The sequence below is a fragment of the Urocitellus parryii genome, chromosome Y (assembly GCF_045843805.1).
Source record: "Urocitellus parryii isolate mUroPar1 chromosome Y, mUroPar1.hap1, whole genome shotgun sequence".
Lineage (NCBI taxonomy): Eukaryota > Metazoa > Chordata > Mammalia > Rodentia > Sciuridae > Urocitellus > Urocitellus parryii.
Genome location: NC_135548.1, coordinates 5,932,746 through 6,004,834, shown reverse-complemented (window position 1 = coordinate 6,004,834; position 72,089 = coordinate 5,932,746). Strand labels below are relative to the sequence as shown.

The 72,089-nt window shown below is 35.3% G+C and overlaps 3 pseudogenes; 2 read left to right on the top strand and 1 right to left on the bottom strand.

The window, feature by feature from the left end:
* Nucleotides 1-18,498: 18,498 nt before the first annotated feature.
* Nucleotides 18,499-32,410, top strand: LOC113199492 (SH3 and PX domain-containing protein 2A-like; annotated as a pseudogene).
* Nucleotides 32,411-36,768: 4,358 nt separating this feature from the next.
* On the bottom strand, nucleotides 36,769-44,756 carry LOC113199493 (large ribosomal subunit protein eL19 pseudogene; annotated as a pseudogene).
* A 17-nt stretch (nucleotides 44,757-44,773) lies between these two features.
* LOC113199494 (protein lin-54 homolog pseudogene) lies at nucleotides 44,774-49,435 on the top strand (annotated as a pseudogene).
* The last annotated feature ends 22,654 nt before the right edge of the window (nucleotides 49,436-72,089 follow it).

Sequence of the window (72,089 nt, the reverse complement as noted above, 5' to 3'; positions counted from 1 at the left end):
AGAGAAAGGAATCATATTATGTATAAGGGTAAACCAATTAGGATAATGGCAGATTTTTAACACAGTCCATGAAAGCTAGAAGATCCTGGAGCAACATATTTCAAACTCTGAAAGAAAATGGGTTCCAACCAAAAATCATATATCCAGCCAAACTATGCTTCATATTTCAATATGAAATAAACACTTCTATGATAAACAAAAGTTAAAAGAATACACATCTAGAAAACCAACACTATAAGAAATCCTTCACAAAATAATATTTCATTAAAAAGGAAATGAAAAACAACAATGAAAACCAGAAAAGGGAGGTAGTACAACTTAAAGAAAAACTAATCAAAGAGGAAACCAAGTCAAGTTAAGTAAAAAGTAAGTAAGTAAATAAATAAATAAATAAATAAATAAATATTACTGGAAATACAAATTATATCTCAAAAGTAATCATAAATATGAATGGCTGAAACTCACCATTCAAAAGACATAAGTTAGCAGATCAGATTTTAAAAAAGGTCCAACAATATGCTGCATACAGGATACTCATTTGATAGAAAAAGACATACACAGATTGAAGGTGAAAGGTTGGGAAAATCATACCCATCATAGACGAGGAAGCAAGCAGGGGTCCCCATACTCATCTCAAAGTAGACTTTAAGCCAAAGCTAATCAAAAGGAATAAAGAATGATATTATATACTGTTCAAGGGAACCATACACCAACAAGACATAATGATCATAAATATATATGTCACAAACAATGGTGCAGCTATGTTCATCAAACAAACTCTTTTCAAGTTCAAGAGTCAAATTGACCACCTAGCACAATAATCTTGGGTGACTTTAATATACCTCTCTCACCAGTGGAAAAATATTCCAAACAAAATTAAATTAAGAATCTATCGAGTTCAATAACACAATAACTTAGTCTTAACTGACATATATAGAATATATAAACCAGCATAGAGCAGATAAACTTTCTGCTCAACAGCCCATGGATTTTACTCAAAAATAGTCCATATACTATGCTACAAGGCAACTCTTAGCAAATAAAGAGGGGTAGAGATGCTTCCATGTATTTTATCAGATCATAAAGGAATGAAATTGGAAATCAACAACAAAATAAAGAATAAAAAATCTGCATCACATGGAGACTGAACAATATGTTTGCTGAATGAACAATGGGTTACAGAAGACATTAAGCCAGAAATTAAAATGTGATTACAGGTAACTGAGAATACAGACAGAACAAAATGAGAACATGAACACAACATATCAAAATCTCTGGGACAGTATAAAAGCAGTACTAAGAGAAACATTCATTGCATGGGTTTTATTCCTTAAAAAAAGAAGTAGTCAACAAATAAATGAGCTCACACTACATCTCAAAGCCCTAAAAAAGAACAAATAAGCAGCAAAAGCAGAAGAAAGCAACAAATAATTATAATAAAAGCTGAAATCAATAAAATCTAAACAAAAGAAAAAATTGAAAAAATGACAAAACTAAAAGTTGGTTCCTTGAATAAATAAATAAAATTGACAGACACTTAGCCATGCTAACAAAGGGAAGGAGAGAGAACTCAAATTAACAGCATGTGTGATGAAAAAGGCAATATCCCAAAAGACACTACAGAAACACAGAAGATAATTAGAAATTATTTTGAAACTAATCTATTAAGAGCCAAACCCGAAGGGGCTCTGACAAACTTCCAGCTGCCAGCAAACTTCCGGGTGCCAGCTGCCAGTTGATGATTGGCTGATGATTGGCTCACAGCAGCCCCAGCAAACTTCTAGCTGCCAACTGATTGGCTCCTCTGTGGTGATGCACATTTGGCTGTTTCCCCACCCTTTCTGACCACAGAGCTGCTCATTGGGGGACTTTTTATGGCTCTGCCCACATGACCCAGCCAGTCAGCCTCAAGAGCAGGAGGAGTCTGGGAGGTTAAGAGGTTTGTGGAAAGCCAGTGGCAGTTGGGCTCTGAGGGTTTTCCTGAGGAGCTGTGTGGTGCAGTGTGTGTGTTCTAAAAATAAAGTTTGCTCCTGCTTGATATGTGGCTCCTGAATTGTTACCAGCCAGACTGTGGCACAGGGAAGGACTGAGAGTAAATGATAAGGTAAACTGCTCACCCCTGAGGGCAGGGTGAGAGGATGTGTAGCCATTTTAAGATTCTTCTTTTGTTTTGCTTCACTTTTCTTTCAAGTTGTCTGACCCTGGAGATGTGTAAGATGGAAGAAAAACCGCTCAAATCTGAGTAACAGATAGGGAGAAATGATGGATGGACATTTCAGGAGGATAGAAAGGCTGACATAATGATTTTTTGTTGTTCCAATTTTGTTTCACTCTGATTCAGTTTTGTTTGGCATTATCTTGTTGGGTTGTATTAGTTATAGTAGAAAAATTCAAGTAAAAGAGAAGGTATTTCAAGTTAATCAGACAGAGAAAAAGATTCAAGTAAAAAAAAAAGGACTCTCAAGCTAGTCAGACAGAGAAAAAAAATCAAGTAAAAAAAGGTCTCTTGAGCTAGTCAGACAGAGGAAAAAATTCAAGTAAAAGAGAAGGTCTCTCAAGCTAGTCAGACAGAGGAAACAATTCAAGTAAAAGAGAAGGTCTCTCGAGCTAGTGAGAGAGAGAAAAAAAATTCAAGTAAAAGAGAAGGTCTCTCGAACTAGTCAGACAGAGGAAGAAAGTTTAGAGCAGAAAAAGCCATCGGGGGAAAGTAACAACAGGAGACTGCTCCTACCCCTTTCTATCACCAGAGGGCATAAGTGTCCAACCAACAATGCCACCTCCATATGCTGGGAGGCCTCCCAACCCCTGCAGTTGATAGATGGGATCCTGAGGCAGGATCTCAAATATTAATATGCCCTGTATTTGAGCAGGCAGGAGGGCAGCAAATTCACAATGCTTTAATTTTTAAAACAGTGTAGCAGCTAAAAGAGGCTGTAATAACCTATGGTCCTCAAGCACCCTTCAATGCAAGCATGGTCAAATCCATTACCAACTTGAACATGACAACAGCAGATTGGGCTAATATGTGTAAAGCTGTGCTTAATGGAGGACAATACCTGTTTTGGAAGGTTGACAATGAGGAATTTTGCAAGGAGAGGGGTAGGCGAAATACTGGAGCTGTTTATTCTCAGAGAAATCTAGATATTTTGTGAGGAAAGGGACCTTATGAGGATCAGCAGCAACAAATTGCATATGATCCTGGTATATACTCACAAATTGCTGCAGATGTGGTTAGGGCATGGAAGACTTTACAAGGACATGGAGGTCTACAACATCAATTATCTAAGATAATACAAGGAGCTAATGAACCTTATGCTGAATTTGTAGATAGACTTATTCAAACAGCTACCAGAGTTTTTGGGAATACAGAACAAGTAATGCCATTAATAAAACAATTGGCTTATGAGCAAGCGAATCATTGATGCAGAGAAGTCATTAGACCATGGAAACATGAAGATTTAAACACATATATTAAATTATGTAGAGAAATTAATGAACAAGGGCAAATCGTGGTAGCTGCAGTACAACAGGTTATAGATGCCAGGCCAAAAACATACTACAATTGGGAAACAATAGGAAATTTTAAAAGGAATGCCCCATAGGAGGAGGGTTTCACAAAACTAGGTATCAAAGGAGTATAATACCGGGTATTTGCCCATGATGCCAAAGAGGGAGACATTGGGCTAATGAATGCCATTATCAAACCACCATAGAGGGTACTCTATTATCAAAAAACAAACAAGGACCAGGTGTATATCCATGATATCATGGAGAAAGACATCGGGCTCCATTGCCAAAAATATTGAAGGGGGGCCCAATGCTCTGGGGCCCAACACCACAAATATATGGAGCACTGAAGGAACCCAGCAACCCCATCAGGTTAGTGCCCAGGATACATTGTACATTAGATCCCTCATCAGAAAAACCAGAGGGAGCACAGGTTTGGACATTTGTGCCTCCACCAGAGCAGTACTAACTCCAGAGATGGGAGTTCAAATCATTCCCAAAGGGTAAAAGGACCTCTTCCCAAAGGAACAGTAGGCTTATTATTGGGATGCAGTTCTTCTACTCTAAAAGGACTTATGATAATTCCTGGGGTAATTGATCCCGATTACGAAGGTGAAATAAAAATTATAGCCAGTGCTCCATTGGGTATAACAGTAATTTGACTAGGAGATAGAATAGCACAATTACTAATAATACCCAGCCTACATGTTAAATTTTCCAGTTGTACTATAAAAAGAGAATGCAAGGGATTAGGCTCCACATGTGTAGACCTGGCTATGCTTTCTTTAAATTTAGATTCTCACCCCATGCTAAAACTAAATATTCAAGGACATGAATTTAATAGGCTATTGGATACAGGTGCAGAACTTAGCATTATCTGTCATCAAGAATGGCCAAAACATTGGCCATTGCAACAAGGCACTCAAAGGCTTTGAGGCCTAGGAGTGATGACCAATCCCTAAGAAGTACAATGGTATTAGATTGGAAGGATCCTGAAGGATGTGAAGAAACTGTACAGCCATATGTATTGGATCACCTTCCCATAAATTTATGAGGACGAGATGACCTAGATTAATTAGGTTTGATATTAACAAACAACATCAATAAAAATGCACTGTCTTTTATGGCTAGACAAGGTTTTAGGAAAGGCAAAAGATTAGAAAAACAAGAACAAGGTATAGCAGCACCAATACAAATAAATCAAGAAATGGACAGACATGGATTGGATATTCAGAAGGGGCCACTGAGACAATAAAAATTATTGGAAATCAGAAAGAACACTATGGGTTCCTCAGTGGCCCCTGAATAAAGAAAAGATACAAGCAGCCAATGACCTGGTCAAACAATAATTAGTGGAAAGACATATACAACCTTCTGTACATCCCCTTACTACTCCCATTTTTGTCATCAAAAAGAAATCTGGTAAGTGGAAATTATTGCAAAATTTCAGAGCCATTAATAATAATATGTTTATTATGAAACCTGCTCAACCAGGAATTCCTCAATTGTCTGCTTTGCCAAAAACCTGGTATGTTTTAGTTATAGATATTAAAGATTTTTTTTTTTCAATTCCAATTCATCCTGAGGATAGTCCACGTTTTGCAATTACTATCCCTGCACTGAATCAGGAAGGTCCTGATCAAAGATATGAATGGAAAGTACTCACTCAAGGGATGGCTAACAGCCAAACTATGTGTCAAATTTATGTTAACAAAGTAACCCAGCCAATTAGAAATCAAAACCCTGAACTATAAATAATTCACTATATGCATGATGTATTATTAGCACACAATGATAAAAACACATTGCTAGAATGTTAGGCCATACATACAAACTTATTAAAAATTATAATCTAGAGATGGCAATAGATAAATTACAATTATGTTTTCCAATTTATTATTTAGGAGTTCTATGATCCTCACCGTGGTCTGTCCACCAAAAATTCAAATATGTGTAGATCAACTCAAATCACTTAATGACTTTCAAAAGTTATTAGGAGACATAAATTGAATAAGGCCTTATATAGGTATACCAACAAGAGAGGTGGGACCTTTATTTGATATCCTAAAAGGTCCATCAGATACAAATTCAATCCAAATGTTAATCCCTGAAGAAAGAATGACATTAAAAATCATTGAAACATATATGAAAAATATGCATTTGGATAGAATTTATATAAAATTTCCTTTATTATTTCTTGTATTACCAACAAAAATATTTCTACAGGAGTATTTTGGCAGGAAGGTTCATTATTAGGGATACATTTATCTTATTCTCCTAACACTATTCTTACTAAGTGTCCTGAGGCTGTAGGACAATTAATACTCAAAAGAATAAAAGCAACAAAGAGAGTGTTTGAAAATTCTCCCATAAAATTATTACTCCACATACTATGAATCAAATTGATTAGTTAGTTAGTGAGTTAAATACTTGGGCAATAATCATGTGCAAATCTAATGTTTCATTTGATAACCATTTACCATCTAATCCTTTATTGTCTTTTTGGTCATTGCATCCTGTAATTTTTCCAAAAATGACAAGAAAAACACCTATCATGAATGCTCCAAATATATTCACTGTTGGATCAAATAATGGTACAGCAACAATAGTTATACCTGATTAAACTTTTACATTTGTAATACCCAAACAATCAGCTCAAAAGGTAGAGATTAATGCACTATTACAAGATTTTGTGATGTTTAAAGATTCTATATTTAATTTATTTTCTGATAGTCAGTATATAGTTAATGCTATGGTATCCCCTGAAGATGCTGGTAGGATTTTCCCTTCTTCTATTGTTTTCTCTTTCTTTCCAGGATACAAAGTCTAATCTGGGACAGAAAATATCCATTCTTTATAGGACATATCAGGGCACATACAGGTTTGCCTGGTGCCCTTAGTTTGGGCAATGATTTAGCAGATAAAACTACACATGACATACATATGTTCTCTACACTAGAAGAAGCTACAAATTTTCATAAAAACTTCCATGTCAATGCTAATACTTTACAAAAGCATTTTAAAATAACTAAGGAACAAGCTAGACAAATAATAAAACAATGTCAAAATTGTGTGACCTTTTTACCACAAGTTAATCTTGGAGTCAATCCTAGAGGACTGATACCTAACCATATTTGGCAGATGGATGTCACACACTTGCCAGAATTTGGAAAATTAAAATATTTGCATGTTACAGTTGATACTTCTTCTGGATTTTTGATAGGCTCCCCTCATACCGGAGAAAAATATTAAGAATATTATAGCTCATTCCTTATAAAATTTTGCCACTGTGGACGTTCCAAAACAGTTAAAAACAGATAATGACCCTGGTTATACTTCTACCTCTTTTAAACAATTTTGCTCATCATTTTGCCATTACTCATATAACAGGAATCACATACAATCCACAGGGAAAAGGCATAGTTGAAAGAGCTCATCAAACTGTTAAAATGTACTTATTAACACACAAAAAAAGAGGTAATTAGGAAGGGGCATATATTCCCCAAAGCTAAACTTAAAATAACCCTTTTTACTCTAAACTTTTAAAATTTGAATTCCTCACGACTTAGTGCTGCGGAAAGACATATGTGTCCAAAAAATGTACATAAGGCCAAGGAACTTTGGAAGGATATTCTAACAGGACAATGGAAAGGCCCTGAAGGTAGGCGAACCTGCAACCCACCAGCAGATCAGGCCCAGCAACCTGTGGAGGGACTGAGCTGCCCCACTCGCCTGCAGGGTAGGCGGACCTGCAACCCACCAGCAGAGCAGGTCCAGCGGCATGCTGAGGGGCAGGCCCGCTCCCTCCCCCAGTGCCTGCAAGGTAGGCGGAACTGTGACCACTGGGAGATCAGGCCCAGAGGCCTGCTGAGGGGCGGAGCCACCCCCTCCCCCTGCACCTGCAAGGTAGGCGGACCTGTGACCCACCAGCAGGTCAGGCCCAGCAACCTGTGGATTGACAGAGCTGCCCCACCCATCTGCAGGGTAGGCAGACCTGTGACCAACCAGCAGAGCAGACCTAGCAACCTGCCTGAGTGGTAGACAGATCACCCCAATTGGAGGAGGATCACAGCAACTACCTGCCCTGCAAGGGAGTTTTTTCAACTATACAAGAGCAATATAAATAAATAGAGGAAAAATTTCAAAAACACAGCAGTTTCACCAAGCAGAAAGAAATGCAAGCAGTATAAAAAGACAAGGAAAGAAAGGACCACAAGCAATGCAGGCCAACTCAAATGTAGAAGAGGTAATAGCAGCAACAGATGGAATGTCAGACAAAGAATTCAGGACATACATGCTTCAGATGATCTGGAGTCTCAAGGAAGACATGAGACAGCAAAATCAGACAATGAAAGATCATTTTGACAATGAATTACATAAACAAATCCAAGAAGCAAAAGATCAATTACACAGGGAGATAAAGGTAATAAAAAACAAACAAATAGAAATCCTAGAAATGCAGGAAGCAATAAACCAACTTAAAAACTCAATGGAGAATACTACCAACAGAGTAGAACACTTAGAAGATAGAACATCGGACAAAGTATTTCAGCTTGAAAAGAACATAGACAGCTCAGCAAGACTGTTAAGAAAAGATGAGCAGAACATCCAAGAAATATGGGATAACATAAAGAGACCAAACTTAAGAGTCATTGGGATACAGGAAGGCATAGAGGTCCAAACCAAAGGAATAAACAATCTATTCAATGAAATAATATGAGAAAACTTCCCAGACTTGAAGAATGAGACAGAATCCCAAATCCTAGAAGCCTTCAAGACGCCGAACATGCAAAACTATAAGAGATCCACACCTAGACACATTATAATGAAGATGCCCAACATACAGAATAAGGAGAGAATTTTAAAAGCTACAAGAGAAAGGAAGCAGATTACATTTAGGGGTAAATCAATCACGATAACAGCTGATCTTTCAACACAGACTCTGAAAGCTAGAAGATCCTGGAATAACATATTTCAAACACTGAAAGAAAATGGGTTCCAACCAAGAATCGTGTATCCTGTGAAATTAAGCTTCAGAATGGAAGATGACATTAAAACCTTCCATGATAAACAAAAGTTAAAAGAATTTGCAGCTAGAAAACCATCTATTCAAAAAATCCTTTGCAAAACATTACAGGAAGAGGAAATGGAAAATAGCAATGAAAACTAACAGTGGGAGGTAGGACAGTAAAGGGGGGGAAATAATCAAAGAGGAAAACAAATCAGGTTTAATAACATTAATAAACAAATATGGCTGGAAGAACAAACCATATCTCAATAATAACCCTAAATGTTAATGGCTTAAACTCACCAGTTAAGAGACACAGGCTAGTAGAATGGATCAAAAAACAAGACACAAAAATATGCTGCCTACAGGAGATGCATTTGATAGGAAAAGATATACATACACTGAAGGTGAAAGGATGGGAAAAAATCATATCACTCATATGGACTGAGGAAACAAGCAGGAGTGTCTATACTCATATCTAACAAAACATATTTCAAGCCAAAGTTAATCAAAAGGGATAAAGAGGGACACTGCATACTGCTCAAGGGAACCATACACCAACAAGACATAACAATCATAAATATATATGCCCAAAACAACAGTGCTGCTATGTTCATCAAGCAAACTCTTCTCAAGTTTAAGAGTCTAATAGACCACCATACAGTAATTATGGGAGACTTCAACACACCTCTCTCACCACTGGAGAGATCTTCCAAACAAAAGTTGAAAAAGGAAACTATAGAACTTAATAACACAATTAACAACCTAGACTTAATTGACATATATAGAATATACCACCCAACATCAAGCAGTTACACTTTTTTCTCAGCAGCACATGGATCCTTCTCAAAAATAGATCATATATTATGTCACAGGGCAACTCTTAGACAATATAAAGGAGTAGAGATAATACCATGCATCTTATCTGATAATAATGGAATGAAACTGAAAATCAATGATAAAAGAAGGAAGGAAAAATCATGCATCACTTGGAGAATGAACAATAGGTTACTGAATGATCAATGGGTTTTAGAAGACATCAAGGAGGAAATTAAAAAATTCTTAGAGTTAAATGAAAACACAGACACAACATAACAGAATCTATGAGACACATTGAAAGCAGTTCTAAGAGGAAAATTCATTGCTTGGAGTTCATTCCTTAAAAAAAAGAAAAAACAACAAATAAATGATCTCATACTTCATCTCAAAATCCTAGAAAAAGAAGAGCAAAACCACAGCAAAAGAAGTAGAAGGCAAGAAATAATTAAAATCAGAGCTGAAATTAATGAAATTGAAACAAAAGAAACAATTGAAAAAATTGACAAAATTAAAGTTGGTTCTTTGAAAAAATAAATAAAATCGACAGCCCCTTAGCCATGCTAACAAAAAGAAGAAGAGAGAGAATTAAAATTACTAGCATACGGGATGAAAGAGGCAATATCACAACAGACACTTCAGAAATACAGAAGATAATCAGAAATTATTTTGAATCCTTATACTCCAATAAAATAGAAGATAGTGAAGGCATCCATAAATTTCTTAAGTCATATAATCTGCCCAGATTGAGACAGAAGGATATAGACAACCTAAACAGACCAATATCAATGGAGGAAATAGAAGAAACCATCAAAAGATTACCAGCTAAGAAAAGCCCAGGACCAGATGGGTATACAGCAGAGTTTTACAAAACCTTTAAAGAGGAAATAATACCAATACTTTTCAAGCTATTTCAGGAAATAGAAAAAGAGGGAGAACTTCCAAATTCTTTCTATGAGGCCAAAATCACCCTGATTCCGAAATCAGGCAAAGACACTTCAAAGAAAGAAAACTACAGACCAATATTTCTAATGAATCTAGATGCAAAAATCCTCAATAAAAGTCTGGAAAAACGGATACAAAAACATATCAAAAAAATTGTGCACCATGATCAAGTAGGATTCATCCCTGGTATGCAAGGCTGGTTTAATATACAGAAATCAATAAATATTATTCACCACATCAATAGGCTTAAAAATAAGAAACATATGATCATCTTGATAGATGCGGAAAAAGCATTAGACAAAGTACAGCATCCCTTTATGTTAAAAACTCTAGAAAAACTAGGGATAACAGGAACATACCTCCACATTGTAAAAGCAGTCTATGCTAAGCCTCAGGCTAGCATCATTCTCAATGGAGAAAAATTGAAGGCATTCCCTCTAAAATCTGGAACAAGACAGGGATGCCCTCTCTCACCACCTCTGTTCAACATAGTTCTCGAAACACTGGCCAGAGCAATTAGACAGATAAAAGAAATTAAAGGGATAAAAATAGGAAAAGAAGAAATTAAATTATCACTATTTGCAGGTGAAATGATTCTATACCTAGCAGACTCAAAAGGGTCTACAAAGAAACTATTAGAGCTAATAAATGAATTCAGCAAAGTGGCAGGATATAAAATCAACATGCATAAATCAAAGGCATTCCTGTATATCAGCAACAAATCCTCTGAAATGGAAATGAGGACGACCACTCCATTCACAATATGCTCAAAATAAAAGAAAATACTTGGGAATCAACCTACCAAAAGAGGTGAAAGACTTATACAATGAAAACTACAGAACCCTAAAGAGAGAAATTGAAGAAGATCTTAGAAGATGGAAAAATATACCTTGTTCATGGATAGGCAGAACTAACATCATCAAAATGGCGATATTACCAAAAGTTCTCTTTAAGTTTAATGCAATGCCAGTCAAAATCCCAAAGGCATTTCTTGTAGAAAGAGAGAAACAATCATGAAATTAATATGGAAGAATCAAAGACCCAGAATAGCAAAAACAATGCTAAGCAGGAAGTGTGAATCAGATGGTATAGCAATACCAGACTGCAAACTATCCTACAGAGCAATAGTAACAAAAACAGCATGGTACTGGTACCAAAACAGGCGGGTGGACCAATGGTACAGAATAGAGGACAGAAACCAACCCACAAAACTACAACTTTCTTATATTTGATAAAGGGGCTAAAAGCATGCAATGGAGGAAGGATAGCATCTTCAACAAATGGTGCTGGGAAAACTGGAAATCCATATGCAACAAAATGAAACTGAATCCCTTTCTCTCTCCATGTACTAAAGTTAACTCAAAATGGATCAAGGAGCTTGATATCAAATCAGAGACATGGCATCCGATAGAAGAAAAAGTTGGCTACGCCCTACATACTGTGCGGTCGGGCTCCAAATTCCTCAATAGGACACCCATAGCACAAGAGTTAACATCTAGAATCAACAAATGGGACTTACTCAAACTAAAAAGTTTTTTTTTTTTTTTCTCAGCGAAAGAAACAATAAGAGAGGTAAATAGGGAGCCTACATCATGGGAACAATCTTTACTCCTCACACTTCAGATAGAGCCCTAATATCCAGAGTATATAAAGAACTAAAAAAATTAGACAGTAAGACAACACATAACCCAATCAACAAATGGGCCAAGGACCTGAACAGACACTTCTCAGAGGAGGACATACAATCAATCAACAAGTACATGAAAAAATGCTCACCATCTCTAGCAGTCAGAGAAATGCAAATCAAAACCACCCTAAGATACCATCTCACTCCAGTAAGATTGGCAGCCATTATGAAGTCAAACAACAACAAGTGCTGGCGAGGATGTGGGGAAAAGGGTACACTTCTACATTGTTGGTGGGACTGCAAATTGGTGCAGCCAATTTGGAAAGCAGTATGGAGATTTCTTGGAAAACTGGGAATGGAACCACCATTTGACCCAGCTATTCCCCTTCTCGGTCTATTCCCTAAAGACCTAAAAAGAGGATGCTATAGGGACACTGCTACATCGATGTTCATAGCAGCTCAATTCACAATAGCAAGACTGTGGAACCAACCTAGATGCCCTTCAATAGACGAATGGATTAAAAAAAATGCGGCATTTATACACAATGGAGTACTACTCTGCATTAAAAAAATGACAAAATCATAGAATTTGGAGGAAAATGGATGGCATTAGAACAGATTATGCTAAGTGAAGCTAGTCAATCTTTAAAAAACAAATTCCAAATGACTCCTTTGATATAAGGATTGTAACTAAGAACAGACTAGGAAAGAAGAGCAGGAGAAGAAGACCAACATTAAACAAGAATGAGAGGTGGGAGGGAAGGGGAGAGAGAAGGGAAATTGCATAGAAATAGAAGGAGACCCTCAGGGTTATACAAAATTACATATAAGAGGAAGTGAGGGGAAAGGGAAAAATAATAAAAGGGGGAGTAATGAATTACAGTAGATGAGGTAGAGAGAGAAGAGGGGAGGGGAGGGGAGGGGAGGGGGGATAGTAGAGGATAGGAAAGGCAGCAGAATACAACAGACATGAGTATGTCTATATGTAAATCAATGGAAGTGTAACTGATGTGATTCTGCAATCTGAATACGGGGTAAAAATGGGAGTTCATAACCCACTTGAATCAAAGTATGAAATATGATATATCAAGAACTATGTAATGTTTTGAACAACCAACAATAAAAAAATAAAAAAATAAATAAAACAAATATTATTCAGATAACTGGAAAAAAAAAAAAAAGAAAGGTCCTGACCCAGTAATTGTCTGGAGTCTGGGGTCTGTTTGTGTGTTTCCACAGGGAAAACAGCAGCCAATTTGGATTCCAGAGAGATTAACTAAGGTCCTGACCCAGTAATTGTCTCAAGTCAGAGGTCTGTTTGTGTGTTTCCACAGGGAGAGCAGCAACTGATTTGGATTTCAGAGAGATTATCTAAAACAATTTCTACAGACCAAAAAAAAAAAAAAAAAAAGATGATTTGGTTCAAATCAATAACAGCTGATATCCAGAACTCCAGTTTGGCTACCCCTACATCTGTGACAGAAGCAGGATGTTTTTTTTTTTCAATATCTATTTTACATGACATCTGTGAAGTGTTAAATCTAACACCATAAAATATAACTCTGAAGGTGACACATCCCCAAATATGTGTACAGAAATTAACCAAATTCTTCTCAAAAGCCAGGATCTTCTAAGAAAATTGCAAATGTTACATTTTAACACTCTACATTACCTTATCATCCATCTTAAGCAGTAAGAATTTTTATAGCATCTTAACCATTTTTCATTGCACAGGGCAATAGTATTCAGTACATTTATATGGTGGTGGTATGATTTTCAAATGATTGTTTTATTTTTATGATGTTTTTATTACATTTTGGGGAAAGAAAAAAACATCAAATACATGTTCATGTTGCAAACATGGTTCCCTCAGATGCCTCCTCTGTGCCAAGCTCTTGCTGGGGAAACTGGGATGGAAACACAGTATTTCTGCTATTTGTGGGCTCATCCTCTTGGGGGAGAGACCAGTATAAAACCACAGTACACCATCATCCTTTTTCTAGTAGCTGTGCACAGCTTGTAGGCATGAAGCAGAAGTTTTGGAGGTAGGAATAGAGAAGAGGAGGCAAAAGCCCTTGAGGCTTATTTTAAGATCTGAGTGTTGATTTGGTAGAGAATCTGTAGAAGAGCATACTAAGCAGAGAGTAACAGACATGGAGACACAAGAAAGCATTTTGCATTTGGAAACCTTTATTTTATTAGGCTAAAATATAGCAAGCAGTAGCAGAAACTATGCTACCCTTCCTAGAAGCCTGGTAAGAATATATTACATACCTTTTAAATTAGTTGACCATATTGTCTCTATTCCCAATAAAGAACTTGGATTCAGGAATTTCACTTACTCAGATTTGCCTGCTAGACCTTTCTGACAGCAATTCAGATCTCCTTTCTAAATTATTTTTAATTTTTTTTTATTATTTCAAATAAGTTATACATGACAGCAGAATGCTTTTAAATCCATTGTACATAAATGGATCACAATTTTTCATTTCTCTGTACATTATGTAGAATTGCACCACATGTGCCATCATACATGTATCCAGGGTAATGACGTACGTCTCATTCCACCATCATTTCTACCCCTTTCCACTCCTCTTTCTTCCCTCCCTGATCCCAATCAATGTTCCTCCATTCTCAGACCCCAAATTATGGACCAGAATTTATTTATCAGAGAGAATATTTGGCCTTTTCTTTTGGGGAATTGTCTTACTTCATGATATTCTCCAACTCTATCCATTTACCTGTAAATGCCATTATTTTATTCTCTTGTAATGTTGAGTAATAATCCCTTGTGCATATATACCAATTTTTTTTATTTATTCATCTGTTGATGGGCCTCAAATTATTCCATGAAATAGAAAATGAGGAAACCCTTCCAAACTCATTCTATGAAGCTAATATCATCCTGATACTCAAACCAGCCAGGGACACATCAAGGAAAAAAAATTCAGACCCATATCCCCAATGATCATAGATGAAAACATTCTCAATAAAATTCTGTCAAATCACATACAAAAATATATAGAAAAATAATGCACCATGATCAAGTTGTGTATTCAAGAGATGCAAGGTTCGTTCGACATACAGAAATCAATAATTGTATTTCATCACATCAATAGACTTAAAGATAGGAATCCTATAATTATATCAATTGATGCAGAAAAGGCATTTGAAAAAATATAGCACCTTTTCATGTTCAAAACTTTAAAAAAAGAAAGGGTAGTAGGGACATACCTCAACATAGTGAAAGCTCTCTATGCTAAAGCTAAGGCTAACATCATTCTAAATGAAGAAATATCAGAAGCATTCCATCTAAAAACTATTCAACAAAATCCTTGCTAGTCTAGTCAGAACAATTAGATGAAAGAATTTAAAGGGAATATGAATAGGTAAAGAAGAACTGAAACTATTGTCAAGGGTCAAGTTTGTTGGGTCTAGGTAAAGAATCATTTGTTTCATTCTGATACTTACCAGACACCAAACTGAATTTCAGAGTACTATATTAGGATAAAATGCATGCAAGTAGAAGAAACTCCTGAAATCTTAGCAGCAGAATGGAGAAAAACACCGCTAAAAATTGTTCCATCTTTGTATGTGGGATATACTCCCCGTTTCTTATACTGGAAACTGAAACATCACTGTCTCTGTCTGGTTTAGCTATCAGGATTATACTAGCTTCATGTATGGGTAAAGAAGTTGTGAGATATATATATAGTGAATGGGGTAGTTTTCATATTTCTCTTTCAAAGGATTCATCACTGATGTATAGAAATGCATTTTATTTATGGCTATTGATTTTATATCCTGTTACTTACTTTGGTAGAGTTCCTCATTACCAACTCACAGATGATCTTCAATGGGTCCCTAGAGACACAAAATATTTCATGTAGTACAAGGTGTTATTGTACCTCAGGTGGATGAAAGCTGTCCTTCCAATCCCATGATATCACCAGAACATTCCACAAAGTCACAATATTTTTCTACAAGGCAAGTGAGTTTTGACCATTATAGAATTGCATTAAATTTGTGATGTTTATGTTAACAAGTTAATAGTCTTCGAACTGCTTATTTTGAGATATGTTTTGCTTTTATTTTTATTTTTTTTCCTATCAATAGGATATCCACACTGCAGATAATGAAATTGAAAATTTTGAATCAGCTACATCATTTGAGGACTTAGAATGCAAGGAAAATGCATTGGAAAAATGAGATGTATATCTCATTGGTGAGTGGTCATGTAACATATATGGTTGCATATTTCAAACCTTGCCAAGAAGTCATGGTTAAAAACCAAGGTAAGGGCTGGGCTTGTAGCTTAGTGATAAAGTGCTTACCTCAGCATGTGTGAGGCCTTGGGTTGTATCTTCAGTGCCATATAAAATTAAATAAATAAAGATAAAATATTGTATCTATCTACAATGCTCAATATTAAAAAAAAAACAAAGTGATTTAAGTTAAGATCAAACTTTAAAGTTTGATTAGTTAACTTTGCTAGACATTGAAAAAGTTTAATGAATGTCATTTAAATGAATATCATGCTTTGTTTCTTTCTTGTAAAAATATATCTTTAAATTAATAAACTATTTTTGTTTTCATTCTGAAATTTATTTTCACCTTTATTTCTTTCTTATCAATTAAAGTGAAAGCAGAAACAAGCTGGACTCCTGAACTAAAAATAAAAAAAAATAAAATAAAGTAGACACCTAAAGTTTTTTGATGTCCCTTTATCTGTGGTATACCTTTAGCATATGAAGCACACATACCTTCCATTTTATTGGCTGCAGTCCTTTAGTTAATTGTTTTTTGATCATTTTATTTCAGTGAATGTTTTCTGGTAAGGGGCTTAAAAACCTTATGTTTGTTACTGCTTTAGTAGAGCTAAATCAGAATTTTTCAACATACAGCCATATATGTTAAATTTTATATATAAAATTAACTAAATATCAACGATTGAAGTCTGAGATTATCTGAAAACAAAGGAGGTCCATCATCTCTCTTTGAAGAAAAACACTGGACTCACTGATTCCCTTTATCTGATTTGATCTTATTAGCCCTTTTGTGTTATGAACATTGGCCTCATTTAAGCCATAGCTAACCATCTGAGGAAGGTTAATAATGTCAAGGGTCATGTCCCTAAGTTATTGTTGATTCAGGATTTGAACCTCATCTTGGCTCATTCCTAAATGTAACCTTGTTTCACTGTCCAATGAAATTGGATTCCCAGTTAGGTATAGTAATAACAATCAATAATTTTAAAATATTTTGAACTTTTCATTACATAACAGGTAATTCTGATCCTTTTCTTTATTAGATTATTAACACCACATGCCATCATAGCTCCATGTAGGAGTCTGTCTTGACAGAAGAAGGCAGGTAGGGATAGTGCACTAGACTTGCCCAGGGCAGAACTGGAGAAGGAGCTGAGCCAGCACCCAGGCAGCTGGCTGCAGAGCCTGTAGTTTTCATGGTTCCAAAAATTCTGCAGGACTGTAAATATGTTCTAGTGTTTACCATTCCACCACCATGGCTTAGCTTCCTTCTATCAATGTGGAGAAGGGCCCAGGACAGCAAATCACAGGAGAACTGCTTGGGAAAAAGGGAAGAGAGGTCAGCAGCCTCAGGTGAAGAAGGAGGTCAGATGAAATGATGACCTGCAAGTGATGATGCTGTGCACCTGTGTGCAAACCACTGCCCAAGTATGTGCAAGAAGGACCAGGTGGCCAGGATGAGGACTGTGGGCTATGAACAGGGCCATTGGAAAGCCATCAAACACTGGCAAGGAACACAGTTGTTTGATGTTTCTCAGCAGGGAGAGGAGGATCATGGCCAGAGGGCTGCACCTTTCTAGCAACAGGGGATTCTGGGATACATTCAGCAAAGACAGAGTGTGAGGAGCTATGGTTCTAGGTGAGAAAACAGGGACCTTGGGAGCAGACTAGAGGAGAGAGAAGAAAGTAAATCTGGAATCACCAGGACCAGTAGCAGAATGGCAATTTTGACAGATCTTCAAACTTATTTGACCAGGGGATGTTGCCATGTATTAGTGGATCGGATGAGAGAGCATCCAAGTCCTATCTAGTATATGGCTCTTAGTATGGACAGAATGTAGCTATAAAGCAGATTAATTGAAAAGCCATGGCCTTAAAACTCAGAACATGGGTTTGGTTGGTGTACAGAATAGTGTTACTCTTCTTTAGTTACCATTGTCCGTCTGTTGAAATCAGGAAAGTTCTTAACCAGAAAATATTAATTCTTGGGTAGTATATTAAAACAAGTTACTTCAGGAAGTATTTTTTGGTTGTTTTTGTCGTTGTTGTTGTTTTAATTTTATGTGCTTTGTGGCTTTTGAGGTATTGATTAAGATAAATTTTAAAAAGTAATTGTTTAATTCAAAATGTGCCTTTAATACTGTATGGATTTTTAACTCCTCTGCATAGAAGACTGAAAATATTATGTTGGAAAAATATGTAAGACTATATTGCTTGAGAGAATGCCCATTTATAAATAACCACACTTTCTTATTAACCAAGATCCATGAAATTAAAAAAAAAAAAAAACTCAGGGACAACAATGTGAACCAAAAAACTTAACTGGCATGAGTGCAGTGATTGTGCCAAGTGCACTCCAGGAAAAAGTGACATTGATCCTCAGGGTTAGTGGTGAACATTACAACAGTGCCACAGAGCCCCACACACTAGCCAGATCATCAAGAGAGACATCAGAGAGAAACTCCTCTCATTCTTACTGTCTTGCTCCTGCAAGAGCACCCAGAACATTGCAGCCTCATCTGAGAACAACATTTTACAAACCATTTACCCTTACCAGCAAAGTCAGGGGGACTGAGAGAGACCAGCTCCACCTTCAACAGCACTGCCTCCTACCACAGCTCTTACTCCCCTGAGTCATGTGGAGAAATCCATTCCAGAGGCAGACAGCACATCACCTTATTCTTTAAAATCAGGTGCTGAGCCCCAAAGCAATCTGAGGAGCTAGTCCTACATGACATGAATCCAATGTTCCAGGGACTGAGGCTAAAACAAATGGAACAATTACGAAACCTTGAATTTGAAATGCAACACTTTGTGTAGGGTTGTCAAAATTCAGTTTTCTTTTACTTGTTTTCTTTTATGTATTATGTTTATTTCAGGAAACGATGTTGTGACAGAATCCCTTTTGTATAGGATTGCCAAAGTGTGTATTTTGTCTTTTGGCTTTGTATCCTATTTGCTAGCCATATAGAATGGTAGTGTTTTAGTCATATAGAATGATAGTGCCTCACTGGTATTGTCTTTAAATTATGTATTTTTGAAGTTTTACATAAAATAATATTATAATTTTAAAATTTCAAATGATTTTCTTTATAAAGTGATTCATGTAAATTCATCCTTAAAGTACGATATTGTTCTCAATAAATAGGGGAAGTAGGGGAAAAATAACTTTATTTTGGAGCAAACCTGGTGCTGATTCATAAAATGTTTCTGAATGCAAGTGCCTGAAAAATCTTGATTAGGTGTGAATATATATATTCCCACATAATGTTCTAGTGCATCTTTGACCATTTGTATTGTTATAGTATGTATGTAAGCATTGGCAATTCACTTATTTTGTTAATATTTAAGTAGTGGCCAAAAAGCTTGCAAATTTGTATTTAATTGCATTCTTCTTATCAATTTTTACATGTGATAGTCAATACAATTGTACAAAAAAATGCACTTCAATACTAAACAATCTGGAACTGTCATAAAACAAAAATTTATACAGATAAAACTAAGGAATAAAACATTATCAAAAGCATTAAAACCATCTAAAGCCAAAAAACTAAACTATATAATTTAAATTATAACATAATTCTATTTATATATTATGTATTATATATTATATACTACATATTATAGAATTACATATAGCTGTATGATATCATTTGAATTATATATAATTATAATATAATCCATATAAGTTATATATTTATCAATATGAATTACACCAATAAAATAATGATATTATTATTAATAATATAATTATATTATTATATATTTACAATAAAATAATAAATAATTTAATATAAATTATTTATTATTTTATTTTTAATATTTATTATATGATATATATGTTACATACTTAATAAAAATATGTGTTTATATGTAATTTATATATATTATATTGTTATATTGTATATTATATATGTATTTTATATATCATATAATTTATATTTAATATGTATAATTCATATATACTTTATATTTAAATATATAATTTATATAATATATAATTTACATAAAATAAATATGTATAATTAATATACATATTTAAACATGACAATATATAATTTATATATAAGAATATAAATATATTATATATTATATAATTTATATGTAATATGTAATATGTGAATATATAATATATGTATATAAATATGTATAATTTATATACATAAAATTTATATATATATATATTTTGTAAATATAAAATTTATATTTTTTTGTATTTATAATAAAATAAATATGTATAATTTTATATTATATAAATTAATATAAATGAAAATTCTACATTTTTATTTAAATTATGCTATATAATATATATTAATATCTTATATAATATGCAACATGTTTATATAATATTGTAATTCAATTTATATAGATAAGTTATATCTTATTTGGCTTTAGATGATTTTAATACATTTGATAGTTTTTAACCCCTTAGCTTTATCTGTATAAATTTTTATGGCATTTTTAAACTGTGTCATATTTCATAAAATGGTCTTAAAAAATTTGTGCTTCTGAAGTTTTTAATTTCAATGCATTTTTCTCTTGATATCATGTGGGTTTTGTTAAAACCATTCCTTTTGGCCAGGGACAGTGATTCACGCCTGTAATCCCAGTATCCTGGGAAGCTAAGACAGGTGAATCTCAAGTACAAAGTAAGCCTTAGAAATGGCAGGCACTTAGCAACACTGTCTCTAAATAAAATTCAGAATAGGACTGGGGATGCAGCTCAATGGTTTAGTGCCCCTGAGTTCTATCCCCAGTACCAAAAAACACCAAATCATTTTGTATGAAATCTTTTTACTTATAAATCCCTTTACATACTTTTTCTGCTTGGACTATAAACTAGTGAAAAAGTATATGTCATTAGAATTAAGAAATAATTTATTTAAGTTCATTTTGAGAGTATAGTAAATCTCATTGTTTGGAATTTGAGAGACATAGTTGACTGAATTGGTTTCATTTATAAAATACCCAGTTTTTATAAACTAATCCATTCCTGTTATTATCTGGATTTCATCATTTTTCCTAAAGTAGGTTGTAAAAGGGAGAAAAATATAATAGCCTTCTTTGGTATGTGTGAATTATATTTCAAATCTATATAATTTGTATGATCATATTATACTTGTTAAAAAATTATATAGGTTTATACACACATTATAAATATGTAAAAGATTTCAAATGGCTTCTCTGAAATTGTTGCATCTTGGAATATGATACTTTAAGATTACTAACTATTGACTCAGGGGTCAACATATGGGCTCATCACTTGACTATAATATGAATTGGGTTTTAGGGCATGTTGTCTTATAGTTCTCCATAATATTAAGGAATAAGGAGAAATGAACAAATGACGTTTTTTATGCTAACATCATTTTTCCCCTTCCTTATACAAAGTACAAGAATCATATAATGGTTTTAAAACTTAAAAATAAAATCAGAGCTAACATTTATTGAGCTTCTTTTGTGTATTTAGACTTTATCAAGTTGAAATTTCACAGTAATCTCTAATGGGTAACTAAGCATTTTATAATTCCTGGGTTACAGATGAGGAAACTGAGGCTTAGCTAAGTGAGATTTTTTTTTTTTTTTTTTAGTTTCCAGAGATGCAGTAAGCCTATCCAAATCTCAAATGCAGGGCTGTCAAATTTTGATGAGTGCTTCTTTTCTTTTTTGGGACCAGAGATTGAACTCCTTAGCACTTCACCACTGAGCTACATCCACAACCCTATCTTGTATTTTATTTAGAGACAGGGTCTCACTGAATTCCTTAGCACCTTGCTGTTGCTGAGGCTGGCTTTGAACTTGCAATCCTCCTGCCTCAGCCTCCCAATGGCTCACAGGTATACACCACTGTCCCAGCTGGTTAGTGCTCTTAGTGAATGTGATTACTAAATATTAGCAGGAAACATTAAACTATAGAAAATACATCCTTAGATTTTTTTTATTGTAAAATACACATACAATTTGCCATTTGAACCATTTTGAAGTGTACAGTTCAGGAACACTAAGTATATTCACATTGTTCTGCAACTATACTCACATGTCCATTTCCAGAACTTAATCATCATTCTGTGAGAAAATTTATATACATTTAAACTCTTTCAGTTTTAATATGTGCATACAACCCAGTCAAACCTCACAAGTAGAGTTTCACTCTTATGTCCTTCCTGGGATCTTGTTCAGCTTGGAGCCTTCAGCCTGAATGTTCCAGATTCCTGGAGGCACTGAAGCAAGTGTATCCTGAGAAGGGGTTGATAATTCTAGAGTGACCAGAGCATACACAGTGCCCTGATACCAATAATGTGATAGAAATTGTTCATTGGAAAGTTGTCTTAGGACAATTGGACATATGTGAGCAAGGGAAAAGGGCATTATGGAGATTCCTGATAGCGCTGCCAGGCAACCAGAAAGCTTTGTGCAAAGAATATTGTTCACGGTTATGAGAGGGGTTTGTGGGGGGGTTGTTTATACTTTTCCTCTATGGACCTGTTTTACATGATGAGAATTTCATGAGAATTTATGAGTATGTTAAACTTCTTTTAATGTGCTGTGTTGGTATGATTATATATGTAGACAATTCAGTGAATATCTGTAGTTTGGCAAAGTTCCATTTGCCAACAGTATGTAGTAGTCTGTCATATTCCTGGATATTTGCCACTAACAGAAATTAGTTCTATAGAATAATATCTTTAATAATGAAATGAAAAATGGAAGGTCTTAAAAATGAAAAGATAAAGATCTTCATGGATAAAACTTTAGACCACATCAATAATTAGAAGCCTCAATATTGTAAAGATGGTAATTTAACTTAAATTTATGAATTCAATCTAATCCCAACCAAAATATTTTTGGATCATTTGAAAATTAAAGACATAATGCCCCATTACCTCTAACCATTTGAGTGTGTACTTAAACAATGACACTTCTCCATAACCATAGTATATACATCAAACTGTGTATATTAACATGATGACATCTAATCCACAGATTGAATTTACATTTTGGTAATTGCCCCCAAAATGCTGCTGTCTTTAAGCATCCCAATCCAGGGTCACATTGTCTCCTTGGTCTGGTCTCTTTCCATCTGGGACAGTCTTTTGGTCTCTTCATTCATGATCTTGACACTTGAGAAGCATAGGCCAATTTGTATAATGTTGCTCACTTAGTTTGGGTTTCTGTAATATTTCTCATGATTAAAGTCAGGATATAAAATTGTGTAATAAATATCAGAAATCATGTTTTATTGTTTTAATTTTATCATACTAGAAGATTCACAATGTTTATTTGTCCTATTTCTGGTGATGTGGTCTTTGGTCACTAGGTTAGGATAGTATCTACAAAGTTTTTCCATTATATAGTTAGTAATTGAGAAGATTCTTGGAGACCATGAAATGTTCCATCCAACTCCTACTGAATTCCTAATAGCTAGTTTGAGTCTGTTGACAATTCTTGCCTGAACCAGTTACTATTTTGATTGCCAGGTGGCGAGACCACCACTTGTGCTTTTATATCCTACCATAAATAAGAAACTTCCCTTCTCTATGTGTTTATTCATTTATATTAGTTTAGGCTTATGGATTCTCCTTTTACTTAAGTAGCTGATAATATATCATTTATTTTCCTGCTGAAAATTTCCCAGATTTTGTCTGTGGGAATCTCTTTACACTGTCTTCTAGAGTATTTTTGACATGTCTACATTTCTTTTTGGATTCTTCCTTATTTTTGGTACATCAAAGTGTTACAAGTTCATCTTGTGCTTTTACCTACCCCAAATCCATATTACACAGTTTTAAAGGAACATTGTTTTCTTTAAATGGGGAATGATATATGGAAGCCAAGACTGGAGAAGTATTCATAGCTAACTGGGAAGTTACTGGTTCTAAGCCTATTGGTAGATAAACTTGTACATATCCATATTTATACACAAACACATTGTTGTGCACTCTCATGTAAACATACATTGTAAACCTTGAAAACCTTAAGTTCATACTGATATTTAATTCTTCTTTTATACTTTGGGATTTCAATTATTTCCCTTTCCATATTTGTAATTCCCTTTTCTCCTGGATTGAGATGCTTGAAGACATCCAAGTCTGGCTTCCATATTCCTAAACATTTTATTTTTTCCTTCAACCTCCTGATGCTTCTTTCCACCTGGTCTCAAATATGCCAAATCCAGTTCTTTGTCACTGCTGTATTGCTCTTGTCCACAGTGATACCTGAAATGCCGCTTGAAACCTAACCTCTACTACATAAGCTCATACCACATGAACTGAATCCATAACCCCAGAGAAGTTTATGCTGAGCCCACTATTGAAATTTTAGGTCTGTATAATTTGCTAGAGGGATGCAAAAAACAAATTGACTATCTTTTGAAAATGAGCATTTATTGTATTAAGAGTTTACTAAGTAAACTTTAAAAAGAATGGTTACACATATTTACCAGAAATGATTAAATAAGTGTGTATTTATAACATTGTATAAATAATTTGTAAAAAATAAACTATGATTTTACTTCTGAGTATAACAAATTTCAAATAATGTTGATACATTAATAAGTAAACCATATGTTATGTAGTTCTAAAATGCCTTTACAATCAGCCAATTTACTCCTAGCACCTACAAAGAAGAAAAAAATAGAATAAAATGAACTCCTACCTACCCACCTACCATATATCTCTAACAGAGTGTTAATGGGCAACTTACACATCCCTTCCTGATCACGACATATTTCTTCTCCCACCAGGGTAAACAATATTGAATGTTTTGGGCGGGGAGGGGGGAACAGGGGTGCAAGAATTGACCCAGCATTTTTCACATACCAAGCAAGCATTCTACCACTGAGCTACAAGCTCAGCACTTTTTCTATAAAATGTTGAGGCAGGTTCCAAGTTTCTCAAACTGGCCTGGAAGTTGAGATTCTTCTCAGCTCACCTGAGATCAGCCTCAGCCTCCCAAATAGGTGGGACTGCAGGTGTGTACCAAATCACCTGACATTATCTTGAGTATTATTTTTTGTTGTTTCAATTTGCCATCAACATAGTATTCAATTTTGCCTGTTTTATTGACCTTTTTACAAGTGGAATCACTGAACCTTTTGTTACTTTGTACAAGGGTGGAAAAAGAAACTTGAAACTCTCAATGTAAAAGCTCACTTAACTACAATAACACTTGATAAAACATATTTTAAGTGAAGAAACAGTACCAAAGAGAAAGAGGAATATTTCACAATGAAAAGGAAGCCCATTCTCTAGGAAGAATTTCACAATTCTAAGCACTGTTTTAAAATATGTAAGGAAAGAAGAGACAATTAAAATTAAAATATGGACAAATCCACAGTATTGAGGTTGCTGAGTATATTTTTAAACTGAAAGTTTGTGAAAACAGTATGAAGAGTACAGTTAAAAAACTTGACCTATTTGAGATACAGAGAACACTTTAAGCAGGAACATAATTTCTATTTCACTTAAACCCATATGAAAAATCTACCAAAAATGACAGTAAATCGGCCACAAAAGAGCCTCAAAATATTTCAGAGAATTTAAATAATTCAAAATACACCCTATAACCTCAGGAGAAATATGCCAGAATTTAATAACAGAAGTTGACTGGAAGCTCCTCAAATTTGTCTCAATGCCTAGAAATTAAACAGAACATATTTCTAAATAACCAAAGAATCAAAGAAGGAATAAACATTAGAAAATATTTTAATCTGATAATGAAGAGGTGCCAAATTAAAAAAAATACAGGCTGCAGTTAAACCAACATTTAGAGGAAAATTTATAGCTTTACCTACAATTCCTGGAAAAATTATAAATTGGGGCTGGGGCTTGGGCTCAGCAGTAGTACACTTGCCTAGCATGTGTGAGGCACTGGGTTCAATTCTCAGCACCACAGAAAAATAAATAAAGTTATTGTATCCATACACGTCTAAAAAAATATTCAAGAAGAAAATGTAGATGGACAAGCAAGAGCAGCAATCACTGCAAGACAAAGTTAAAAGAAAAAAACAAAACTAAAAGATGATTCTTTGAAGAGATTAATAAAATTGACAAACAACTAGTAAGACTAACCCATAAAAGGACGAAAATAATCTCAAGAATTAAAACCTATTGCTAGAAAACCCACAAACATTAAAAAATATATGAAGAACTTAATGTCAAGTTGAATAAGAATGAAATTAAAGACAAAAATTAAACTAAAGCAAACCCAGAGTTTCCACTGATTGGTGGAATTCCATCAGTTAGTTAGTGAAATATTTTTGCTGGCATTGAGGGTTGAAATCAGGGGCTTACACATGCTAACTAAATCAAATAGTTATTTAAAATGTTTTCATGAAGAAAATGTAGAACATATCATGACATCCTTTCAAACATTTAAGAAAGCAATTACCCCATTATACAAGTTTTCTCGAAACAAAAAAAAAAAAAAAACACTTCTCAACTCTAAGTCTGTTCTTACCTTGATAAAAAAGTGACAAAAAGATCAAATATATAGAAAATAAACTGGCAATATATAACAGTGAGAAGAAATCTCTATGGTGTACAAAATTGTCTTAACATTTGGAATAACAATGGTATTTGTCAAAAATTTTTAAGGAATAAAATATAACAAAAGATCTAAGTTCTCAAAAAAATTGAGTAACATTTAACAGATAACCACCCCCCCCAAAAAAAAAAAAAAGAAAAAGAAAAAGAAATGACTTTCCTAATAGGGATACAGTCTAGCTTTCAGCAGGCTGCCTTGTAGTAAAATATTGAGTCTGGCCCCTGAGATCTGTAATCAATAAGGATGCCCATAATTACTACTTCTATTCAACATTGTACAAAACTAGAAATTGTAGCTAAATAATAAGGCAAGGAAAAGAAATGAAAGATGCAATGAATTTTCTGTTTGCAAATTTTATCTTTATGAAAAACCCAAAGGAGTTTGTAAACTATTAGAATTAATAAATAATTTTGCAAAAAGATTGCTTAAAATTCAGCATTCAAAGTATCTAATATTTATATTTTAGTACCAAAAATAAAATGAAATTAGTGAACTGATAATATTTAAAATAACATCAAATAGCTAGGAAATCTAAGCAGAGATGTGTAGAGATGAGATTAAAAGATTCTACACTGAAATATGATTCTAGCATCTCCACACTTGGTAAATGTGCTATAGGATCTAACTCACCTGAACCCCAAAGATCTAAATAAGCTGAAGAATATACCATTTTGAGACTTAGAAGATTCAGTATTATGAAGATAGCATTTCTGTTCCAAATTTTTTATGCATTTAACCCAATCCTATATATTCTTGTTTATATTTTACAGATATGTTCTAAGATGCTTTTTTATAGACTGGTTCAGGATTCTCAGAAGGACTGATGTTTTGAACTCTCTCTTAGCAGCTTAATTAACCTGCCACAGGTTGTACAGCTAGTAGAAGAAGATAGCACCTGAAGCACCTCTGAGTTTTATGTTATTTCTTACTGTATTCTTTCTTTCCTCTTACACTAACCCTATTCTTGCTGGGTATCATTTTTCCTTCTAGCATCTCCATACTTAATAAATGTGCTATAGGATCTAACTCACCTGAAACCCAAATTCCATGTGCCATTTTTCTTTCTTTCTAATATGCTATGTACTACAGAATTTGTATTCATCTAAATAAATCCCTTGAATTTAAAGTTGAAAAAAAAGTTTTTCCTTAAAAAACTGAAATTTTCAGACTGATTATCATCAGCCACTTTGTCCCTCGTCTTCTTTTTAAACTAGTGTTATTAAAGGTTCATTCTGGAAATGTGACTTAAGTATTTAAGTGACTCTTAGTGGTTCCAGTTGGTCCCAGGAATTAAGACCCATCTGGAGAAAGCCCTAAATTATTTGGGATCCTGTGAGATTTCATGTGACAAAGATAAACATTTTCTGGCATTAAGGAGCTGGATGGTTTGTCTTAGCCACAAATCTTTTGGGTATATGTTGAATAGTTATTTTTCTTTCTCACCTCTCTTTTAAGCTAAGTTTAATGTTATAGGGGGATTTTTAATTTTAATTTTATTATTATCATTATTATTATTACAGTGCTCAGAATTAAACCCAAGGCCAACAAGGTGCTAGGCAAACACTGAGCTCTATCTCCAGTCCAAAGGCAGATTTAAAAAAAAAAAAAAACTTATTTGGGCTAAGCTATGATCTGAAAAAAAATTCCTCATAAAATATGGTCAATGAAAGGCAAGCTTTCCCCAATTTTACCAGTATGCCTTGGAATCAAACCAAAGATAAAGATTTCAATTGAAATATAATGTATAATAATTAATGAACATGTAATTTGAGAAGAATGTTCTTACATAATTTGAGAAGAATGTATATAGACCTTTTAGCCATGGTGGCAAAACACTAAGGATTTGTTCAAGAAATGTTGAAGAACTACAGGATTTTAGTGATATATTGTGAATATGGAATTGAGGATGGTGAAGCTAGAGTTGGACAAGATTTAAAGAAAAAAAAAAAGGGAAGGCCATAAATTGGAAACTAGGTCATGTGATAAAGAGGGTGCCTCACCTAAGAGGAAATTTAAGAACATATAATATTCTCAGACATTGGAAGTGAAAATGGATTAAACTGTTCTCACTTTGGAGACTTTAATTGAAAACATTCCTGAAGGCCTGGATGTGTTTCAGTGGTAGAGAACTTTCCTTGCATGCTGAAGTCCTGAATTTGAGCTCCAGTGCTAGAGATGAAGAAAGGAAGGAAGGAAGGAAAGGAAGTAAAGGAAAAGGGAAAGGAAAAGAAAATTATAGTGAACACCAATTAAAGTGTTTTCTGCTAACCTACATATGAAGTATCCAATACAAGAACCAAAACCCTTATATGACTATGTAAATTAATTAAAATACTACAAAATTAAATTTCAGGTCCTAAGACATACGACTTATTTTAAGAGCTCAGTAACCACATGAGCTGTGGCTATTATACCAGACAGTTCAGTGCAGATACCATACATTTCTGTCATGACAGAAAAGTCTATTGAACAGTGCTGATAAAGAGGAAGCATCATATCAAGTCACTCATACTGTGGATGTGTTATAGAATATTCAATAAAATTCAACACTGTTCAGGTTTAAAAAAAATGTGACCTACAAGAAGACATGCTGAAATCAAAAGAGGGCCTTCTGATGTTGGCAAAATAGAATCATTAGGAAAATAGTCTCTTTGCTGTATATATTCAAAAAAGCATCTTAATAACTTTAGAAATCCCAACTCTTGTGTACAAATCTGGATTGATTATCAATAAAATGTTACAAATAGAAAACCAACCAGGAAAACTAGTACATCAAATGCATATTGGCACAGCACTAAAATAACAGACTGGAAATTCTTCCATGAAACAAAGCCAAGCTAAGAGTGTGCTACAACAGTGAAACTGCTTTGTTGACTCACTGCTCAACAGGGGTCAAACTAGACTTCTGAAATTCATGAGGACTTTTCTAAAAATTTTTTTGACAGTGGTCTGCCTGTAGCTCATTATGCACATTTGTGAATATACTTTTTTAAATTTAACTAAATTTTGTTCACTTTTTTCTAATTTATTTTTGTTGAAAGAGTCCAAAACAGTGATTCAAAAAACTATTTGTTGGTGGGCAGTTACACACACAGTGCTTGCAGCTTCAGAGCACTCAGCTTGCTGAACCACGGGCATCACATGAGAAGAGGCACCTGGACTGACAGCAGTTTGTCATTCAAAAGAATGAGAGCGGTATAAAATCATGCAGATTTTAAAACATCTTGGTAAGAAGCAGGGAAGAGATTGGCATTCTGTCTTTCCAAGGAGGATACTTAAGCCAAGAAAGGATGGTGGTTTTTTAGCACCTCTGAGGAGCAGGGCTGGGTCCCTGCCACCCACTTAGTGGCACAGAATGGGACCCAGGATGACCAAGACTGATGATGTGTCCAAGAAATGCAAGGCCCATCTGCGGCTCCTGGATCACCAGTGGACCCTGGTGGAATGGTCAACAGGCAGCACAGCTGATAAGAGAAGAATGTAAACATTTAATGCTATATCAGCCAAAGCTTAGATGAGATTGGCTTTCAGAAGTGTGTCACAGTGGAAGTTATCCAGAAAAATTTGGAGGGCTGATGATATATCAGATACCTGGGCAAAGAGGTCTGGGAACCAGTATCCTACCTAAAGAAGGCCAAGAATGACTTGCCAACCTGGAAAAAGAATCTGGCAGGCCCATGGATATCATTTGAAACAACATGGAGATCAGCAACCTGTTTAAACAAGAACACCTCTAGAGACAAGGAGACTCCACCAACTGAAGGCAAAGGCTCTGCGGCCCCCATTGCCTAAAAGGAGATTAGCATGCTAATCCTGTTCAATGCTTTCAATGGCAGTGCCCTCGGTGTCCCCTAGCGGATCATCTCCAAAATGGCCCAGGGATCTCCAGCTGTGGCCAGGATTGCCCTGCATAGGGCCCAGATCAACCCGCCAAACCTAAGGAAAAGTCCTCCATCCTTCCATCATGCCCAGAATCCAACTTGTGGTTCCAATTCCCAAAGCTACCAAAGGCCCCTTCTCTCGAGGTGGAGCACTTCACCATTGCTGAGTTCCAATCATGCATCTCTGACACGGTCAGCTTCCGTGGTGGACAGAAGGCAGAGATCATTGACAAGAACTAAGGTGGCTGATGCTATGTGCAGATCCGTGAGAAGGAGGGCTGGGCCCCATGTACTACATCGATAAGTAAAAGAAGCCCAACCTGAACTGCCACACAAGCTAACTGACATGGCCCAAGGTCCTGCTACCAGCACCCCTCCTGCAAGCCCAAGGAGACCAAGGAGGGTTCTGTGGGTGCCAACAAGAGACAGAATTCCCTGATGAAGCTCAGTACAAAGAGCCTCAGTATGACATCCCTGCCTTTGGCTTTGACTCTGTGCAAGAGCTGAGTGAGGAGCTCACAGAGGACAGAGGCTCAGGAGACCAGAAGCATGCCCACCCCTGTAGACCCTCATTTGCCTCCTCCCTGCAGCGGGCCTGCTTCAAAGTGGGTGACACTTCAGAAGACGTGGCCCTGGAATGGGAGGCCAGCTATGAGAATGAGGGCTTCCAGCCATATGCAGACGACACCCTATGGACAGGAGGCTCCTCTGGGGACAGTGACTCTGTAGGGGGCTCTTCACCATCCCCTGCCAGGAAAAACTCCCTCAAGTCAGGCTCCCCAAAGTCATCATTTCTCCTAAAGCTCAAAGCATATAAGAACGCCCAGGCATAACTGGGGAAGAACCACTCCTCAGCCTCCTTTTCCTTATCCATCACCATCAACACCACCTGCTCCTCCTCCTCCTCCTCTTCCTCCTCCCTGTCAAAGAACAGTGGTGACCTGAAGCCATGCTCTGCCTTGGACCCAGGCATCTTTGACACTCCCAAGGTCAAGGCCAAGAAGGATACTAATATGAGGGCTGGGCTGATCTCCCGTGCCTAGGCCAAGCAGTTTACCCTGTGTAAGCCCTTCCTGAACCGGAAGAGTCACAGAGTCAAGAGAAGATTGACATCAGCTCTTTACGAGGCCAACTGAGACCCACAGGCCAGCTGGGGTGGGGCTCAAGGGCCCTAGGAGTGAGGATTCAGAGCTGCCCCCACACACAGACTCTAAAGGGCCCAATGAGTGGGCCAGGAGAGGCTCAGCTGACATCATCACCCTCCCGGCCACTGCTCTCTCATGTATCCCCAGGAAAGAGTGGAAAGGGCCAGCTACCTCCTATGTAGCACCTACCAGAACATCCAGGACTCAGAGATCTGTTTCCCTGCCAGTGTGGAGGTTCAGGTGCTGTAGAATCAGGAGAGTGGCTGGTGCTATCTGAGATTTGGGGAGCTGGAGGGCTGGGCCTCTTCCCACTACTTGGTGCCCAATGAGAATGAGGGGCCCAACACCCCTGGGAAAGAGATCTAAAGGATGTGCTAAAGAGCAGGTAGAATGAGGGCAAGTCAGACAGCCTGGAGAAGATCAAGAGGCCAGTGCAGGTGCTGAACACCAAAAACCAGAGGGGAAGGAAATCATTAAACCCTGCAGATTCAGGACCTGAAAGATGGCCCACCTCCCAGCTATTGCCTGGAAGGAAGGATACATTGAATAGCAAAGGGAATGACCTGGAACCTAGACTTGAAAAAGCTGGGACCTACGTGTGCAACTTGGTGACTCCATTGATGGACTACATGTCATTTGGGACGAGCCATGTGGGAAACCCCAATTGAGCTTTTCTGAAAATCTGGAAAGTATGTGGTCATAGGGGGACCTCCAGCTTCCTGCCCATATGGCAGCTTTGGTGGCTACCATGTTGCCACCAGAGGTAGCCCTTGTATTGTCCTTCCATGTTTGTGGATTTTGCTGTTTCCCAGGGATTGCCACTATGCACCATGGCTGGGTACATATGACGGCTCCACAGGCCCTGGTACTTTGAGTTATTTCATGAGCCCACATCTCTCCCTGGGCCAGGCCACTGACAGTGTCTGGGAGTTAAAGAAAATGCAGTTGCCAGGTGCCAGCAGGAACTACCTTCTTAGCTGTCATTGCCCTGGCCTTGAGAAGAATGTCTGCTCCCCTTGGGGTACCCCATGGAAGATACAATGTTTGAGTTTAGAGGGTGGGGGAAGCCTTCAGGCTCTTCTTCATCAGCACAGGCTACTTGGGATATTTCTGGGTAAACAGATGCTTTGCATGTTTCTGGAGAGGTTTATTGATTTGGGGTTTATATGTCAGGCCTTTAGTTTGGGTCTTATTTTAAGAATTGTTTGGGCACCCTGTGGGGTCAGCCTCACTTGGGAACAAAAGGGGTGGTCATGCACTTTTCTGTTGTCCTCTATGGAAGGGTGTTTTGTCTTGTATTTGGCTTCCCATTCTCCCCCTCCTTAAGCCATGTCATTTTGTTTGGTTTCCACTGTGTGGACATTGCCTGTGCAGCACTTGCTGGAGGGATTTGGGATTGGGTAAGCCCAAGTCTTAGTCTTGGCAAAACAGAGAAACTGTTCTGGTTCCTGCCCAACCTTGTTGGAGCAAAAACCCTCCCCAGGAGGGAGAAAGGTATTGTTAGGAGCCAGACATTTGAAAAGAAGGCAGTGCCCAGGCTGCTGGATGGCTGCCATTCTGTGTATGTTCTCCCATTGGGGCAAGGCTGAAAGCCTTACAGAGAACTATGGAGAAGCAGCCGAGGTCCCACCCCCCCCCCGCCACCCTGGTGGAGGGGACCCCAGCTGGGCCTCATAGGTCAGACTGAAACAGATACCACCAGCCACTCCTTTGGCCAACTTGCAATGCCAAGGTTGCTCCCAAAGATGGAGGACCCCTTTGCCTGGAGCAAGTCTGTTCTTCCTGGGGGCAGTGCCCCAGTGAAGAGAGAAGCAAGAGAGTGGACATTTCCTGCATGTCTTCTGTCAATTTGGGGTTGTTTTTCCATTGTTGATCCCTCAGAGGGTCTCTCCAGAAAGAAGCCCAGCAAGCTTCTCCAAGTACTCACCCTATGTTGGAAGTATATTTCTTCATGTGCCATTGATTTCAGACAGATCAGTTTTCACAGCCCCTGAATGAGCTCCCAGAGTAACCAGACCAAGGACTGTTGTTTCTTAAAGAGGAAGGAGGCTCTGCCCTCACTTGCTCCTCCCTAGCAGGTCTTCATCCTCTCACCCCACCCTCCAGGATCCCAGAGGCTTGTCTGGAAACCCCAAGACCTTTTCCCTTGCCACACACTGATCCTGGCAGCTGTAGAAAACTGCTCACATTCTTTGTCAGAGGGCTGTGGTGAGATTGTTTTGTTTCCTTTTGTTTTGTTCATCAGTTTGTTTAAAATCAATATTAGATATCTTCTTCTGCTGGACAGTATTAAATAGAGCAGGATGTTGAGGTAATCTGCTAGATTGCAGTACTAATGGTTGCGGATTAGTGTCCTCATATTAATATTATTTTACTTATTTGAAAAATAATGATAAAGATGTGGTTAATTATTTTTTAATTAATTTTAAGGTGGAATAGAAAGAAACCCAGACAGCAAAGTGCATTACTTAAAGATGCAGTATATACATTTCTCATTTTCAAACAGCACATAATTATTAAAAGAAAAAAAAAGTAATACATTTTTTTTAAAAATCTATTCATTCATTCATAGTTCTAGATACTAGTAGAGCTAAATTCTAATTGATATATGAAATTAGGGCCCTATATGATAAATTTGATCTGCAATCTGGTATCAGTAATCATAAATTCTAAACACCACTACACTGAAGTTTAGTAATTCCCATTTATTCCATGCTGGGCATGATTGCAAATTGCTTAATTCCACTTATCTTATTTACTTCTGTAACAACTATGTGTCATGAAGTAGGTTGTATTAATCTCATAGCCTAACAGGCTAATGTAGTTTAATAATGTGCTCCAAATTGTACTCCCAATGAGTTCTTCAGTCAGTATTTGATCACAACTAGCTTCCATTTACTTTACTGTCACAAGATCTAGGGCTCCTAATGAGGAATATTAAAATAAGATAAGTTAAAATTTCAAACTTGGACTTCTTATTATATATCAGGTAATGTTAAGCCTGTTTCTTAACAACATAACTCCATATAGGAGTTTGTCTTGACAGAGGAAGACAGGTAGGGTTAGTGCACTAGACTTGCACAGGTCAGAACTGGAGCAGGAGTTGAGCAAGCACTTAGGCAGCTGGCTGCAGATTCTGCACTCTTCATAGTGCTAGAAGTTATACAGGACTGTATAAATGCTCTGGTGGTTACCATCCAACCACAATGGCTCTGCTCCCTTCTATCAATGTGAAGAAGGGCCCAGGACAGCAAATCACAGGAGCACTGCATGGGAAACAGGGAAGAGAGATCAGCAGCCCCAGGTGAAGAAGGAGGTCAGATGAGATGATGAACCTGCAAGTAAGGCTGGTGTGCACTTGTCTGCAAATCACTGCCCAAGGATGTGAGTGAAGGACCAGGTGGCAGGGAAGAGGATTGTGGCTGTGAACATGGCCATTGGCAAAACTGTCAGACAATTGTTAAGGCACACAGTTCCACTATCCCATGATACACATTACACAATAAGAAATTTTGATATTAACTCTGAGAATTTATTAGGTCAGGTACTGTTCTAATCCCTTTTCATCTCACTCAACATACTCAAACTATTTGTGGATCTACTAGATTATAAATGAATAAAATTAAACTTGGCTATTTAATTAAATGCCATTCAAGTTAGGTTTGTAAAAAACATTGACACACACACCAGGTACAGTGACATATATTTGTAATCCCAGTGAAGTAGGGGAATCTCAAGTTCAAGGGAAGCATGGGCAATTTAGGGAGAACTCAAAATAAAAAGGTCTGGGGATGTAACTCTGTGGAAAAGCACCCTCAGTTCAGTTCCTAGTACAAAAAAAAGTAAAGAAAGAGAGTAAGAAAGAAAGAAGGAAAAAAAGAAGAAAGAAAGAAAGAAAGAAAGAAAGAAAGAAAGAAAGAAAGAAAGAAAGAAAGAAAGGCAGGCACTTGTACCTTTTGTCAGGAAATATTAAGTTCTTGCCTTTGAACCAAGGTCCTCTTGAAAAAAGAATTTAGTACATGTCTAGATTTTGCTCACCTTCAAATTCTTGAACTACTTTCTGAGTGCAAAAATATTGCAGCCCAAACAAGCCACAATGTTCTCTAAGACTCCTGAGCTCATTATGCACATCACTACATTTTGTGTTTTGAAACTTATAAAGACAGCGTGATGATTTAAATTTTCATTGATTTTTCAATTCCATAATGAAAAAGCAGTCTCTTTTTGTTCATCTTCAACAAAATATAGTTGTCAAACTAATAAAATTAGCCAGAAGCTACTTCATTTTATAGACTGGAGCTAAGTGCTTAAGTATAGAAATAGTATTTCTAAGCATAATGGTTAAAATAAAATTTTTATCATATAAATTATGTGGTTGTAAAAAAGACCTTGACTTAAAAAAATTATCTTCCATTAAGCATACCTTTTATTTTTCAAATAACAATTGACAGCTTTGTTTTCTAATATTTTCCATATCATCCAAATTTGGCCAACTACATTTACATATTCCTGTACTAAGATTTTTTTTTTTTTTTTTTTTTTTTTTTTTTACCAGTGACCATCATCAGGATGCATATAAAGTTCTTTCTGAATATTATTGTTCAGTTACATTGCATTACTTAGCTTATAAAATATGTCCATAGTCTTTCAGGACATGAGTTTCAACAAGAAAATTATGCATTTCTAATAAAATTCAATGCTGAAAAATTGAATGTAATGCTAAAAGAAATTCAGAATTGTGTTGAAGACTAAAAAAATTAAAGTATGTGCAACAGAGCAGAAATATGTGGAGAATGAAGAATTATTACTGGTTTTAAAACCATTAACATGACTTCTTGAAACTTCACAACTCAAAGACCAGATTAATTTTATTTCTTTTATTCTAAAAAAAGGTGATTTATAATGTTAACTTCTAAAATTGTGATACTATATAGTTTTTAATTTTTAACAGATAAAGATTGTTTATAGTTCAAGGAGTATTTATGTTTTCACCAAGACCACTATGTACAGACACAAGAGGGGAGATTTATTTCTTGGTCTTTTCCTCCTTGGACAGAGTCTTTATGATGTTCTCCTCCTTGGCCTGGAGTGCTCCTCCTAGGACTGGTGTGCCTCCTGGGTCTTATAACTGCAGGTCTCAGCCTGGTCAGCTAGAAGCTTCTTGTAGGCCTTCTCTGTCTTCACCTTGTGGATATCTTCAATGAGAATCCAATTGTTCTTGAACACATTTCCCTTTACCTTCAGGTAGAGGCTGTGATACATGTGGTGCTCAATGTTAAATTCAGGGTATCTCTGAGCAGCCTACACAGAAACTGCATCCCGTGCACCCAGGTGACATTCTCCTGCATTGGAACATTAGCTGTATTCTTCTGCTTATTTATGTCCACATGCTTATTCCTCTGGTGATCCAAGGCATTTTTTCTGGCATGCAGGCCTAGAATGGATAGTCACTGATCTGTGGATGATCAGTCCATCTTTGATTATCTTCCAGATCTGCTGACAAACTTTGGCATTAGAGATTTCATTGATCTCATTGGGATCCAAGCAAACGTTCTTTTAGCTACAGCAGAGGACACTGGAGGCAAGTCTCTTCTGAAGCCTGTGTGTGCTTCTGGCTGCAGCTGTAGCTGTGAAAGGAAAGAGCCCAATATAATTTGAAGATTTTCAATATATATATACACACACACACACACACATTAAATGCTTGTAACATGTTACATGTATATAATATACCACAGTGTACAAATGGTTACATAATATGGTGATAGTAGAAGCAAATGCTACTCCATTTTGTTTTATGACTTCATCCTGTAAAACAATCATGCCAAGTAGAAGGGTCATGACTGGCACAAGATGTTCTTTTCCTTTTGCTATAGAAACTATTAAGAACACAAAACTACCTAATGGGGCTCTGTTTCTGTAACTGGGGTGATTGTTAGGCTTCCTGCCACCTGACTGCACTATCCTTTTTCTGTTACAGGGCTTGCTTTCATTGGCTAGACCCCTGAACATTCCTTTTGTGGTTTTCAGGCTTATAAGGAATGTCCTTGCAATTGTTCAGGGCTGATCAGGGGAACAGCTTTATGCTTTGGGCAGCTGCCACAAGTGTGCTTCAATAAAGGCTTCATTCAATTATCTGTGAGTGGTCTAGAAGTCAGTTTATGAAACCCTGGGATGAAGCTTTAACTATAACATCTAGGGCCTCATCTGGGATCCATTTCATTTCTACCCTCATGCCAAATTTGCCTCCAAAGTCCTCCGAAACTTGGCCCCAGAGTAGAGGGGAACTCCTGAGAGAAGTTTCTCAGCCTTACTCTGAGGAAGACTCCAATCTGTTTTAGGACACCCTGAAATGCTTCCTGCAAGCCTGTTAATTCTGGTGAGTCAACTTTTCTGTAGAAAAGGTCAGAATGCAAACAGTAACTTACATCTTTCCTGGACAGGACAAGTTGTTGTCACTGTCCCCCTGGAGGTCTCCCTGTGTGACCTCAACTGTCTGTATCTGGGGCCCACTGGAGGCCTCCCTGTGGGGTCTCATCTGTCTGGGGGCAGAATAATACATGGTCTCTTCCCCATTAGAATCTCCCTGTGTGATCTCAGCAATTGTTGCTTGTCCTGCTTCTGTTCTGCTTTTAGTCATTTCTCCAGCATCTTCTTGCTGTTGTCATTTGACCATTGTCAGTTTGCTGGTAGTTTGTCCTATTTCTTTATTCATGTACAGTCCAGTGTCTACCTTGCTATTTGTCATTTGTCCACTGTCTGTTTGCCAGGCATTTGTCTTGTGCTTATCTCTGTGTTGTGTGTGGGCCGTTTTCTTGTTCCCATAACCACTCTTCTTTCATCATGACTCCTTTGCTCCACCAAAATCATGGGACAAGGAAGTGCTACAGAGATCCTATTATACCCTTTTAACTAGTTTCCTTAAAAATTTTGAAGACTTTGTCTGTTGGTTTGTTTTTATTATTTCCTTTGTGTTCTGTGTAAATTTTTACCTCAGTTTGTTTCTAATGGAATAAAAAAATGGTTAAAATGGTTTTAATTTTGCTCACTAGAACTTGCATTAAAATGTAAAGTGCTGCCAATAGGACTAAAAGATTTGTCAAAAGTGAAAGCTAAAGGTTTAAAAAAAAGGACATCTAGAGATTTTCAGGAACTGGGCCAGGTTGCCTACTGGGAAAATCATGTCAGTTACTATAGAGGACAAGTGTTTTATACAATTATTATTCCTAAATTGTATAAGAAAAATTGTATATTTGTCTAACATATTTGGCTTTTGACTCTCAGTATTTGGGAGCATGAATAATTCCCAACTTTTAAAAAAAATGGTCTAAAGATTTTTCAACGTCAGGCTAAAAGTTGGTGGTCACTATCCAAAAACCCAGAAAAATCAGTTTAAAATGGGACCCCAACCTGGGGGACTCTCCCAAGGAGATCAATGAAGTTGTTTCTTTGGGAAGTTCCTCCAGGGAAAAATAAGCCCCCTTTGTTTATGTTTGCTCAACTCTTCAGCTTTTATGAATAGGACCACCTCAGGAAAACACGTTAAAGAACTTTTAAATTTTATGTTTGTTAAATTCACAATTTTGATCCAATATGCTTAGGTTAATATGTTTTTCTGATTACACTCTGCTTTATTCTAAGGCCAATTTACAAAGGTTAACTCTCAATCTAATAGATTTTAAAAAACATAAGACACAAGACTTTTTCTCTGTTTGCTTTGTGTGGGTGCACCGGTGTACTACCTGTCTACATGTATTGCCATGTCTACATATATTTGGTGCAAAAAAAAATTGACATATGAGCTCATAAATTATAATTTTAAAAAAATGGATCCAAATACTTTTGGTTAATAAGATTTAAAAGGTTCAATTCAAATTGGGAAAATAGATAAATGTACAAAAGTCTTTAAAGTTGCTAATGCAAAGTTTTGTTTCTAGATGGCTAAATAGCTCTTAAAATGTTAATGTCTATAAAGTGTCTGACATCCATTATCTCTAGGACTTTTCTTCAACAGGAAAAAAAAATTACTAATACTATTCAATACACTTGTCTGATACCTTGTTTATTTAAAAAAAAGATACATAAGTTACATCTAAATGTATTTTATTTTTTAAAAGTAATAATAGATGTGTTTGTTAGAGACATCTAATTAGTTTACAAAGTTAAAATTCTGACTGTTAAATATAATATCAAGTACTTTTAAATCCTTAACTTCCATAAGGTAAAATACTTAAACAATGTTGGTGTTTTCATTAATTAGTAAACAAAAATAATTTGAAATTATTTTGGGTTATTATAAAAACAAGGTTAGTATAAATTACAAAGTCCCAACAGGTATAATTCTACATACAAGGAGTCAAGAGGTTTCGATGTATTTCAACTAAAGTACTGTAAATAACAAATACTTTATCTTAATAAAATGGATTAGTTTATCTAAATTGAAAAATTTATAAGGGTTACTTCAAGGTACAAACAGAAAAAAAAGACCAATTGATTAAAAATCATTAAAAAGTTCTAAATATAAAATATATTTAATAAAAAATGTTTCCAGGTAAAAAAGCCTTTATGTGGTAAAGTATAATTATAATACATCTAAGTAAACAACAAAAGGGTCTAATTAAGTAATATAAAGGTCTATAAATAAAAGACAAATATTAAAATATTTATATGTATCTAAGTTGGTTATATATGTAACACAAATATGTAAAACTATCCAAGGCTGTTATCTAAAGACAAATAATTATGTATTTATTTGTTAAAATGACAAAAACTTCTAAAAATGTAATTACATTGTGTCTCTTATATTTTATTCTCTAGCGCAAGTAATTTTGGAAAAATTAAGTTTTGTACATCTGTGGTTAAACAGCAACTGTTATTTTAAAATATTGCTCTATATTACAGGGTCTAGATTTTTCTTTAAAAGCTAACCTTGTTTAACATAAAACATGAATAAAAGTGTGGTATAATACTCTTCTTTACATATTAAATGTGTTCATATATTTAATGTATGCAAGTCTTTCAGGTAAAAGGTTTAAAGAAAGATTTTACAAAGCAGGGGTTCTCCAAACTAAACTTGTCTATAATGGTAATTTTAAACTTTTAAGGATAATAGATTTTATTGGGGATTTATTTATATCATTTGATGATTTGTAACCAAATCTTATGTTCCTTTTTAAAATAAGATATAAAAATTTAAAGGTATTTTAAAAGATAATAAAAACCTATCTGTTTAAATGTTAATATTATAAAACATTGTTGCCACATTTCCACATAAAATAAAAGAGCGCTCAGCCCTTTTTTAAATTAATGTTTCAGATGTATGTCATATTGTGCAAGCTAACATTTATACAGAGTATGAAACAATATCTATAAACTTTATTAAGTAATATCTAAAAAGAAACAAATATCAGCTTTAAACTAGAACACTTTACCTAAGATTTTAAAGAGCTCTGTCTTACCTGAGATAGGGATCTGCCTCCTACCTTACAGCATGTTAGAATAATTTCAAAGTAGGCCAGATTTCAGTTGACTTAACGTTATATTCAAAGATTAATTTTATTAAAAAATAACTGTGATATCAAATAGGAAATATAATGTATAACTCAGCCAAGGTTCAAAATTATATACAAAATAAATCTGTTTTTACTATTGGTAATTTCACTTTGTATTTTTATTATAATGAAAAAAAAGTGACTATGACCAAAAGACCTTTATTGTGACACTGTCTGATTAACACATAGACAGAGAGAGAGACAGAGAGAGAGACAGAGAGAGAGAGAGAGAGAGAGAGAGAGAGAGAGAGAGAGAGAGAAGAGAGAGAAGAGAGAAGAGAGAAGAGGGAGAATGAGAGACAGGAAAAGTGAGAGAAAAAGGAGAGAGCAAGAGAGGAGGATTTGGCAAGAGAGAGTTTTTATAGCCAAAATTTAATGGGGCCTCTGGGTCTGCAAGCTGCCTTGTTGGTGGACAGTGATTGGATCATAGAGTAGATTCTAAGGTATCATCTTCTGCCTTCAGGCAGATCCTCAGCATTACATAAATTAATAAATAAAATAAAGATATTGTGTTATGTAAAAAGTTAACTGTAAAGTTATAAATATTGAAGTTAAAGCCAAGCATTCTTACTTTAAAACTGGTAAAATTGACTTTCTGGATGTTTAAGGCCAAATTTAAATATTAAGTTTAAAATAAAGTGACCAAAGAAACCAATATTTGGCTCTTGCCCTCTAAGTCAGCCTGAAACCAGACAGGAGAAAAAGCTTTGCAACTTCAGGGCACATAATCTCTCAATAAGGGAGATTAATGAGATCACTGGAGAACAGAAAAACAAAGAGTGTGCATACTGCAAAAGAGGAGGGTCATTAAAGAGGGAAGACATGCCTGATGTTTCCAAGGAAAGTCACATGGTGAGCATGTCCTTGACCCATCCTAATGCAGATGACACTAGCAAAGCAAAAATTCTTCTCATTAGTTCCCCAAGAATGTCCTCCAAGGAAAATCAGCTGACTCTTAACAATAAATAGGAACAAGGTGGGTTTGACCAGCTAGGTCTTAAACACTTAGAAAAAACAGTTAAAAACCAAAGCACAGCCGCACCTGGGCATTTAACAAGAAACAACAGTTATTTTAATGTAACTTAAAATGTACACTAGTGTTAACACCCCTCAGAATGAGTAACACTGGAGCAATAGAAGAGAGCTTCATAGGCAAAAACGCCTGTTAACTATCAATTTAAAAAATTGCCAGAAGCTTTTAGTCAGTTTAAGGCCTATAGATCTTCCTAACTTCCTACACAGGTAAAGGTAATCAATGTTTATTAATATAATTATCTAGCCCTACGTAACAAAGGGATCTTTACTAAAAACAGAGGTCATGCCAATGAAGATATTTTACAAAAATCAGATGGCATTCCCTAACTTAACTAAATGTTGTGTCTACATTCCTGATAACTCTGACAATGTTAATGATTTATATTTCCTAAAAATTGGGCCTTACTAGACTTTACTAGACCTTCTATGGGGACAATTTCTCAGATCTTCCACATCCTGGTAAACAACAATTAATTTCTGACATTTTCATGATACTCATGGACAGGTTCCAGATGCTACAACTGCTATTTTGTATTAATCTTACCTCAACACTCATGTCTTTTTGTTTTTCTTATAGAAGTGCCCACTCCATGTGAATTTACATTTTGTTGTTCCTGAACCAGATTTTTACCATGGACTCCTTGATCCACTCAGTTTTTAAAAAGGGACTCCAAAGGCTTGCCCACTGCACATCACTCCCTCTCAGCTTGAAGTAGCAAGAATGGTCATCACCCTTTTCCCTTACAGCAGTAGGAGGTCCCTAATATTAGAGGAAAATTTATAGTCAATATAGATGTTTGTCAATATGTCCAGCTCAGAAAAATGTACCTGGGAAATTACTCCCAAGATCACACTGGGTGATCTTCCAGAAAGAGACACTTGCTTCCACAACCCAACTTATAAGTTGAACAATTCCTGTTCACCAGAAATTGTGCTTCATAGGTCCCACTTCCAACTCCTTGCCCAAATCTTCAAACTGTCAATAACTCTTAATTATGTAACCTACTATTTTTATGGAGTAAAAGGAAAAAGACACCTGGACTTATTAAATGGCCAGGGCCCACTGATTTATTGACATAGACTGGCTGCCCCCATTTTAGTTTCCCTCCTGGCTGGTATGGGAATAGCTGGATCTACTCTGAAAGGTTAATAAAATAGGTACTTGTCACTCTGTTTTTCTATATGCTTAACAAAACACTTTTGAAATCTTGTTCCCAGGATGTGTTATCCCCAACTGTGAACTGTTTGCTAATCTTGTTCCCAGAATGTGCTGTTCCCAACTGCCAAACTGCAGGATGCACTCCCTCACTTGGTTGCAGGCAAACTGCTCACTCGCCCTGACCCATCAATGAACTTCCCTCCCTGCCCTCTCCAAGAAAAGTATATAAGCTCTGCTCAAGCGGTTCTCAGGGCTCTATCTCTCTTTGCTATAGAGAGCTCGGGCCCCAGCATGCTGGTTCTCCCAATAAACCCACCCTTCTGCTTTTGCATAAGACAGTCTCTTGTGGTCTCTCACTCTGACGTTTCGCCGGACCCTTACAACTCCTTTGGGAGCTACAACTTTTATCACAGACTCTAAAAAATTTAAGTACCTCAGTCATCAAATAGATATAAATTTAAACTTTAGACAATTGGTTCCAAAACCTATTCTCATGGTCCCCTTGGTTGAATATCATCACTTCAGCCATAGCTGGGCCCCTAGTTCTTCTCCTAATAGGGATTACTGTAGGACCCTGCCTCTTAACAACCCTCCCAAGCCATATACACAAGAATGAGGTAAAGGCTGATTTATGGTCTTGCAAGCCCAGTATGGTCCCTTAGACAGAGAAGGATGGAAAAAAAAAAAAAACCGTAAGGCCTAATCACGTACAATGTTGACATCAAACCTACTAAAACCAGTGGAATGTGATAGTAGAAGCAAATGAGACTCCATTTTGTTTTATGACTTCATCCTGTAAAACAACCATGCCACGTAGAAGGGGCATGACTGGATCAATATGTCCTTTTCCTTTTGCTATAGAAACCTTTAAGAACATGGAACTACTAATGGGGCATTGTTTCTCTAACTAGGGTAATAGGGCTTTGTTTCTGAAACTGGGATGACTGGGCTAACTTGATTGGTTAGGCTTCCCTCTGCTTGACTGCACTCTTCTGCTTCTGTAACTTGATTTCCTTGCATTGGATAGACCCCTAAATATCCCTTTTGAGGTTTTCAGGCTATAAGGAGCACCCTTGAAATTATTTGGGCTGATCATGGGAACAGCTTTATGTTCTGGTCAGCCGCCACCAGAACTTCAATATAGGGTTCAATAAAGGCTTGATTCAATTGTGCGTGTGTTGTCTGGAAGTCAGTTTATGAAACCCTGTGACAAAGCGTTAATTATAACATATAGGACTTATCTGTCTTTAAATAAGTAGGCTTGCCCATAGTGGCAAAGCAGAGTAATGCATGAGAAATGTAAGCAGATATATTTTTAGATCAATAGGCAGTAGCCAGATAAAACCAGAATGAGTATCAGTGAAAATATGAAAAAAAGTAGGGATGAAAAGGAGGGAATTGGGTACCATGCATTTTCCAAAGTGCATTAGAATGGATTTTCAGATTCCCACATAGGGGCCTGGAAGAGTGTACAATGAGAACATTTAATGACATTGGCATGAGCTTTTTTGGGAGAAAAGAATCTTAATTAATAAATGTGCATTTTGATGGGAAAAAATCCATGAGATTTTACAGCATCTGAAAAAAAGATAAAGGGATCTCACAGCTGTATCTGTGTGGGCATTATTCTCTATCAGAAGTCCAGGAATCTTGGTGTGGGTGTGCATATGAGCAAGAAAGATGGGGGAAATATGATGATGTGGAAGAGTTTGAAGTGTTAAAAAAAAGTAGTAGTAAATTGGATTCCGAACAAAGGGATAACACAGCTATAGAAATATAAGTAACAAGTTTAGCTGTAGATTAAGAATCTGTAACAATGTTTAAAGAAGTAGAAAATAATCTCAGTGCCAGGATAATGGTGATTAATTCAGCTTGCTGTGGAGAGATTCCAGGCAGGATTCTGTTGTTTCTTTAACAATTGAAAAGAAAAAGGAGAAAGTAGTTGGACATTAGTTGTAAATTCTAACTTATTTATTTATAAAACCGTATTGATGAAAATTAATCCCAATTACTTTAAATTTAATTTACTTATTTTAATCATAAAATAATAATATAAGAAAAATGTGATTATCAGTACTAATTGTCTCTTTGTTGAAAAATTTTAGAAGCAATTGATGTTATATTACATTTTAGACATTTTTTTTTTTTTTAGAAATAAAGATTTTATTGTCTGGCCATCTACAAAATTTGTAAGTTAGAATTTTAAAGACATTTATATTTGTATTTAATAAATTGATTCAAATTGAATAATTTCACTCTCTTACTTGTTTAAATTTTAAATTCATGAGTGCTAATTTATTTAAATGTCAGTGTGATTCCCATTACATAATATACAGAGAGGACAGGCCTGTATAATTGGAAATGCCAGGCATAATATCTAATAGCCATAATGGACACTGAAATCAAAGGTTTCAGATAGCTGGTTATTTGTTTCTGATAGTTATCAGGTTTATTCCCATCATCACCAAATATATATCCTCCTATGGATTTATTAAAGAGATTTTCTGAATGTACTTGAGGGTTAACCCTGGAGAAATTGGCCTTTGGCAAAACAAGAATGTAAAAACCTTTAGAGTTAGATAAAATAAGATTGATCAGAAAAACACATTAACTAACATAGAATATTAAAAAAAAAAACCTTAAATAGCCCCAATACTAATTTCTTTATCAAGTCAGAGTGTACTTTTAACTCAGATACAAGTCAGTTCAGATATAAACAATGTGGAAACCTGTGAAGTTCTCAAACAACAACAAAAAAAGATTTAAAGAAAGCGTATAAATTTGGTATCTATTTTTGTGTTTCTTTCCTGTAACAGTGGTTAAGAAAACCAGCCGAAAACAGGTAAGATAGCCAGCTAAGCAGTTTGGATTTAAGAAGATACTTTTTCTTCTCTTATTGTTGTGGGGCGCCACCTCAGAAAAAACTGTAAGTTATAATTCAAACAAGAGAGAGCTTTATTTAGCTGGCCACGGACTGTCTCCCACCCATAGAGACTGATGCTCTGTTGAAGAAACACAATTCCCTTGCCTGCGTCTTCAGAATTTAAGAATGGATAAAAAAATCAGGGTCTTTTCTAAGCATCCCATAATCAAGGAAATTACAGAGGCTAAAAAAAGTAGTTAGCATAATCACATCTTGGGTCCAAAAAAGTGCTGAAAAACCATATCCTGGGTTTCAGCCAAGTGGAGGCAATAATCAATTTTAAAGTCATGTAGATCCATCACTGTACTTAAACCCAGGATATAGCTCACCATAAACCCTCATATCCTGAGTTCGGTACATACTGTGTGGTAAGGAAAACAATTTTTGAAAGAAGACACCTTTCTTTTCAGTTTCTCAGAAACAGCTCTTGTAACCATTTTTTTTAAATGCAACCAAAAATCTTATGTCTATAATCTATAATTTTTTGCTAATCTATAACTTATAACTTATACTCATTAATTTTTTGACTACTTTACAGCACAACATTATCTGAATTGTTTTTATATAATTGTTTTGTAAATCTTGTAGGATCTGTAATTTATGTTTTGAATGTAAGACTAGGCAAGCTAGAGATCCAGCAGAAGCTAAGAAGTAAGGAAAACTGCTGTAACCATTTATTGTAAGATTATTTTCTTTTTTTAAAAAATTATGAGATGTAGTTGAACACAATATCTTTGTTTTATTTACTTATTGTTATATGATGCAATGCTGAGGATCTAACCCAGCTTCTCACACCTACTAGGTAAGCACTAAACTGCTGAGCCATATCCTCAACCCTGTAAGATTATTCTCTTAAAGCATGATGTTTTAGTTTATATTCTTTCTGGAGAGCTACTCCTCCTTCTTTTTTTTTTTGGTAGATATGTTTTGAGGGTTATTTATATTAGTATTGTAAGTTGATTTTTCCCAAAGGTTATGTCACAATCCCATCATTAATCAGAACTGAAACTCCCCTTCCTTATATTTACTGTGATGCCTTTTGAATTTTACAGTAAATTTACTCCCCTTACCAGGGTATTACTGTACACTAAGTATTCTGTCACATAAGCTGGTCTGTTATTGTCAAGTGCTGTTATTTAAGGAACTGAAATTTTAGAAATATTCCAATGTTAGTAATAAGGTGGTCGTCCTTCATTGCTTTTTTTTTTCTTCTATATGTTGTTCATACTCTTCCTGACTATTGATTCTCTTAATATGCAATTGCTTATGGTATTTAATTGCATTTATTAATTCTCATAAGTAGCCTACATGGAAGAGACCTACTCTATTATTAGTATCCATCCACTTGAATTTGTTAAATTGGAAATTTATGAATGAGCCATTTTAGCATATTCTGTGATTTGAAGAATTATTGTTACAGTGAGTAAAAAGTATACATGTTTTCCTGAGTGTTTGTGCAAAGTCAGAGACATTTAATTAGTGTTCTAAGAGCTCTCCTGTTCTAAAATAGGAATTATTTAGGGACAGATAGATCAAAGTCCTTTGTTGCCTTGTTTAAATTTTTTAAAAATAACCAAATTTGCAAATGAAATTTATAAGGTCTTTGCATGAACTAGGTCATACATGTGTTCATGTGGAAGAGTTTTAAGATTATTCTGCTAAATCTGCTACATTATTCAACATCTGAAAAGGGAGTTTTGCCTGGTTAATTAAAAAAAGCCACAGTAAAGCCAGAAAATAGGGTCAATGTCTGAATAAATTATTGAACTTCTGTTTGTGACTTCATTTGCTTAATTAAGTTTATGGTAAATTTCTCAAAGTGATAACAAGAAGGATTTTGCAGTCTCATGCAGTTTAAAATAGAATTCACATTCAATATTCCAGTAAACAAAGATGCTATTTAATTATTTATAATTTCTCTTATATCTATTCTTTACAAGTGTGTCTTTATTTAGTACTTTGAATTTTCCATTTAAAAATTACTCAGGCTGTACCTGAGAGCACATTGGAGACTGCTTTGTTGGAGGTCCAGTGATTCTATAGCTCTGCTTTTTGAAAACACTTGTAAGGGACTGAGGCTGTAGCTCAGTGGTAGAGCACTTGTCTAGTGCCATCTCACCTTTGAAATCACAAAATAAGACAATGGAATCAGCTGTGCAAAACATCACTGTTGAAGGACTGGGTATACCACAATTTAAGACTAGTATTCCTCTTGAAACTGCTCCAAATTTCTCTAGAACTGCTGGCAAATGCCCAGCAGTTTCAAGTGCCTAGAAGGAAGTTTAATTATGTCCGATTTGTTACGGCCACCACAGCCAGTATCTTAACTCTACCAGTTAGTCACAATCCCAGTACAGGTATTAAACCTCTTTAGGAAGAAAAGCCAGTGGTTGTTAATACAACCCCAGTGTGGATGTCAGTTCTATTTGTCCAAGCTCAGGCAATCCAACAAGTTGTCCCCAAATCCATCAATCCAGCTTCATAAATAGTAACTAATAGCCAACTACAAAAATGACTTATGATGCCTTCTCCCCATAGCCACAAATTCAGCCCAACCTCCCTAATCTGCCACCAGGTGCTGTCCTGGCACCAGCTCCAGGAACAGGGATTGTGGGTTATGCAGTGCTTCAAGCTCAGTATATTACTCAGCTACTGCAGTCTTCATATGTGTGTATAGCAGTCAGCTCTTATTTTATTGGAACATCTGGTACCGAGACCTAGACAAGTCTTCCATTCAATGGCTTAATCCCATCAGTATCTGCCAGTCAGCGCAAAAGCCCTGTAATTGTACAAAAATCAGTGTTTGAAATTATACTGTGATTGCTTTGTAAATGGTAAATTTTATATCAATTTCAGTTGTATTAATTATTATAACAATTTGGAACTTGAAAATGAAAAGCAAAAATCAATAAAGGCATGTCTTGACAGAAATACAGAAGATAAGCCTAAGACAGAAAAAGAAAATAGGGAGAATCATATCAATGTCATAGCAAGGGATGTAATTGCCAATGTCAGGAAGTCTTAAAAACTACTGAGTGTTATGAGGCAAAAATAATGTGTTCCTCAATATTTAAATGTGTTGGCTGCAAGAATTTTGAAGAAAGCCCAGAGAGAAAAACACGGATGATGTGGGTAGGTGGAGCTGAAGTAAGAGAGTAGCAATGAAGAGCAGGAAGATTAATTATCTTCTCAGATTATTTCAGACTTGCTTACTAGGCCAACCTGAATTTGAATAGTGGAGAGGAAAATTTCCATTTATGTTTATAACTAAAGAAGTAGGAATTGGCTTCACACCAAGCCAAAGCAGGCAGACAGGAAGAGAGAATCAAAGGCAGCAGCAGAGTGGGTGATTCTTGAGGCATTCTTAATACAACCCCAGTGTGGCTGTCAGTTCTATTTTTAATATGCCATTATTTTTAGCCAGTGATTTTCTAATCTGAGGGTATATGTGTTTTTATATGGGAAAATGTTTGATGTGCATCATCAACTATGCAGGAAAAGCAAAAAGTGACCCTGGTACCATGAAATGCTAACTCTTGCATAAGACTGATAAATGGACCTGTACAGAAATATTAAGGATGTTTGACTTTCTGGAAGACAGTTTAACAATTACTGTATTTTAATTCTTTCATTTTTAAAGAAATATGAAATTACAATATTAAAAGAGTAAAAACCTTAAATAAGGAAATGAGAACACTTTAAATCTTAGTTATACTAATATGCCCCTTCTAAATTGGATTTTTCTTTATAAATTTTTTCTTCAATGTATTACATAGATTATTAATTTCCTTAAGTGTCTTATGAATCAGACGTTCTATTCTTCTGATACTATTGGCAAATAACATTTATAAATCATGATAATATAATTTATAAAGTATGGCATGGTATGACTTTGTTCAGTAGAAACAGTTAAAGAAGCATTGGTATTGCCCCGGCATTCTTTGGTTCTAGATTTAGAATAAACACTGATAGAATGTCTACATAAAAAATTATGGAACATATTTGAATGACATCTTGTGTTTAAGAAAGCAATATATTTTTTAAGAAAAATTATCATTTTTGGGTGAGTTCTGGAATATGTTATTTTTAATTTGGAAAATCAGAAGGGGAAGAAATCCCCAAGCATGTTTTTAAAATTAAGAAGTTATATTTTCAAAAACGCACACAATAGTAAAGTGTAGTAGGTGATTTTCAGAGGAGGAAAATTTTGTTTAATGAGGAATGGCTAACATGCTTAGGAAGCTCTCCATTGTCTTCAGAGGTGCTATGTGTTTGAAACAATAAATTGTTGAAGTGATTACTGGGTATTGTTAAAATAAGATATGTGGGAATAGAATTAAACATTATGTAGTGGTAACATAGATCTTCACATAACTATCAAGTATAAAATTTGGCATGGATGGAGAAATAAGGAATATAAAAGCTGTAACAGGGGCTGGGGATGTGGCTCAAGCAGTAGTGCGCTGGCCTTGCATGTGTGTCGGCCAGGGTTCGATCCTCAGCACCACATACCAACAAAGATGTTGTGTCCGCCAAGAACTAAAAAAAAAAAAAAAAAAAAAAAAAAAAACTGTAACAGATGAGTTTAGTGAAAGAATTTTTATCAATACATTTCTCTTTGTAGACTTTTGAACTGAAATCTTTTAAACCAATACATGATTCTTACCTTCTTACTCAAATAGACTGCCTAACAAAGCATTCAAAATTGAAGTGGGATTTGTTTTTATAAGGGATGTTTAATATGGCATTATTTTTAGCTAGTAATTTTGTAATCTGAAAGTATATATATATATATATATATATATATATATATATATATATATATATATATATATTATATAACTTCTAAAATAATCTAAATCAATCATTTTTAGTAATTTAAAAACTATATTTAAGAGCCTTTTCAAAAATAAGACTCAAGATTATATGACAGGAAAAAACCATGTTGGTATTCAGGAACTCTGTTAGGTCCTTTAGTCGCCAGGAATTATTAGTCTATGATCAGTATATATAAATTAAAATGCAAGATATAGGTAATAGATATTAAATAACCTAGAAGAGGATTTCATTATTCATTAAATTATCCTTCTTTTGAAAATTGGATTTATAAAATTATAGTGTAGTTTTTTTAATGTAGATACTGCAGACATTCTTAGCATATAAATCTGTTTATTTAATTTTTTTATAAATAAAATTAGCAAAAGAGATAAAATAATGTCTAATCAAATTATTTTTTCAAAAGATTGCAATGAACTTTTTGGTCTAAACTAAACTTTTTAAATTTTGTGTATATTTTATAATTAAGTCTAACTGCATCATTGTGATGTTTATTTATATACAGTGTCCAAAAATGTAATTTTTTTTTTATAATTGTAGAGTATATATGATGGCATTGCTTAAGAATGTCTTGTTTATAATCAAATGCTACTGGTTTTTTGATTTTCAAAAAGCTATGTAAATTTCTGAGCCTTTTTCTTCCCATGTAGTGCTCACTATTTTTTTTTTTTTTTTTTTTTTTTTTGTATTTTGGTGTTTGCATCAAGTTGCTGAAAAGGATTAGTAGTCACATAAATTCAACAATTTAAAAAGACTATTTTGGGAGCTTTGTGCATATAATTTTCTTGCTGAAAATAGAAACATTACATCTACTAGAGCTATTCAGATCTACTTTTCTATATTGTTAAAACAGGACAGTAAAGTCAATCACACAGATACATTTATACTGTTCTGTAAAAAAAATATAAACACACACACACACACACACACACACACAAACAGACTGGGTGTAGGTTAGCATAGAGTGCTGTGCTAACCTGTGGGAGGCCTGAGTTTAATTCATTCATAGCACAGAAGTAGGAGGCAACTCATGAATTTTTCACTTGAGTAAACATCATTAACAATTGTGTGCTGTTTTTGAGAAGTATACCTAGAGATTTTATTCCAGAAAGGGACAAAAGTAATAGGTTGGCAAAGTTGTACATATGAATAAGTTGCATGAAAAAAACACTGAGTATATTTTTGTAGCTATCTGAAAAAAAAATTATGGTGATAAATATAGCTAGAAATAAAAACAAACATTTCATTATGATGAAAATTGGGGAGTTTATAAGAAAAATAAAATAATTATGAATTTATATGAATCTAATGACATGGTTTTTAAATTTGTAAATCCAAAAATGGAAAATATGTATAAGGAAAAAATAAACCAATTTACAATGTAACCATACATATATCAACTATTACAATAACAGTATGTCAGTCAATGAGGATATAGAATATGAACAGTATTATTGATAAACATGGAATACTGCACCAGCTATTAACAAAATTCACAATTTTTTCAAGTGCAAGTGGATCATTTGCAAAAATTGATCATGATCCAAGTATAAATTTCAAAGGCTTGAAATAATTTAGTAGTATATTCTGACATTTATGTAATTAAGCTAGAAATCAATTACAAAAAGATAAATTAAAACCCATAAATATATGAAAAGAATGAGTTAATTAGAATGCAAATTTATAGAATATTCTAAACTGAATAATAATTGGAAAAATGAGACATTTTTAAAATTACAGATGCACTAAATATTGTTTATAGTGTTTTTGGACCTAAATACAGAAGAATGATTGAATAATTGACTAAGTATTTCAAGAAGGTAATAGAAAGTAAATATTAAACATCTAAAAATCTAGAAAGAAGAAATAATATAGAAAACAACTTAATGAACTTCAAAGAGACATAAGGTCTCAAAGTCATTCCACTGATACTGAAACTTTCTGGAAATATAGTTTACCATATCTCACAAAAGTAGGAAATATGAACTCCATTTATTAAATAAAATTAAATTATAATTAAAAGCATTATTGTCACAAAGAAGTTTAGGCCAAAGTTACCCTCCTGCACAGTTCTACTGAACAGTTAAGAAAACACTAATACCAATCTTAAACTCTGAAGACAGAGTTTCAGCTGATTTTATGAGGTCCAATTAGAACCCTGATTCTAAAAGAAGCAAAAATTTCACAAGAAAGAAAAAGATTTAATATCCATCATGAATGTACATGCACAAACACTCCAGAAAATAAGAGCAAATCAAATCCATCCATATATCAACTGTTACAACTAGGTTGGGATTCAAAAATCAATTAAGTATTTACAAAACCAATTATTATGTGTCATGTTAAAAGAGGAATAAAAATTGCACCCATTGGTTGTAATACTAGTATGTCAGTAAATTAAAAAAGCTTCATTAAACTGGAAGAAATATCAGCAGAATGGAAAAACCAATAAAATCTTGAATTCTCTAATTACACTGTTGAATACAAATGTTACTTTTAGGTATGGGCTTATGGCTCAGTGGTATAGCACTCATCTAGCATGCATGAGGCACTGGGTTCCATCCCCAGCACCACAAAAAAAAAAAAAAAAAAAAACTAAATAAACAAATTATAGGTGTTATATCCATATATATATATATATATAAGTTATAGATGGATATAACACCTATACACCTATAATTTATAAATAGATTAATATATATATATATATATATATATAAATATAAAGACACTTTTAGAATTAAAAAGTGATAGAGCTGGGGTTGTAGCTCAGTGGTGGAGCTCTCAGAACAACTAACAAATAAATAGAATTAAAGTATTATGTCCATCTCCAACTATAAAAAATGTTTTTAAAATATAGAGTGAAGCAAAAACATGTCTCAACATAAATTACTGTTATCTTTTTATATATTAGGAAAAGTTAATTGCAAAATAAAAATTGTTAAATGAATCCACTTAAGTAGTATAAAAAATCATATATCTGAAAATAATTCCAATGAAAGATATGCAAATCTTTATACAGATACTGAAAGCATTTTGAGAGAAGTAGAGATGATTTCAAAATGAGATATCCTACCTATGTTCATGTATCAAGAGGCTTGGCATTACAAAGATGGTACTTCTTTCCATTTTTAAACTATAGAACATTGCAGTTTCAATATAAATTTCAGAGGGCTTTCTCTCTTGTATGTGAAAACTAACAGAGTTTAATTGGGAATTACAAGAAATAAGGAATTGTACTATTACAGTTATAATATTGAAAAACAAATTTGGAGACTTTTCTACCAGATGTTGAGACTTATTTTAATGTTGAATAAGATAGTTTAATGTTAGCACAGACAGAAAAATAGGCCCCAGCAGAACAGAATTTTGAAGTAGATCCTTGAGTTAGTTTCTTGACACATCAGTAGGTGACAGTGGATTCTCAGTTTGGAACTATTGCAGGGTCAGCAGGACAGCTACCCAGGGCAGAGAGACAATCTGTGGCTCCTCCCTACGATTCCACACAGAGATCAGTACCAGGTGAGTTCTGACTATCAGGTGAAATGTAAAACAATGACCTTCTTAAAATCAAAAATGCAGAAGATGGGAAAAACCACCACAATAATCAACGATTGATTGGTAAATTGTACCCCACTGAAGATTATCTGTTTATCCAAGTTGGTGGTAGGAGACTAAGAAGGTGTGACTCAGGTTAGAAAAGACATTAGCAGTGCACATATAGGATGGGGCACCCACAATTGAAAATATGAGTCATCAGACAAATTGGGGCAAATGGAGTGGTGACCAGCATGGGCACAGTGCCTGTGGAAAGCAGGACCTGTAAAAGTGAAAAGCTTGCCATGCAGATTGGGGGTAATTAAGTGTTGTGAGTCAAGTTACCCAACCTGTCACCCTTCTGTAGCCCTTCTGAGAATAGTAAACTTAGGTTTTTATAGTGCTCACAGCAGGACTTCTGGTCTTGCTCCTGCTCCTGCTTGTAATGAGAACAGGTAATTTTTTTTTTCTTAAAAAAGACAAGAGTGTACAGGTAAGAGAAAACACAAATTACTGAAATCAGATATATATAGGCTCAAGGAGCCCATGGATTACAACCGAGGCACTGGCTTGCCATTCCCCTAGCCTCTGAACACCAGCCAGATTTTATAAGAAGAGCATTGGAGTGATTTCTATTTTAAATTAATGCACACTTTGGTGGTTGTCACGTGTCTATTAACATCCTTCAGTAGTTCCCATCAACACTCCATTTACTTTGTTCATTAATTCTCCCAGAAAATTAAGTACTCATCAAGAAAAAAAAAATCAGACTTGCCTACTGAGAATTGTGGAAATAGTTTTTTTAGGATAAGTTCTATTGTTGAATTCTATTTGCTTATGAGGCAGGGTTATGACCCTGCACCTTGATATTTGTTTTCATGTTTCTGATATATATGTTAATTTTAGGTCTTGTTGCCTCCTCACCTAGAGAGGATAAGAGAAAAACTAGTGGAAAATATTCATGAACTGTGGGTTATGAATAAAACTGAGGTTGGCTGGCAATATGTTCAGGTACATGATTTTAAAATTTATTTTCAGATTCTGTTAATTAATCATAATAGAAAACCTCTATTCTCCTGCTGTGAAGTGACATGAGTCAATTTGATTTATTTTTTTCTAACATGTCAATTTTGCATAGGTTTTCTTTTCATTTACTAAATGCATTGAGATTATTTGTAGGCTCATTGAAGAATGGATTAATTGCCTAAATTATTGATAGTTATCTGTCTTTGGGCTGGAAGTTATATTTTAAAATTCAGATCAACAGACAATTTGCAGAGATTTATAAGCCACTTAAAAAACACCTCAAGCTGAAGTAAAAGTAGTAAGTCAATTTTCTGTGTCCAATTTTTCTCTCCTCTTAGTTCCAACTATACATAGTAGTCCAAGAGCTGTGATTAAATGCTTTCAAATGCTGATTTTCTAAACACCTTATTTTAAAATTTTTCAGTAAATTGAAAGACTTGGAAGAGCAGGAAGAAAAGATCAACATTAAACAGATACATTAGGTGGGAGGGAAAGGGAGAGAAAAGGGAAATTCCATGGTAATGGAGGGAGACCCTCACTGTTATACAAAATTACACATAAGAGGTTGTGAGGGGAACAGGAAAATAAACAAGGAGAGAAATGAATGACAGTAGATGGGGTAGAGAGAGAAGATGGAAGGGGAGGGGAGGGGGGATAGTAGAGGATAGGAAAGGTAGCAGAATACAACAGTTACTAATAGGGCATTATGTAAAAATGTGGATATATAACCGATGTGATTCTGCAATCTGTATATGGGGTAAAATTGGGAGTTCATAACCAACTTGAATCTAATATATGAAATATTATATGTCAAGAGCTTTGTAATGTTTTGAACAACCAATAAAAAAATTAAAAAAAGAAAGACTTGATTTTAGTAGGATCTTGTTAATATTCTCCTTTTTATAATATTGTTATTCTAAATATCCAAAATGTTGTGTGACTTTGTTATGCTTGATTAAGCAGAGAAATTATTTATCCAAGTAAGAGTCTATTGCTTTGAGGTATAAATGAAGAGGATTTATTACTAGTATGAGTTGTACCATCACCTACTCCACACCACTCTGTACTGTTCCTCTGTAGATGGCTTTGCTTTCTCACAGAATATTAGTTTGCGTTATCATTACAGTGCGGTGGGTTATGTGTTGTTATTTTTTTTTTTATCTGAAGATATTGCTGAGGCTCTTTGCAGAGTTGTTAAATACCTCTTAAGAAGTCCTACAGCTAGTGAATTGCATCTCTAGGGCTAGAATCCAGGTTTTCTAACTTATAGTTGTGAAGTGGTTTTTACTACAAAACTTGTCAAAGCATGTCCAGAAAATGAGATCCTTGCATGAACTAAACAACATTAGATGTTTGTTACATCAGCAAAAATTATTTGAATCTAGTTTTGTGTTGCATGCATTGACTCTATTGATGTGATGAATTTCATTTATTGATTTCCATATGTTGAACCAAACTTGCATGCCTGGGATGTATCTAATCTGATTGTGGTGCATGGTATTTTTTATATGTTCTTGTATTTGATTTTCTCAAATTTTATTGAGATTTTTTGCAGTACGTTCATTAGAGATATTGGTGTAATGTGTCTTTTTGATGTGTCTTTGCTTGATTTTGGAATCAGGGTGATACTGGCCTCATAAAATGAATTTGGAATTACTCCCTGGTCTTCTAATTTCTGAAATAAACTGAAGAGTATTGATATTAGTTGTTTTTAAAGATCCTGTAGAACACGGCTGTGTATCCATCTGGTTCTAGGCTTTTCTTGGATGGTAGATTTTGATGGTATCATCTATTTCATCTCTTGAAATTGATCTTTTTAAATTGGTTTATCATCTTTATTTACTTTGGGCAAATTCTTTTGACTGTAGAAATTTGTCAATGCCTTCAATATTTTTTTTTATTACAGTACAGGTTTTCAAAATAATTTTTAATTATCATCTGTATTTCTGTAGTGTCTGTTGTCAAATTTTGTTTTTTCATCACAAATGTTAGTGTTTTGAGATTTTCTCTCCTTTTCTTCATTATGATGGCTAAGGGTCTGTCAATTTTTTTGATTTTTTTAAAATATTTAACTTTTGGTTTTGATTTTTTCAATTTTTTTTAATTTTTTTTACTGATTTCAGCTCTGATTTTAATTATTTCTTGTCTTCCACTGCTTTGGGTATTTGTTTTTCTTCCTCTAGGGCTTTGAGATGTAATGTTAAATCATTTATTTAATTTTTTCTCTCTGCATTGAACTTTGTTCTTAGAATTGCTTTCATAGTATCCCAGAGATTTCAGTATGCCCTGTGTTCTCATTCACATCTAATTTTTTTATCTGCTTCTTGATGTGTTCTGCAACCCATTTTTCATTCATTAGCATATTATTTAGTCTCCAGGCACTGGAGTAGGTTTCATTACTTATTTTATCATGGATTTCTAATTTTATTCCACTATGATATGAAGAATACAGGGTAGTATCTATTTTTTTTATATTTGCTAAGATTTGCTTTGTCACATAATATATGGTCTATTGTAGAAAAGAATTCATATGCTGCAAGAAGAAAGTTCATTCTTTCATGAAGTGTGAAATATTCTATATATGTGAGTTAAGTCTACTTTATTGATTTTATTATTAAATTCTAAAATTTATTTGTTCAGCATTTGTTTGGAAGATCTACCTAGTGATGAAAGAGATGTGTTAAAGTCACCAAAAATTGTGGCGTATGTGACAGTTCAACTTGAGAAGAATTTGATGGATGAATGTAGATGTTCCAGTGTTTGGGGCATATATATTTATAATTTTTAAGTCTTCTTGGTTTATTATTCTCTTGATAAGTTTGTCATGTCCTTCTTTATTCTTTTTGATTGACTTTAGCTTGAAGTCTTCATTTTTTGACATGAGGATGGAAATACATGCTTGCTTCTGCAGTCCATGTGAGTGATATATTTTTTTCCAAACCTTCACCTTCAGTCTGAGGATGTCTTTTCATGTGAGATGAGTCTCAGGAAGGTAGCATACTTTTGAGTCTCTATTTTTTTTTTAATCTGTTAGTATATGTATTTCGATTGGTGATATTAGGCCATTAATATTGAGAGCGCCGAATCCTAACCACTAGACCACCAGGGAGCGTTAATATTGAAGGTTATTATCAAGACATGATTTGTATTCCCAGCCATTTTTCTTTATGCTTGGTATTTAACATGAGTAATACCTCCCTCTCCTGATTTTCATCATTTGTTTCTTCATTTTCTCTTCTTGGAATATTTTTTTGAGTATGTTCTGTAGTGCAGGCTTTCTAGTTGTAAATTCTTTTAGCTTTTGTTTATCATGAAAGGTTTTTATTTCATCAATACATCATAAGCTTAGATTTGCTGGATATAAGATTCTTGGTTGGCATCTCTTTTCTTGGTATGCATTGTTGCACAATTTCCTGAATTTGAGGGTCTGGGTTGAAAAATATGCTGATACACAAGTTGGTCTCCCTCTATGTGGGATCTGATTCCTCTCTCTTGCAGCTTTTAATATTCTATTCTTATTCTGTATGCTAGCATTTTCATCATAATGTGACTTTGTGTAGATCTGTTGTAATTTTGTACATTTGCTGTCCTGTAAGCCTCTTTTTTGTTGTTTGTTTTTTCAATTCATTATTTATGCTTAGAAAATTTTCTGATATTATCGCATTTGAGAAATTGTGCATTCCTTTGGTTTGAAACTCTGTGCCTTCCTCTATCCCAGTAATTCTTGTATTTGGTCTTTTTATGCTGTCCAATAATTCTTGGATGTTCTGTTCATGGTTTCTTACTATCTGAACTGTGTGATCAAGTTTACTTTCCAGATTATATACATTTTCTTTATTATCTGATTTTCTTTCTTCCAAGTGATCTAATATATTGCTTATGTTTTATATTGAGTTTTATATTTGGTTTATTGTATCCTTCATTTCAATGACTACTGACAGTTTTCTTTTTCAGAGTCTTTATCCCTTTCTTGAAATAATATTTTGCTACTTGTATTTCCTCTCTTATCTCTTTGTTGGAATGAACAATTTTTGCCTGTATTTCCTCACTTAGATCATACTTTAATTTATAGATAATTTTAATTATGAACCTTCTGAACAACTTCTCTGACATTTCATCACCCAGGACATCTTTGAGACCAAATGAGCAATCTCTGCTTAATAGTTCTTTTCCAGAACTTTTTGTTAAATTTCTGGAAACAAAATTTCCTTCATAACACCACCATCATCTCCATTCAACAACTGGTCCATTTTTCTCCTTATGAGTGTCCAGGGTTCCTCCAATAACTGTAACTCTTCATGGAGCTTACATTTGATATATGAAAATACCCAATAAACAGGTTTCTCATTAGGGCTTGGTCCACTTTTCCTCCTGTGCCATTTTCCAAGTTCATCAATTTCTTTTGCACATTATTCAACATTTCTTGTTGGAGTTCTTTGTGCTTTTTAAGTCCTTTAATCTGTTCTTCCTTTAGATGTAACTATTGTGTAAATCTGGTTGCTGAATTCAACACACCCTTGGCTTCATCTACATGTTCCTGTAATAATAATACCTCTCTAGATTTTCTGCCTTTTCCTTCTATTCAGTTATATATTGTCTTTCCTTTTCTAATTCAGCCAAATACATAGCTTTTTCTTCTTGTTTTAAATGCTCTAGAACCATTTGCAGGTTAGTTAATGACATGGCATACTGCTTTACTTGTTCCTGGTAGAGTGAAAGCTGTAGTGCATTTTTATCCCTCTCTTGGGAGAGTAAATGCACCTGTTTCCACAGGGACTTTACCTGCACACTGGCTTGATAACTTGCATTAGAAGAGGAAAGTAGCTTTTCTTCCAATAGTGTGACTCATTCTCTCAGGTTCATCTCTTTCTTTTCTGCAGCCCAAATTTCCCAGATTTAAGAATCTTCTGATACTAAAAGATGGCTCCCCAGTCTTTGTACCTCCTGATTTAAGTGTAATTTTTGTCATATAAGTGTTAAACCTCTTACTGGAGGGTACTCTTTTCCATCTCTTGGTTCTTTAGGCACAAGGTGAGTTGGTCTGTCTCCTGCTGACATAGAATGGCCTTCTTCTGCATGGATTCAACTGCATTTAAAAACCAATTTAATTCCCCAGCCTTGCCCTGATCTTTTTATTGTAACAGTTGCTCAAAGTCAAGAGCTTTCTCCTTCATCAAATGGTACTCCAACTCTTGTTCTTTCAACATCACAGAAAATTTCATGTTTGTCTCTTATAATGCTTGATTCTCCATTTCCTTCTCTTTGGATGTTTCCATTATTTTTTCAGTTTCTCCTTTTAGTTGAGAAATGTCCATTTCTAAAATTAATATTCTCTCTTTAAGGTTGGTTATTGCTTGCCTCAACAACTCATTTTCATTCACTTTGTTAGTAAACTTTGTATTTGAAGAAAGTATCTGATCATTTTGGCTTGGATTAAGAGGTTTTTTTCTTTCAGTAAATTTTGTAACAGATCTTGTTTTTTTTTTTTTGAGCTGTTTAATTTTGAAATCTGAATGTTCATGTTCTTTCTTTTTTTCTCTTGGAGGTGGCAGTAATTGCATCAGACAACCTGTGATTACCTCCCTGGAGCATCCTAATGGTGGCATCTTTTTCTGGCAGTGATTGTCTCAGCTCTTTGACATCTGAGGACTGGGAGGTAAGTGATTATGCAGACAAGAGCTGCAGTGTAATCATATCAAGATTTCTTGAATAAATTTTATCCTGAGCAGCTTGTATCTCCCTGTCCTTCTGCTGAATAACTTGAGTTTGCCAACTTCATCTTTGGACAGCTGATCAGTCTGTTTGGTTAAAGATATATTCTTTTCATTTAGAAGTTGAATATCAAGTTCTAGTTCTTGGATACCTTTCATTTATTTTTCAGTTTCATAGTTATAGAAGTCGTGTTCTTCACTTCCATTTTCTATAAAAAGGCTTTAACTTTTGTTTCTTGAAAACTATCAGAGTTGTCTGCTGTAGTATTGAGTGTGTCTCCCTGCAACTGGGCATTTATTTATTCAATGGTTTTCTGCAAAATCTTAAATTTCTCATCTTTCTGCTCAATCACAGAAGGCTACAATTGACTACATTCCAGTTTTTAGTTTTCACACTGTTCAATTATATGTCACATTTCCACACTAAGCTGCTCTTTTTCCCTCTTCAAGGAATCTGACATTTTCTGCCAAAGATAATTTTTTAATTATGTCTTTTATTTGACCCTTATATTCGCCCATCTTTGTCTCAAACTCTACATTTTCAGTTTGTAGAACCTGAATAGTTTTTTTTCCCCATCTCACCGATTTTAGACTCATCAGTTACTCTAACTCCTGAGTCACCTTAAACATATTTTCAAGTTTTTCAATCCTTTCTATATAGTCATTTCTCTTGATACCAGCAACTTATTTCTGCCAGTTTCTTTTGATGTGTATTCTGCAAAACTGACATTTCCTTTTGATGATGATCAAGGTCTTGACTTTGGTTTTGTTCAAGTACCTTAATAGTATTTTGTAGTTTACAGATTTCACTTTGATCAGAATTATGTGTTCCCTTTGCCTGAGCTATATCCCTCCAATGGCTATTTTGAGATTTAAGTCTTGAAACTTCAATTGACATTGTGTTTATTTCTTGTTGTGATGAAATTATGTCACTGAAGTCCATGTCATCACTGGGAAAAGATGAAAACTGACTGACCTCATTACCGAATAAAGATGGGGCAGTAGTTGCTGGTACACCACCTGCTTCTGAATCTACTGACTGCAGTGTGGGCAACTCATCTTCTAGCGCAAACTGTCTTGCTTTAAGTGGCCTGATTTCTACTTCTTTCTCTTTTAGTTCATTCCTGTAATTTGTAGATTGATGTTGAATCTGCAGCTCTGATGCTGCATACCTTTCTTCTAGCTCAGTAAAATAGTTTTTAAGTCTTTCATTGTCATACCTGATCATCCATTTGGTAACTTCAAGGTTCTTTCTTCAATAATTAGGTAAACCTGCTTCTACATCCTTGAAATCATTGAGAACCTCATCCTTGGTGACTTTGGAGATACTGCTGGTTAGGAAAGCCAAGCTGCCCCTCACCTGGCCCAAAGAGTGGCCCAATTAAGAGCCTAGGCCTCTAAACCAGGACAATATTGTAACAATTTCAGTTAACCATCAGACCCGCTCTGAAAACCACCTCAGTCTCTATCCACCTCTGCTCTGAACCTCCTGGAGCACCAAGGAGTCAATTGTGACCCAAGCCTCAGAATTCCATGAAGGGTGGAACTCTACAACCATTGCATTCTGCCTGGAAATGCAGAGCCCTGGCCTGGGCTTGCATCAGTGAATCCCCATCAGTCGCCCAGTCACCCAACTGGGCCTTAGCTCCTTTCATCAACTATCTGCCCTTGGGCTTGGGTGAGTTCTCCCTCAGTGTTGGTGACTTGTCCCAGCTTGTGGTCTGCTCCTGCCACCTGGGGGCTGGTGGCCAAATCACCCCTGACTCATTCTTAATGATAATAAACTTGAAACTTTCCCACAAGGATCAGGAACAATCAAGGGTATTCTCTCCTATTACCCCTTTTTAACATCTTACTGACTTCTTAGCTAATTCCTCTTCTGTGTGAGGTGAGCACCCTATCACTGAGCCCCAACCCCAAACACAAAACTGATGTTTTTTAAATGTTTTGGGAGTTCATCTCCAAAGTAGAGCATTTGCCTATCAGGTATGCAGTCCTAGGTTTTCTCCCCAATACCAAACAAGATGATTTTTTTTTTTAGAAAGAATGACTTTATACAGATAGTATCAGCCAATATATAAAGATTATACATAAATTACGAAATGTATTGTATACTAATTACAAAATGTATTGTATATTAATCACACTGAAGGCAAGAATGTGAATGTGGCTCCCAAATCAAGCCATCACCAATTACCAGGGGAAGGGATCATTACTATTGGGCTGGGGAGAGCAATACTGAAGATCAGAGACTCCTTTTCCACGTGCATGCCTTGTAAACCTAATGTATTTTTGTGAATTGGATAATGAGATGTTCCTGTTGTAATGTAGACTTATTTATAAGATTAGGACTTATATGACCCAGACTTATGTATGAGACTGGGACTTCTAATTTTTTTTTTTATAAATAAGTACTAATCTTATTTATTTACGTACTCTTGACTTGTGGCTTTTAAGCTATAATTTTAAAGCAGATATATACAGGAAATGTTGCTTTCCTCCTATATTTTTTTTTTCTGAAATATCAGGCTGTCTGCTTTACCTGCTAACTTAGGAAAGCCTGTGGAGTGCTGATGCTCTCTTCTATGGTTCTGTCTTTTCAATTGCATCCTGTAATTACAGGCAGCATGTAGTGTGTACTCTGGTGTCTAGTAGCATGGCACTACCCTGGTTATGTAGAGCTGGTTAATCCAGTGTTGAAACCTAGGGGCAGTAAGTAATTGTTTTCCAAACATGTCTTTTCTTCCTGGGTGTCTGGACTTACCTGGGACCCCCTGGAGAGTACCTGAAGCCTGAGCATGACAGCCTGGATCCTCCTCTACTGCTCTACTGAGTCAGACAATGGATTTCTTCATATTGCAAATTAAATACAGCTTCTATTGGAATAACATTTTGTGCTAGGTTTGGGTTTGAAAAGTAAGATATAATTATTATTATCAAAGAAATGAAAGGAACAAGATGGGAGATAATGAACCTGTTAGCCAGAGTACAGTGTTCCAGCAGTAGTTCCTCCCAGTGACCTCCTTTCCCAAAGCCATCAGGAGAAATTTCCTGTGTTTTTTTCTCTTTGTGTAATTGGAGAAAAGCAAGCTCTTCATGGGAGATAGTGTGTCTGGCTCTGGTGCTCAACCCTGAGCTTCTGATCTCTGCTTCCCTCAGGAGCCCTCTCTTTCTCTGTTTTTTATTGCTAGAACAGAAGACCACAGGCTGGGCAATTTATAAAGAAAAGAAGTGTTTTCTTAGTTGAATTTCACTGATTCTGTTTAGTTATACATGACAGCAGAAAGCTTTTTGATTCATTGTACAAAAATAAAGCACAACTTTATCTTTTATGGTTGCACATTTTGTGGAGTTGCACGACATGTGCAGTCATACAGGTACTTAGGGTAATGATGTCCATCCAATCCCACCATCTTTCCTACCTGCATCTCTTCTTTTTTCTTCCTCCCCTTTGCCCAATCAAAGTACCTCCATTCTCACCCCCCAACCCCCTTCATGGATCAGAACCCACTAATCAGAGGGCATATTAGGCCTTTGATTTTTTTAACAATTGGCTTACTTTGCTTAGCATGATATTCTCCAACTCCAACAATTTACCTGCAATTTCCATAATTTTATTCTCTTTTAATGCTGAGTAATATTTCATTGTGTGTATACACCACTGTGTCTTCACCCACTCATCTATCCAAGAGCATCTGTATTGGTTCCACAGTTTAGTTATTGTGAATTGAGCTACTATCAACATTAATGTGGCTGTGTTCCTATAGTAAGCTCATTTTAAGTCCATTGGGTATAGGCTGAGAAGTGGGATACCTGGGTCAAATGGTTTTTCCACTCCAAGTTTTCCAAGGAGTCTCCATACTTCTTTCCAGATTGGCTGCACCAATTTGCAGTCCCACCAGCAATGTAAGAGTGTGCCTTTCCCCCCACATCTTTTCCAACACTTACTGTTGTATCCATTCTTGATAGCTTCCATTCTGACTGCAGTGAGATGGTATCTTAGTTTTGATTTGCATTTCTCTAATTGCTAGAGATGTTAAACATTTATATATATATATATATATTGTTGATTGATTATATATCCTTTTCTTTTACGTGTCTGTTCCGTTTCTTGGCCCACTTATTGATTGGGTTATTTGATTTTTTGGTGTTAAGATTTTTCAGTGCTTTATATACCCAGGGTACTAGTGCTCTATCTGATGTGCTTGTTGTAAAGAGTTGTGCTCAATTTGTAGGCACTCTATTCAGCTCACTAATTGTTACTTTTGCTGATTTTGCTGAGAAGAAGCCTTCTGAATTGAATCCATCTCATTTATTGGTACTTTTTTAAAAAAAATATTGTGCTATATTTTTCTTATTATTAAGGAAGTTGGGGCCTAATCCTACGTGACAGAAATTTTGGCCTACTTTTTCTTCCAGAAGGCACAAGGTTTCGGTTTAATTCCTAGATCCTTGATCCACTTTGAGTTGATTTCTGTGAATGGTGAGAGAGAGAGTGGTTTAATTTCATTTTGTTCCATATGGATTTCTGGTTTTCCCAGCACTGTTTTTTGAAGAGGCTATCTTTTTTTTTTTTTTTTTTTTGGTGCCTTTGTCTAATATAAGATTACTGTAATTATTTGGGTTAGTCTCTGTTTTCTCTGTTCTTTATCATTGGTATTTTGGTGCCAAAACCATTCTGTTTTGTTATGATTGCTTTGTAGTATAGTTTAAATTCTGGAATATTAATGCCACCAGCTTCATTTTTGTTGCTAAGGATTGCTTTGGCTATTCTGGGTCTCTTAATTTTTCTAAATGAATTTCATGTCCGCATTTTTTTATTTCTATGGAACATCATTGGGATTTTGATTGAGATGGTATTGAACCTGAATAGTGCTTTTTGAAGTATGGTCATTTTGACAAAATTAATTCTGCTACCCAGGAAGATAAGATATCTTTTTAAATTCTAAGGTCTTTTTAAACTTCTTTATTAGTGTTTTCTATTTTCCATTTTGATGAGTTCTTTTACTGCTTTTGTTTGATTGATTTCCAAGTTTGTTTTTTTCTTTTATAAAGCTGTTGTAAATAGTATAGTTTTCCAAATTTCTCTTTCAGTTGAATCATCATTGGGGTATAGAGATGCAATTGATTTATGGGTTTCATTTTTATATCCTGATAATTTTCTGAATTTATGAGTTTTATAACATATCTGGTGGAGATTGTGGGTTCTAATAATATCTCAGTCAATGCAATAAGCATTTGAAAAAATATAGAATCCACAACACAAGGAAAATACTTATTTTAGGAAATATATTTATTGTAGGAAAATACTTCAACATTATAAAAGCTATATAAGTTAAACCCAAGGCCAGTATCATCCTAAATAGGAGAAAACTAAAAGCCCTTCTAAAAAGTGGAATAAGACATGGATGCCCTCTCTCACCACTTCTATTCAACAAATGTCCTTGAAACCCTACTCATTGCATTAGGCAAAAAATGAAGAAAGAAAGAAGAAATTGAATTATTTAAGTAGGAAAAACAAGTGCTCTAACTTATGAACAATTCTTAATACATGCAAGTAGCAACAAAAGCCAAAATGAAGAAAGAACCTCAAATTGAATGTCAATGATCATTCATTAACACATTGTAAAGACAGGAGTAGGTGCCTCACTGATTCTTTCAGAGAAAGAGAACTGATAATTATAGTTTGGGCTTCTCAGATTCTACCCATTAAAATTAAGTCCTCTAGTGATAGGGCTGTGGCTCAGTGCTCGAGCACTTGCCTCACATGTATGAGGCACTGTGTTCAATTCTCAGCACCACATATAAATAAATGAATGAAATAAAGGTCCATCAACAACTAAAAAAAATATTTTAAACAATAGTTTTCTAAGAAGTTTAAAGGATCTAGCCCTCCTACCATAATCATTCAGGAACCAAGAGTAGGGAGAATCTTATCTAAGAGACATTTGTGGTTGGGTACCTGCTATGTGGAATACACTTAGAACTTGTGGGACATTCATGAATCTTTAATGTAATTGCTATATAAAAAAGCACTGTTTGAGTTAAAGTGAGAAAAAAAATAATACACAAGGAAACAATAATATTTTCATCACAAACTGCTAGTTGTGATGAGAGGGGGAAAAATTCTAAGATGCTCTCAGATCCTTAGCGCCCAGAGAATTTGCACCTACCTCCAGCTCTATGATTCAACAGTAATGTTGCTACCCCTTTAAATATATTTCATAGATGAATTTATGCTCCACAATTGGCTGACCTTTTTGTGGCGAGATTGGCCAGGTGGGCCTTATGCAATCAGGTGGGCTTCTTAAAAATGCTCTTTAGGTGGTGGTGGAAGTCAGAAACTGTAAATTATCCCTTTTCCATGGAGAAAGATCTGTAGGCAGCCTCCAACAGTGGAGATGTGGCAGGAGAACTCAGCAGTAAATTACACCAGCAGCCAATGGACTTGGAAAACGATCATGATCTGGGTTGAGATCCTTACTCTGACCAATATTTTGGCTGCAGCCCAAGAAGCCCAAAGCAGGAAACCCAGTTATGCTGTGCCTGGACTTGGGAACAATGGACACAATAAACTGTTGATATTTTAGCCACGGATTTCTGGTTGTTACACAGGGCAATCAGACTGAGAAAACTACTCATTCAAAAACCCATAATTCCCCATGGGAAAAAGAATGATTACTCAGAGCTCCAGAAAATTAAACCAGAAACCATGAAGAAACATTTCCAGGCAGTGGCTTGGATCTACTGCATGGGCTTCACAAGCATTTGATGGGTTTTGAGGTGATGCAGATCTGGAACAGTCGTGGTTTCCCCTCTTCAATTATTTCCTGTAAGATACTCTGTGGGGGTTGTCCTATTTCTGCCCTATGGTTGTAATTGGGCAAGGGAGTGGAAAGGCACCAGTCCCTTTTGTCCCCAGGTCTTCAAATGAGGAAGAACCTTACAAACAAATTTCATCTGCATCCAGAACTCACTCAGATGACAGTGAGACTCTGGATGCTTGGGAGGAGGGTGAATATCATTTTCAAGCAGGAAGAATGTACATGTTTTGTGACTGGAGATCTGACTCTGACGGTTTTATAGTCCGTCCCCATATTTAACACCCCTCTCATTGAGACATGGTCTCTGTCCCATCTTTAGGCCTTGGGTGGCCTGTGTGACTGCTCTGGTGTGAAAGCAATGCTGAGCTGATGTTGGTTTGAGAAGGCTGAGGTTCTGCCTGCTTCTTTGGGCTCTCTCCATTTTCAGCCCTGCAAAAAGCCTCTTCTCTGAGTTCACCATGTGGAGAGGTCACATAGGGACACCAGAGAGAGAAAAAGACACCAAGCTTCCAGTTACTCTGATCCTTCTTAATCCAGGATGAGACTTGGGAGCAAAGGAGAATTTTAGAAGATCTGGCAGCAGCCACTGTCTGATACAACCACAGAGAGAGAATAAAGACAGCCTTGCTGTACCATGTGAGGCCTCATGTTCATGAGAAAATTCAGCAATCCTTATTTTTTTGAACAGTGAAAGATAAAGACAGTCAATCAAGCAAACATCACCCAAGAGGATTTCCAACATACCAAAAACATGGAAACAGCTAACAACCTAACCTCTAAGTTGAAAATTATATTCAGGTATTAAAAAAATGGAGGACAAAATAAACTTTGTTGGGTTCTATTATGATGAAATCATAAACTCTGAGGGCAGACAAAGAATAACCTTTGCTTCATGGCTCTGTTAAGATAAAGGACTCCAACTGACTTATCCACTCCTTAAGTACATACTCACGAAACCATACTTTGTTCCTGTTCTAGTTACCCTGCCCCCCACCAAAGTGAATCATTATGGTTTTTCTGGGGGTAGAATTTTTGGTATCCTGGGAAAAACTATATCAAATTTCCTAAATTGAGAAAAACAAATAAGCCCTGAAACAATTGTGCTTATATTGGCATTGTGAAAATTGAAATAGTCTGAGAAAAATCATGGCAAAAGCAAGGGTACTTTTGTACATGTAAGATATTAAAACAAGTGACCACAAAATCTGGTTGAAACTCTAAGTCTTGATGAATCCTAGGTAGTTAAGAAATGTTCAAAAGTATAAAGGGAGAAAACATGTGTTTGTGTTTTGCCAGTACACATGAGTAATAAAAATTAACTTAATATTCGGACCTCATGTGGTTTTCTTATATGGCACTGCCTGCAAAGCACACTGGCCTACCCCTCTTCAGTTTTTGCTATATGATGGGAGGCAATCTGTATATGCTTTGTTTGCTAAAAGAACTTGGTAATCAAAAACCACAGGGAACATTCAATGAAGGGTAGATAAAAGTCTTTACACATTAACAAAATTACAGAAATGTTTGTATTGTAACCAAACTACTCCCCAAGTAGATACAGCTCTGAATGTGTTGACCTCTTTTTACGTTCTCTGAACAACAACAAATATATATATATATATATATATATATATATATATATATATATATATATATATATGCTTTCAATTATGATTTACTGTTGAACTCACATGGAAATCACATTTTCCCTCTTTCTTTCCCTGCTTGATCTCTTACTCACTTTCCCTTTGGGTTCCCCAGGACCTGCCCTCACCCTAGCCTCCCTGGGGCCTGAAGGAGTTACTGAGATCATCCAGAGAGAAAGAAAAAGGGACAGGAAAGAAGATCCAGAGAACTGGTTCAAAGGGGGCCTTCCTTTGCATCGCTGGTGTTCAAGCCTCAGGATTTTGACTCTGACAGCAGATGCTAGCCTCTGACAGTCTGTCTCCAACTGATGACAATGCTACTTGCTTCCAGAGAGAAGAAAAATCTACACATTATAACCAACCAGTAATTATGAGCACTAATGTTTGTTATTTAGAAGGACTGAGAACAAAGAGGAGTAGTGTACAAGCAGTTTTACTCTACCACCTCTAGCCTTCCTAAGAAGCATTTGCATCCAACAGCCAGTATCCATGATCCTTCATCAATAGCACTGTCAATCATATGATGTCTCTAGGACTCAGGTATTTCTGGCTCCAACAGAGAGGTCAGATTGTAATGTCATTTCTAATCTTAAAATCATGAGGCTTATTAAATCTTCCTGCTTTTCTGAATCTTAAATATTCATTCTACATAGTGTGCTTTTATAAAACTCATATAAAATTTAAAGCTATATTATTCAAATTGTTCTGTTACTGAAAATTGCCTTCAATAGCTTAGTTCTCAAGCAGAATATAAAAACTTGAAAACTTGCCAAATAAGGTAGGTGGGCCAATTACATTTAAAGTCTAAAGGACAGGTCATATGGCTTCAAATCTTTTCAGAATACAGTTATCATATATACTCCTATTGAAGCAATTATGCACTACCATGCATTCTTGGATTAACTAAGCAATTCTCAACAAAATTGATTATGTTGAAGTTAAATTGCACACATTTGAATAATAAATATGAGAAATTAAGAGTAACAGCAATTTAAAATGATGTATATGAAGATGCATTGATCAGCCATTTTAAAATGAATGTTCTATAATTCATTTTAAGCAAGCCAACACTCTGCATATAGATTTGCACAGTGGAGATTTTGTAACTTCAAGCACTTCATAATTTGACATTTATGACTTTTGACTTGATGGTTGAATCCTTCTTTAGTTACAATCAGGAGAAATTTAACACAAAGAAAAATCTTGGTGGATATGATATGGATCCTAATGTTCAACTCAATAAGTGATGTGGTCTCACTATTTAGATTCCATTCCATAAAAGACATGGGTATGTAAAAATAGAAGTTAGAATGAATTAGCCATTGTTCAAAACCTGGAAGTACCCTACAGAGTGGAAGCAGTAATTCAGAGGTTGAGAACTTCCAGTTTAAGAGATAAGATTCAACTTGATGTTCTGTTCAGGCAGTTGAGGAGACTGTGGCCAGATTACTGTCTGAAAAAGGGTTTGATTTTCAATGTCTGCTCCACACTAAATTGACTTTTCTTCATCTACAGTATTGTGTGCATGATTGTTTGTATCTTAGCATCTCTTCCCAGTATTATTCTCAGGAAGGAACCGTAGTCTCATTGCACAGAATAATGATTAAAACTAATGATCAACCATGCCAGGAAGATTCTGAGATGTGTCATTAGAGCATCTTAACTATGGAAAGCAACAGAGTGAATTAATAATGGAAGCCTTCAGGAAAATAAAGATATTATGTACCCAACAATTTAAGAAAAACAAGAAAACCTTGACACTCAGCCCTTCCACTGTTGCTCACTCAGTGGTTGACCAAACAAGTCTTTCTTATAAATGAACTAGCGAGTAGATAGGAAACAGCTCCAAAAAATCCCCAAAGTTGTAAAAATTAAAATTTATATATTACAATTAAAGAAAAAAAAGAGGTCAGAGCTCCAGCATCCCACAACCACATCCCACATCCCACAACAAAAAATGATCCACACAGAAAACTTGTCATTTAATATACTTTCATTACAAAAAAGGATTTGAAGAATCTTAGAGAAATATCTATTTTAATATTAATTTGGTAAAAAAATCAAGACAAGGTGATAATTTTAAAATGGGGAAACAACAT